General features: G+C 44.6%; 3 protein-coding genes across 3 annotated transcripts in view; 2 read left to right on the top strand and 1 right to left on the bottom strand.

The window, feature by feature from the left end:
- Positions 1–8,971, bottom strand: part of LOC134396153 (zinc finger protein 569-like) — a 12,811-nt gene extending 3,840 nt beyond the window's left edge. Inside the window, exons 1-5 of the mRNA XM_063122543.1 lie at positions 8,933–8,971; positions 6,249–6,315; positions 4,399–4,528; positions 1,770–1,883; positions 1–758 (exon numbers count right to left, since the gene is read on the bottom strand). The exon at positions 1–758 is cut by the window's left edge and continues 1,075 nt beyond it. Coding sequence (XP_062978613.1) covers positions 1–758; positions 1,770–1,883; positions 4,399–4,528; positions 6,249–6,314 — 1,068 coding nt within the window. The 5' untranslated portion in view covers position 6,315; positions 8,933–8,971. The remainder of the gene's footprint in view (positions 759–1,769; positions 1,884–4,398; positions 4,529–6,248; positions 6,316–8,932) is intronic.
- An 18,976-nt stretch (positions 8,972–27,947) lies between these two features.
- Positions 27,948–51,006, top strand: LOC134396152 (zinc finger and SCAN domain-containing protein 21-like). Its single transcript, XM_063122542.1, has 6 exons — positions 27,948–28,032; positions 35,384–36,544; positions 38,069–38,198; positions 44,938–45,456; positions 47,849–48,076; positions 50,264–51,006. Exons 2-6 carry the CDS (start codon positions 35,777–35,779, stop codon positions 50,830–50,832), a joined length of 2,214 nt encoding a protein of 737 aa, XP_062978612.1. The 5' UTR covers positions 27,948–28,032; positions 35,384–35,776; the 3' UTR covers positions 50,833–51,006.
- Positions 51,007–64,445: 13,439 nt separating this feature from the next.
- Positions 64,446–71,400, top strand: part of LOC134395657 (zinc finger protein 420-like) — a 22,314-nt gene continuing 15,359 nt past the window's right edge. The window contains exons 1-2 of the mRNA XM_063121820.1: positions 64,446–64,472; positions 64,579–64,687. Coding sequence (XP_062977890.1) covers positions 64,446–64,472; positions 64,579–64,687 — 136 coding nt within the window. The remainder of the gene's footprint in view (positions 64,473–64,578; positions 64,688–71,400) is intronic.

Raw genomic sequence — 71,400 nt, forward strand, 5'->3', positions numbered from 1 at the left:
GGGCCTCTCCCCTGTGTGGATTCTCATGTGAACAATAAGGGACATGCGGCTCATGAAGCTTTTCCCGCATTCTGGGCATTGATAGGGCTTCTCTCCCGTATGGGCTCTTTCGTGCAAAATAAAGCTCCGTTGCCAATGGAAGCTTTTGCCGCAGATGGAGCACAGGTAGGGCCTCTCTCCTGCGTGGATTCTCTTATGAACAATAAGGGACACGGGACTCAAGAAGCTATTCCCGCATTCTGGGCATTGATAGGGCTTCTCTCCCGCATGGGCCCTTTCGTGCAAGACAAAACTCTGTCGCCAACGGAAGCGCTTGCTGCAGATGGAGCACTGATAGCGCCTCTCCCCTGTCGGGATTCTCTCGTGCGCGTTCCTTTTGTGCTTCGTCAAGCCGTTTCTGTACCTGAAGCTTTTCTCACACACGGGGCACGAGTAGGTCTCTCCTGCGTGAATTTTCTGATGCACAGCCAGGGACGTTTTCCGCGGGTAGCTCTTCCCGCACTCGAGACATTGGTACGGTTTCTCTCCGGTGTGGGTTCTTTGATGTGCAATGAGGTATGCTTTCTGAGCAAAAGCTTTCCCACAGTTGGAGCACGGGTAGGGTTTGGCTACTCCAGGAGATCCCCCGTGTATGGTCAGGTTCAGACCCCGGAAACAATTCCCTCCGGCCTCTTCCAGTGATATTTCACCGACACCCGCTTGCTCTGGTCTTTCCAACTGACACCTATTGTCTTTATTTGCCTGTACTTGGTCGTTACCTGCTGGATTAAACAAAGAATTATAAGCAGGGCTGGTGCTTTCTTTTAATAAAAAATGAAATCTGGTGCTGAAGCACTCAAATACTGCACCAAAATCTGTATCTAAGGGTTAGCCAGCAGTTCGATGGAAGTAGGATGAATGCAAGAGGCAGCTGGACAGCCATCTGTCAGGGCTGCTTTAAGGTGGATTCCTGCATTGAGCAGGGGGTTGGACTAGATGGCCTTGTAGGCCCCTCCCAACTCTGCTATTCTATGATTCTAATGGTTACAAGTGAACATTCTTATATTTATTTATATCCCGCCTTTTTCCTAGCACTGGGACTCAAGGTGGTTTGCAAGATTAAAACATGTACAATTAAAACATATAAGTATAAATGTATAAGAGCTAAAACAGAATTAAGCCTGCAGTAAAATTAAAAACATGTTATTTTTTTAAAAATACAGTAACAGATTTAAAAATGGGGGGGGGGAGATCCCATAAAGCTTCATAGAATCATAGAATAGCAGAGTTGGAAGGGGCCTACGAGGCCATCGAGTCCAACCCCCTGCTCAATGCAGGAATCCACCCTAAAGCATCCCTGACAGATGCTTGTCCAGCTGCCTCTTGAAGGCCTCTAGTGTGGGAGAGCCCACAACCTCCCTAGGTAACTGGTTCCATTGTCGTACTGCTCTAACAGTCAGGAAGTTTTTCCTGATGTCCAGCCGGAATCTGGCTTCCTTTAACTTGAGCCCGTTATTCCGTGTCCTGCACTCTGGGAGGATCGAGAAGAGATCCTGGCCCTCCTCTGTGTGACAACCTTTTAAGTATTTGAAGAGTGCTTATTGGGTAGCCTTGGGCCAATCACTTTCTCCCTCAGCCTAACCCACCTCGCAGGGTTGTTGTGAAGATAAAAAGGGAGAGACAGCCATGCACATATACTCTGTGGAGAAAGGTGGCCAATGTACTGCCCAAAGTAGCGTAAGATAAATCAGTGGGGGTTAATGACTTCAAGCTGGCCCTGACCCCCTTACCTGAGTTGGTGTTAGTGGCTTCTATTTCACCTGATCCTTGAGGATCCAGCAGCCATGGGTCTTCCCAGTGCTCCAGCTGGGAGACGAGGTCAGGCTTGGGGGGCGGAAATCCCTCTTGGGGAAAAGAATAGAAGGAAATGATCAGGAGGAATTCAGCACCCAGCAGATACTCGTCTGAGGTCTCTCAACAATCTTTGCAGGAGGAGAATCAACCACAACCCTGCTCAGTCACTAGCACAATCTTGTGGTTAGAGGTCTCTGCTACTACACAACCTGGGCCTGCTTTATTCCGTATACGGGTAAATCCTTTATTCTGAAGACAAGTGTGTCAGGGGGTTACTATTGGGCCTGTTCAGACAACACGCTAAGCCATGGTTAGGCCGGTAACCCTTTTGCAGCAAATGGTTAGTGAGTGTGTTTAAACCATAGTTATGTAGCCACCATGGTTAGGAATGGTTCACTCGATAAGCTAAGCCATAACAGAGTGTGTTGTCATCAGTATGCTGAAGACACGCAGTTCTATTTCTCCTTTTCATCTTCATCAGGTGAGGCTGGGGATGTGTACTGCCCAAAGTACACATTTCCGAGCCCAATTCAAGGTGCTGGTTTTGACCTATAAAGCCTTACACGGCTTGGGACCACAATACCTGACGGAACGCCTCTCCCGATGTGAATATACCCGGTCACTACGTTCAACATCTAAGGTCCTCCTCCGGGTGCCTACTCCGAGAGAGGCTCGGAGTGTGGCAACGAGGGACAGGGCCTTTTCGGTGGTGGCCCCCAGACTTTGGAACGATCTCCCTGACGAGGCTCGCCTGGCGCCAACGCTGCTATCTTTCCGGCGCCAGGTTAAGACTTTCCTCTTTGCCCAGGCATATGGTGGCACATCTTAATCACCCACATGTTTAGTTTTTTAACGGTTTTTAATGCTTTATGTGTGTATGTTCTGTGTTTCAGTTTTAAATTTTGTATACTTGTTTTTATCTCAATTTTAGAATTTCTGTAAACCACCCAGAGAGCCCTGGCTATGGGAGCGGTATATAAGTTTAATAAATAAATAAATAAATAAATAAATGTGCTGATCTGGTGCCTGGATGCAACAATGGACTGGATGAAGGTTAATAAACTGAAACTCAATCCAGACAAGACTGAGATGCTGTTAGTGGGTGGTTCCTCTGACCGGATGGAAGGTGCTCAACCGGTTCTGGATAGGGTTGCACTCCCCCTGAAGGAGCAGGTTCGTAGTCTGGGGGTTCTCCTAGCACCATCTCTGTCCCTTGAGGCTCAGGTGGCCTTGGTAGCTTGGAGTGCCTTCTACCATCTTTGGTTGGTGGCCCAGCTACGCCCCTATCTGGCCAGGGATAACCTGGCTTCAGTTGTCCATGCTCTGGTAACCTCCAAGTTAGATTACTGCAATGCACTCTGCGTAGGGCTGCCTTTGAAGACGGTTCGGAAGCTGCAGCTCGTGCAAAATGCAGCAGCCAGACTGATAACTGGGACCAGAACGTTCGAACATTTAACACCGATTCTGGCCTGCTTGCATTGGCTGCCTATGCATTTCTGAACCCGATTCAAGGAGCTGGTTTAAACCTATAAAAGCCTTACACGGCTTAGGACCACAATACCTGACGGAATGCCTCTCCCGACACGAACCGACCCATACACTGCGCTCAACATCTAAGGTCCTCCTCTGAGTGCCTACTCTGAGGGAAGCCTTTTCAGCAGTGGCCCCCCAATTATGGAATGATCTCCCCAACGAGGCTCGCCTGGCGCCAACGTTGTTACCTTTTCGGCGCCAGGCTAAGACTTTTCTCTTCTCCCAGGCAGTTAACAACATATGCTGAATTTTTAACTGACCCCGGAATAGCTGTTTTAAATGGATATCGCTGTTTTTATGCTTTTAAATTTTGGTATATTTGTTTTTGAATGTTCACTGTTTTTAACTTTTGTAAACCGCCCAGAGAGCTTCGGCTATGGAGCGGTATATAAATGTCATAAATAAATAAAATAAATAAATAAATATTTAGCTCAAAATGCTTAACCACCATGGCTCAGCGTGTTGTCTGAACAGGATTGTTGTTGCTGCTGTTGTTATTATTATTTTAAAAACCCAAGCTATATTTCCTGTACCCTCCATCCACTATCTTATATAATATTTATCTGAAATGCATTGTGTTTCATGGGGGGATTTTCATAACCCAATCTGCACTGTTTGGATTCTTTTTCTTCTTCTTCTTCTTTTTTTTTAATTGTTGAAGTTTCTGGAAGCAGATCAGATTTTTAACAAACTCACTCCAACTCTACATGGAATAACGGGCTCAAGTGACAGGAAGCCAGATTCTGGCTGGACATCAGGAAAAATATCCTGACTGTTAGAGCAGTACGACAATGGAACCAGTTACCTAGGGAGGTTGTGGGCTCTCCCACCCTCAGAGGCCTTCAAGAGGCAGCTGGACAACCGTTTGCCAGGGATGCTTGAAGGTGGATTCCTGCATTGAGCAGGGGGTTGGACTTGATGGCCTTATAGGCCCCTTCCAACTCTACAATTCTATGATACTATTCTATGAAAAAGGGCTGCCCTGGCTTCTCTCCCCTCACCCCAAGTCTGATGAAGAAGGGGGACCCTTACCCAACAGTGACACCACGTTCCCAAAATTCTCAAGCATGATCTCCCTGTACAAGGCTCTTTGGTCTGGCCCCAGCAGAACCCATTCGTCCTCGGTGAAATAGATGGCCACATCTTCAAAAGTCACCAGCCCCTACAAGAAGATCGGTTAGTCTAGAAAATACCCTGTTTTATTGCCAAGGCCTCACGGCAGAAAAGGAAAACTAAAATTATCACGGGTCTTTAGCATATTCTGTATGAGGGAAGGTTACAACAGCTGGGATTGTTCGGCTTGGAAAAAAGGAGGCTGAGGGGAGATGTGATAGAGGTGTACAAAATGATGCCTGGTGTGGAGAATGCAGAGAGGGAGGCATTTTTGTCCCTTTCCCATAATGCTAGAACCCAAAGGAGTCACCCCATGAAGCTGATGGGTGGGACGTTCAGAACAGATAAACAGCAGGAATTCCTCACACAGCACATAGTCAAATTCACTATCACAAGATGTGGTGACGGCCACCAATTTGTAAACAAGGGTTGGATAAATCCCTGGAGGAGAAGGCTATCAATGGCTACTAGTGCTGATAATTATGTGCTACGTCCAGTAGCAGAGGCAGTAAGATGTCAACTATGCCAGAGGAAATCTCTCACGTGGTCACCTATGGCAGGACTGCAGAACCATTTTAGAGTGGTGGCAAATTACTTCCCACGGGGCCCTCTACAAGCAAGCAGACACCAGTGGGCACACCTAGGTTGACCCTATGAAAAGGAGGACAGGGCTCCTGTAACTTTAACAGTTGCATAGAAAAGGACGTTTCAGCAGGTGTCATTTGTATATATGAGGAACCTGGTGAAATTCCCTCTTCATCACAACAGTTAAATCTGCAGGAGCTATACTAGAGTGACCAGATTTAAAAGAGGGCAGGGCTCCTGCAGCTTTAACTGGTGTGATGAAGAGGGAATTTCACCAGGTTCTCCAGATATACAAATGGCACCTGCTGAAATTTCCTTTTCTATGCAACTGTTAAAGATACAGGAACCCTGTCCTCCTTTTCATATTGTCACCCTAGTACACATCCCACTGATATCTCTGATAACAATGCGGATTCCTCCAAGGGGGCTCCATGGCTGGATGCAGAAACTCCGCAGGCCATATTACGGCCCATGGGCCAGAAGCTCTGCACCCCTGTTCTGAAGTTAATTCCTATTCCATTCAGTGGGGCTTAATCCTAAAAAACTGGATATATTTATTAGGGTGACCACATGGAAAGGAGGACAGGGCTCCTGTCTCTTTAACAATGACATAGAAAAGGAAATTTCAGCAGGTGTCCTTTGTAGGCATGCAGCACCTGGTGAGATTCCCTCTTTATCACAACAGCTAAAGCTGCAGGAGCCCTGCCCTCTTTGGTATCTGGTCAAGAGGGCAAGGCTCCTGCAGCTTTAACTGTTGTGCTGAAGAAGGCATTTCAGCAGGTGTCATTTGTATGCAGGCAGCACCTGGTGAAATTCCCTCTTCATTTTATTTATTTTATTCATTATTGCATTTATATCCCTCCTTTTCCCCCCCCCAAGGAACCCAAGGTGGCGAACATAATCCTCCTCCTCTCCATTTTATCCTCACAACAACAACCCTGTGAGGTGGGTTGGGCTGAGAGTCTGTGACTGGCCCAAAGTCACCCAGTGGGTTTCCATGGCCCAGTGGGGACTAGAACCCGGATCTCCCAGTCCAACACTTTAGCCGGTATACCATACCGGCTCTCATCACAACAAAGACGCAGGAGCCCTGCCTAGCATGACCAGATACAAAAAGGGCAAGGCTCCTCCAGTATGTTCCTCCTGATAAAAAACCCACAGCAACTTTCTCAAGAACCTCCTACCTGAACTGCTCTCACTGCAACCCTCTTCCTCGGAGGAGGAAGGGACAATCCAGATCGAGATGACATTCTGTGTTCCGTAGGGAAGGAAAAAGGAACATGTTAGGGCAGGGAGAGGCGCACACAAGAGACCACCACCCCCCCATGCAGGGAAAAAGAGGGAGAATTAGATGCTTCTGAAGAAGAGGAAGAGAAGTTTCTTCTCCATACACCAGCATCACCCACCCACCCCATGCAGTGGTGTGAAGGGGAAAAAAGAGAGAATGAGACGCTTCTGAAGAAGAGGAGGAGGAGGAGGAAGAGGAGGAGGTGAAGAAGTTTCTTCTCTGCACACCAGCATCACCCACCCACCCCATGCAGTGGTGTGAAGGGAAAAATGAGACGCTTCTGAAGAGGAGGAGGAGGAGGAGGAGGAGGAGGAGGAGGAGGAGGAGAAGTTTCTTCTCCATACACCAGCATCACCCACCCACCCCATGCAGCGGTGTGAAGGGAAAAAAGAGAGAATTAGACGCTTCTGAAGAGGAGGAGGAGGAGGAGGAGGAGGAGGAGGAGGAGAAGTTTCTTCTCCATACACCAGCATCACCCACCCACCCCATGCAGTGGTGTGAAGGGAAAAAAGAGAGAATGAGACGCTTCTGAAGAAGAGGAGGAGGAGGAAGAGGAGGAGGAGGAGGAGGAGACGTTTCTTCTCCATACACCAGCATCACCCACCCACCCCATGCAGTGGTGTGAAGGGAAAAAGAGGGAGAATTAGATACTTCTGAAGAGGAGGAGGAGAAGGAGGAGGTGAAGAAGTTTCTTCTCCATACACCAGCATCACCCACCCACCCCATGCAGTGGTGTGAAGGGAAAAAAGAGAGAATGAGACGCTTCTGAAGAGGAGGAGGAGGAGGAGGAGGAGGAGGAGAAGTTTCTTCTCCATACACCAGCATCACCCACCCACCCCATGCAGTGGTGTAAAGGGAAAAAGAGGGAGAATTAGATGCTTCTGAAGAAGAGGAAGAGGAGGAGGAGGAGGAGGAGGAGGAGAAGTTTCTTCTCCATACACCAGCATCACCCACCCACCCCATGCAGTGGTGTGAAGGGAAAAAAGAGAGAATGAGACGCTTCTGAAGAGGAGGAGGAGAAGGAGGAGGTGAAGAAGTTTCTTCTCCATACACCAGCATCACCCACCCACCCCATGCAGTGGTGTGAAGGGGAAAAAAGAGAGAATGAGACGCTTCTGAAGAAGAGGAGGAGGAGGAAGAGGAGGAGGTGAAGAAGTTTCTTCTCTGCACACCAGCATCACACGCACACCCCATGCAGTGGTGTGAAGGGAAAAAAGAGAGAATTAGACGCTTCTGAAGAGGAGGAGGAGAAGGAGGAGGTGAAGAAGTTTCTTCTCCATACACCAGCATCACCCACCCACCCCATGCAGTGGTGTAAAGGGAAAAAGAAGGAGAATTAGATGCTTCTGAAGAAGAGGAAGAGGAGGAGGAGGAGGAGGAGGAGAAGTTTCTTCTCCATACACCAGCATCTCCCACCCACCCCATGCAGCGGTGTGAAGGGAAAAAGAGGGAGAATTAGATACTTCTGAAGAGGAGGAGGAGAAGGAGGAGGTGAAGAAGTTTCTTCTCCATACACCAGCATCACCCACCCACCCCATGCAGTGGTGTGAAGGGGAAAAAAGAGAGAATGAGACGCTTCTGAAGAAGAGGAGGAGGAGGAAGAGGAGGAGGTGAAGAAGTTTCTTCTCTGCACACCAGCATCACACGCACACCCCATGCAGTGGTGTGAAGGGAAAAAAGAGAGAATTAGACGCTTCTGAAGAGGAGGAGGAGAAGGAGGAGGTGAAGAAGTTTCTTCTCCATACACCAGCATCTCCCACCCACCCCATGCAGCGGTGTAAAGGGAAAAAGAGGGAGAATTAGATGCTTCTGAAGAAGAGGAAGAGGAGGAGGAGGAGGAGGAGGAGGAGAAGTTTCTTCTCCATACACCAGCATCTCCCACCCACCCCATGCAGCGGTGTAAAGGGAAAAAGAGGGAGAATTAGATGCTTCTGAAGAAGAGGAAGAGGAGGAGGAGGAGGAGGAGGTGAAGAAGTTTCTTCTCCATACACCAGCATCACCCACCCACCCCATGCAGTGGTGTGAAGGGGAAAAAAGAGAGAATGAGACGCTTCTGAAGAAGAGGAGGAGGAGGAAGAGGAGGAGGTGAAGAAGTTTCTTCTCTGCACACCAGCATCACCCACCCACCCCATGCAGTGGTGTGAAGGGAAAAAAGAGAGAATTAGACGCTTCTGAAGAGGAGGAGGAGAAGGAGGAGGTGAAGAAGTTTCTTCTCCATACACCAGCATCTCCCACCCACCCCATGCAGCGGTGTAAAGGGAAAAAGAGGGAGAATTAGATGCTTCTGAAGAAGAGGAAGAGGAGGAGGAGGAGGAGGAGGAGGAGAAGTTTCTTCTCCATACACCAGCATCTCCCACCCACCCCATGCAGCGGTGTGAAGGGAAAAAGAGGGAGAATTAGATGCTTCTGAAGAAGAGGAGGAGGAGAAGTTTCTTCTCCATACACCAGCATCACCCACCCACCCCATGCAGTGGTGTGAAGGGAAAAAACAGAGAATTAGATGCTTCTGAAGAGGAGGAGGAGGAGATGATTCTTCTCCAGACACCAGCATCACAACCCCCACCACCCCTTTGAACTCACGGCTTTGCCCTGCGCACCAGCCTGGCTTCTCCTTAACTGAGAAATTCAACCCAAACAGCCAGCCGAAGGGGAAGAGGAAAGGATAGGAAGAGGAAGCAAGTTTTCTCCTGTCCTCCCCTGCCATCCCCACCATACAACTCCCCACGCCTCTCTAGGAATTGCAAGTCTCTGCAGACAAGCATTGGCCGAGCAATAGAGTCGGGCCGGGTGAAAACCACAGCCGACCAGGGAATCCCTAGATGTAGGCAAATGGTAGAGTAACGACTCTCCCCACCCACGCACCCATCCTCCACACACACACATTCCCAATATTTGGATATAGAACTTATGAGAGCAAGTTGGAGTGTTAATGTAGTTTTCCCCTTTGCGTGGGAATTATTTCTCCCCAATCCCCTCAATCTTCATATATATATATATATTCAAAAACTCGTCCTTATGCCAGTCCTTTATCCAAGCACCTTGGACAGCTCCTCTAGAGTTCTGACTGGTTCTGAATGAGACCCACAGCGGATCTGAGATGGGATTTTATTTAATTTTATTTATTACATTTTTATACCGCCCAATAGCCGAAGCTCTCTGGGCGGTTCACAAAAATTAACCACTGGAGCCACCAGACTTCACTGCACGCTGCGTCAGAAGGTGGTGGACCCTCCTTGGTTGGGCATTTTAAATCAGAGGCCGGATGCCCACCTGTCAGGGGTGCTGTATTTATTTATTTATTTATTTATTTATTACATTTCTATACCGCCCAATAGCCGGAGCTCTCTGGGCGGTTCACAAAAATTAAAAACATTCAAGGTATAAAACAACAGTATAAAACCATAATATAAAATACAATAGAAAAGCTCAACCAGATAAAAACAGCAGCAATGCAAAATTACAAATTTAAAACACCAAGTTAAAAATTATTTATAGACTGTTAAAATGCTGGGAGAATAAAAAGGTCTTCACCTGGCATCTAAAAGCAAGACATCCAGTTGGGCTTTCTCCTCCTCCTCCTCCTCCTCCTCCTCCTCCTCCTCCTCCTCCTCCTCCTCCTCCTCCTCCTCCTCCTCCCCAGAGACAGTTACCTATTTGAGTCTGAATAACTTGAGAGACCAGTAGCTAAGGATCTGGTGAGACTTCAAGGTTGGCCACTTGTTAGAGGAGTAGCTAGGATAGAGCGATCTCTGATAGCTTACTATCTTTGGAGTCTGGCCAGGAGACGGGTGGGATTAACATGAACATAATAGTACATCTGAATCCTTGAGACACTTTCAACATGGGCAGATCCAGAAAGGTGCTGTGTATCTTTCTGGATACACAGTAGCTAAATCTTGTCATTTTTTCCTGTATAATATTGCCAGGATTCGATCATTTTTGTCTGTCTCTTCTGCCAAGACGCTTGTTCATGCGCTGGTTATTTCACGGTTGGACTACTGCAACCTTCTTCTCACTGGCCTTCCTTCTTCTCACATCAGTCCGTTGGTTTCTGTTCACCACTCTGCCGCAAAGATCATCTTCTTGGCTTGCCGCTCTGACCATGTTACTCCGCTTCTGAAATCTCTTCATTGGCTTCCAATTCACTTCAGAATCCAATATAAACTTCTCCTGTTAACCTTCAAAGCTTTTCACTGTCTAGCTCCTTCCTATCTCTCCTCTCTCATCTCACACTATTGCCCCGCTCGTGCTCTTCACTCCTCTGATGCCATGTTTCTCGCCTGCCCAAGGGCCTCTATTTCCCTTGCTCGGCTTCGTCCATTTTCTTCTGCTGCCCCTTATGCCTGGAACGCTCTTCCAGAACATTTGAGAACTACAAGTTCAATCACGGCTTTTAAAGCTCAACTAAAAACTTTTCTTTTTCCTAAAGCTTTTAAAACTTGATGTTGTTTGGACTTTATACTGTTAGTTTTACCCTACCCTGTGCCTGCTTACCCTACCCTGTGCCTGTTTGCATTCTCTTCCCCTCCTTATTGTTTTACTAGGATTTTATTAGATTGTAGGCCTATGCGGCAGTGCCTTGCTATTTACTGTTTTACTCTGTACAGCACCATGTACATTGATGGTGCTATATAAATAAATAAATAATAATAATAATAATAATAATAATAATGGCTTTTATTGGAGTCACGCCCGTTGCCACTTGCTGTGATTCCCGGCAGCTGCAGGGACATAATTTTATTTATTTATTTATTTATTTATTACATTTCTATACCGCCCAATAGCTGGAGCTCTCTGAGTGGTTCACAAAAATTAAAATCATTCAAAGCATAAAACAACAGTATAAAACCATACTATAAAATACAATAGAAAAGCTCAACCAGATAAAAACAGCAGCAATGCAAAATTACGAATTTAAAACACCGAGTTAAAAATTATTTATAGACTGTTAAAATGCTGGGAGAATAAAAAGGTCTTCACCTGGCGTCTAAAAGCATATAATGTAGGTGCCAAGTGAACCTCCTTAGGGAGCTCATTCCACAGCCGGGGTGCCACAGCAGAGAAGGCCCTGCTCCTGGTAGCCACCTGCCTCACTTCTGTAGCTGCAGATGTCTTGCATGGGCAGGGGTTTAAACTACCCTATTTCTTCGATTCTAAGACTCACTTTTCCCCCCATATAAACATCTCTAAAAATGGGGTGCATCTTAGAATTGCGGGTGCATCTTAGGTGTTTTTTTTTCTGTTGGTGGTACTGAAATTAGTGTGCGTCTTACAATCGATGGCGTCTTACAATCGAAGAAATACGGTAGATGGCAACCCTATCCCAGGTTGTCTTTGCTGGAGATTTGAGAGGATGGCATACGACAACCCTGCGCTGTAGTCCAGTGCAGGTTGGAGCCGGGGCTGATTTGGATTTCCGGTGGGGGAAAAACCCTCCACACGAAACTGGAAAGGTCGTAGACGCCTGCAGTTGGAAGGGATCTCAAATCACCATCTACCGTAGTTTAACCCCCTGCCCATGCAAGACTTCTGCAGGTACAGCATCCCTGACAGGTGGACATCCAGCCTCTGATTTAAAATGCCCAACGAAGGAGAGTCCACCACCTTCTGTCAGAACTCTAAAGGAGCTACCTAAGGATTCACTGCCCCGCTGACATCGGAGACACCAGCCTCCACATATTTAGTCAAAATCCCCTTTTGTGTGAAATTAAGCATATCCCTATAGCCAATCAGGAAGCAATAGCCATTCTCTGTAATTTTATCACAGCCCGTAGGTTTGGGGATTTTGTTGAGGACGTGGAGGAAGCAATTAACCAAGATCAGCGTCAGAAACCCACCAGCAAGAGCTATCAGGCTGGTGGGTACTAGAGACAGGGCTTTTTCACCTTTGGACCTCCCTGCCCAGAGAGATATGTATGGCTTCTTCACTGATGGCCTTAAACACCCACACCCACACCCACACCCTGAAGACTCATTTATTCAAATCATTCACTGCAGCTACTGTTGCTGTCTGTGTATTTAATTCTAATTCAGCAAAATGCCCTGAAAGGAAGGCTCTCATTCCTGGGTGGTAGTTGTGACATGCGATCCCTGCACTGTGGGTTGTTTAGGGCTAAACAACCAGAGTTTTAACCCATGGTTTGTTGTGCCGGGTTTCCGAATCACGACAGGGCATTCCTGGCATGTTTAGCAAAGCAGAAGCGATGAGTGCAGCTAATTGTGGGTTGTTTAAATACCCTCCAAAGTCTGCAATAACCATAAATATCTGTGTGCCTCTGTTTCTGCCAAGTGAAAATAAAATGTTGCATACTTGATAATCTCTTGGGAGGACAAAATACATACTTTCAAGGAGGTTTTTGGTTGAATTCTGAATCCATGCTACATACTTTCGTGGAGGTTAAGGCTAAAAATGGCCACGACTAGCCGTGATGGCTATATATTGTTACCTCAGTACCAGATGGGGATATACCTCTCAATACTCATTCCTGGGTTGCAAACAGCAGAGGCTGGCTATTGTCGTGATTTTGAGCTTCCCAAAGGCATCTGGTAGAGCCCGTGGTGGCACCAGAAGGCTGGGCTAGAAAGGCCAGCTTTCTGTAACCTCTGGACCCCCAGACAGGTAGGACTACAGCCCCCATCATCTGTGGCTGGGGGCAATGGGAGCTATAGTCCAACGCATCTGAAGGGGCATTGCAGTGTTTTGGGGTGTCTGGTGGGGGACTACTGCGGCAACAGGATGCTGATTTAGAGAGGCCGGGCTACTGGAACCTGAGCCCCTCTGAATGGGGGGTGGACTACAGCTCCCATCATCCATGGCTGGGGATGATGGGAGTCATAGTCCATCCGGCCTGGAGGGAGCCACGTTGTAGGGAGGCTGAGGGAAGCCTTCAGCCTGTAATAATAATAATAATAATAATAATAATAATAATAATAATAACAACAACAACAACAACAACAACAACAATAATATTTCTTACCCGCCTCTCCGATTGGATCGAGGTGGGGAACAACAGCAAGCATAAAATACATAAAATACATAAAATACTGATTAAAGACATAGTAAACACTGTTGAAATCAGCCTAAAAATCATCCTGTTCAAGCTCTTTTGTTCTGTATTTTGATCCAGCAGATTCCTAGAAAGGCCATTGGAGAAGGGGAGAAGGGGAGTGGGGGGGTGCATGGGGGGGTGGGCGAAGGGGAGGAGGGTCCTTCCTGCCCCACCCCATCTCCTGGTGGCAAAGGGGCTTTTTAAAAATGTCCTCCCAGCGTTGCTCGGAGGAGTTTGGGGGTTGTTGCGTCGGGAGCAGATTCCCAGGGGGGCTGCACAAAAGCTGCAAGGAAGGACCGGGTGAGTCCAAGGAGGAGCGTGGGGGGGGAGAGAGAAAAAGATATGGACTCTGTGTGTGTGTGTGTGTGTGTGTGTTTGTGCTGATGGGGGTGCCGGGAAAGGACGAGGGAATCAATGGGAATGAATCAATGAAAGAGGAAACCGGAGGGTCGTGGGACAAAGAGCTGAACTGGCGATCATCGCGCAGTTGGTCGCCTGGGGCTGCTGGATAAAGTCATAGAATCATAGAATAGCAGAGTTGGAAGGGGCCTACAAGGCCATCCAGTCCAACCCCCTGCTCAATGCAGGAATCCACCCTAAAGCATCTCTGACAGATGCTTGTCCAGCTGCCTCTTGAAGGCCTCTAGGGTGGGAGAGCCCACAACCTCCCTAGGTAACTGATTCCATTGTCCAACTGCTCTAACAGTCAGGAAGTTTTTCCTGATGTCCAGCTGGATTCTGGCTTCCTTTAACTTGAGCCCGTTATTCCGTGTCCTGCACTCTGGGAGGATTGAGAAGAGATCCTGGCCCTCCTCTGTGTGACAACCTTTCAAGTATTTGAAGAGTGCTATCATGTCTCCCCTCAATCTTCTCTTCTCCAGGCTAAACATGCCCAGTTCCTTCAGTCTCTCTTCATAGGGCTTTGTTTCCAGACCCCTGGATGATCCTGGGATCATCCTTCCCCAACCCGGTGCCCTCCGGATGGTTTGGACTTCAGTTCCCGTCAGCCCCCTCCAGCATGGCTAATGGTCACGAATGCTGGAGCTGTCCAAAAAAATTGGAGGGCGCCGAGTTGGGGAAGGCTGAGCCAGAGGGTTGGACTAGGAAAAGGGAGATCTGGGTTCAAATCCACCCCCCTTGTGTCAGTCGCACGCTCTAACCTCCCTTGCAGAGTTGTTGGGAGGACTAAACGGGAGGTGGGGAGGGAAGAAAGAATCATGGGCGACAGCCTTCCTCCACTGGGCCCCCTCTCCATCTGAGTCGGACTACAACAACCAGCATCCACTTGCCACTGGTGTTTGATAGGAGTTGCAGACGGAGGGCGCTGGCTTGTGAAGAGCAGAGGGATACAGTCTTGAGAAAGAAATGTAATCAATCAAGAAAAGAAATAAAACTGTATTTACTGGCAGTTTTTCCCTAAGGGTCTCGGGCACAGAAAGTCTTTTGTCCCATCACCTGGAGGTCCCTGAGCCTTTTTTAAATCTGGAGGTGCCAGGATCAAACACCTTCGTAATATAAGGAGTGATAGCTGGCTGCATGTGAAGATACCTGTTAATATGTTAATGCAGAATAACAGAGGAGGGGCCCCTCAAATTATGTTTTCCCCTCCAAGCCCCCCAATACACAGTCCGATTCAAGATCAATGGGCCTTAGCTGCCCACAGAAAGGTACATTACACCAAATTACTAACAGAAAATAAATTCTTGAATTATATGTAGAGTAATATGATCTAGTACAAAGTTAGTGCAGACCAGCAAAGGGAGGTACATGACATAATCTTTTTATTTTCTTTTATTAATTATTTTTATTATTAATAAATTATAATAAAATATTACCAAACACTACCCCCCCGCACACGCACACACACGCACACATGTTTATCTAACTTTTGCTTAATGGTTTTACTTATATATATGAGGCCTTTACTTTTTAAATACAGGATGATATGAAGAAAGGAGAATCATAGAATCATAGAATAGTAGAGTTGGAAGGGGGCTATAAGGCCATCGAGTCCAACCCCCTGCTCAGTGCAGGAATCCACCCTAAAGCATCCCTGACAGATGATTGTCCAGCCACAACCTCCCTAGGTAGCTGGTTCCATTGTCGTCCTGCTCTAACAGTCAGGAAGTTTTTCCTGATGTCCAGCTGGAATCTGGCTTCCTGTCACTTGAGCCCATTATTCTGTGTCCTGCACTCTGGGATGATGGAGAAGAGATCCTGGCCCTCCTCTGTGTGACAACCTTTTAAGTATTTGAAGAGTGCTTTCATGTCTCCCCTCAATCTTCTCTTCTCCAGGCTAAACATGCCCAGTTGTTTCAGCTTTGTTTCCAGAAGGAATAACTAAAGGGGAGGAAAGGGGGGTAGGATTTGGATGTATTGGGGGGGGATTAATCTAATGACCTGTTAATAACTAAAAATAACAAAAATAACAAAAATCTTGGGAAGTAAGTCCAGGAAGCCAACTTTGACGGAGGCCTTGGGAGAAGGTGGCAGGTTCAAGGGTGACCATATGGAAAGGAGGACAGGGCTCTTGTGTCTTTAACAGTTGTATAGAAAAGGGAATTTCAGCAGGTGTCCTTTGTATGCATGCAGCACCTGGTGACACTTCCTCTTCATCACCACAGTTAAAGCTGCCGGGGTCCTGCAGCTTTCACTGCTGTGATGAAGAGGGGATTTCACCAGGCGCTGCATGCATACAAAGGACACCTGCTGAAATTCCCCTTTTCTGCTATAGAGCATGACCTGAGCTTGATTTTGAAACTTTATTGTTTTCTTCCAATATTTTTCTTCATTTTAATAGGGCTGTATCCAGTTTTAGCTATATCTTGAAATCAATGGGATAGGCGTTACTCATGATTACTTGCCCCACTGATTTCAGTATGTCTTGGCCCTTTCTACACCTAAGGGTTATCCCAGGAAAATGGAGGGATCGTCCCTGCTTGCTCTCAGGAACCCCTGTGTGTCATTTGGATGCTCAGGGACGATCCCGGGGGGAAAAGGCAGGTGTAGAAACGGCCCTAATCTCAGCATGAGTAAGTTTAGATCCAACCCATCCTTTTTAAAAGTGTTGTTTTGGGGCATTGGTAATTCGTGCTAGCCGTTCTGGATATTTTTTTGGAGTAGAAAAAGCAGGATGAAAAAATGATTGCCAGTAAATAATTATTTTCTAATTTATGAAATTTAAGTTCTCAATTTCCCTATATTTACCTGAACCATTTTTTTGTGGGGCGAGACAAGTTTAAACCAGGACATGGTGAGTTCTTCATAGAATCATAGAATAGCAGAGTTGGAAGGGTCCTACAAGGCCATCGAGTCCAACCCCCTGCTCAGTGCAGGAATCCACCCTAAAGCATCCCTGACAGATGCTTGTCCAGCTGCCTCTTGAAGGCCTCTAGTGTGGGAGAGCCCACAACCTCCCTAGGTAACTGATTCCATTGTTGTCCTGCTCTAACAGTCAGGAAGTTTTTCCTGATGTCCAGCTGGAATCTGGCTTCCTGTAACTTGAGCCCGTTATTCCGTGTCATTTCATGCTTCCTTTATTTCTCCCCTATTTCCTGTGATCCAGGGGTTTTGACTCCAAAGTCCACTCAGGTTTCTCAGATGAAGCTAGAAGAAGAATCATCCGCTTGCCTCAAACTAGAAGAGGAGCTATCCATGCAGGTCAAGGTAGAAGAGAAGTCCCCCATCTGGGACAAGCTAGAAGAGGAACCATCTACCCAAATAATTCTGGAAGAGGAGCCATCTGTCCAACACAAACTAGAAAGGGGACAGTATGTTCACCACAGGAAAGAAAAGGAGCCCTCCATCCAGGTCAACCTAGACGAGGAACCATTCATCCGGACGTTTCTAGGAGAGGAGACATCTACCCAGTACAAGCTACGGGCGCCACAGTCCTCTCATCGTGAGCGAAACAAGGACCTGTCTGTCCAGGTCAAGCTGGAAGAGGATTCCTTTGTCCAAGTCAAGTTAGAAGAAGATTCCTTCGTTCAGGTCAAACTGGAAGAGGATTCCATCATCCAGGTCAAGCTGGAAGAAGATTCTTCCGTTGAGGATCTTGAAAACCCCGGGGAAGAGGAGGCAAAAGGGATCTTTTATGAAGGTGAGGGCAACCCAGCCAGGTATCCATAATTATATCTTGAGTATATGTAGATAACGGTGGGAGATTCAGGACAAATAAAAGGAAAGATTTCTTTACACAGCACATAGTTAAAGTATGGAATTCACTGACATAAAATGTACTGATGGCCACCCATTTGGATGGCTTTAAAACGGGGTTGGATAAATTCTTGGAGGAGAAGGTTATCAAGGGCAACTAGTCCTGATGGTTGTGTGCTATCTCCAGTATTCGAGGCAATAAGCCTGTGTGCACCAGTTGCTGTGGAACATGGGCGGGAGGGTGCTGTTCCACCAAGTCCTGCTTTGTTGGTCCCTAGCCGATGGCTGGTTGGCCACTGTGTGAACAGAGTGCTGGACTAGATGGACCCTTGGTTAGGGTGACCCTATGAAAAGGAGGACAGGGCTCCTGTATCTTTAACAGTTGCATAGAAAAGGGAATTTCAGCAGGTGTCATTTGTATATATGGGGAACCTGGTGAAATTCCCTCTTCATCACAACAGTTAAAGTTGCAGGAGCCTTGCCCTCTTTTAAATCTGGTCACTCTAGTATAGCTCCTGCAGCTTTAACTGCTGTGATGAAGAGGGAGTTTCACCAGGTTCTCCATATATACAAATGACACCTGCTGAAATTCCCTTTTCTATGCAAATGTTAAAGATACAGGAGCCCTGTCCTCCTTTTCATAGGGTCACCCTACCCTTGGTCTGATCCAGCAGGGCTCTTCTTATGTTCTTACATTCCCTGTGTGCCCTGCAGATTTCTGTAACCTCTAGCCAGGGAGCTTTGGAGCAAGGTGGGGAGGCCATGCGGTGCATAGGAAGCTGCATAAATGTGCTTCTGTAGTCTCCCCCACACCCAGGGATGCCACATTTTTGCCCTCCCTGTGCTCCGCTCCCAAGCCCCGAGAAGGAGCTGGGGCAGAGAGAACAGCTATGAAAAGGTAGGGGAGGCGGAGGGGCAAGCAGTTCCCAGAAAATGACAAATCATATGGCCATCTAGACAGTGACTAGTAGCCACAGGATAGCTCCCTAAATGATTTATTGTGTACTTGTAGATACTTATGGTCTAATATGATCAGAGGTCCAGAATCAAAGCCCTATGAAGAGAGACTGAAAGAACTGGGCATGTTTAGCCTGGAGAAGAGAAGATTGAGGGGAGACATGAGAGCACTCTTCAAATACTTAAAAGGTTGTCACATAGAGGAGGGCCAGGATCTCTTCTCGATCCTTCCAGAGTGCAGGACATGGAATAACGGGCTCAAGTTAAAGGAAGCCAGATTCCAGCTGGACATCAGGAAAAACTTCCTGACTGTTAGAGCAGTACGACAATGAAACCAGTTACCTAGGGAGGTTGTGGGCTCTTCTCCCACCCTAGAGGCCTTCAAGAGGCAGCTGAACAGCCATCTGTCAGGGATGCTTTAAGGTGGATTCCTGCATTGAACAGGGGGTTGGACTCGATGGCCTTATAGGTCCCTTCCAACTCTACGATTAAATGATTGAGGATACATCTATTTACATCATGTATTGCATAATGAGATCTTAATTGGAAGCATTATTTTTGACAGAAAAATAACTCCTCTTTTCCCTCCGGTCCAGGAAACCACACCTCATTGGATTTTCTAGTAGCTGAGAGTTTTGAAAGGAGTCTTCAGAGGGGAGGTCTGGAGTCAGGGAGACCTCACTGGGCTTCCTTGGATCACATGTTCACAGATCTTCGGAATCAAGCAAATCACCGTCAATGCACGAGGGAGCAAGAGACACAGCCAGCAGAGCAAAGGAGAGAATCTCCTCCGAAAAGCAGCTCTGCGTTTAGCAGAACCGCACCGTCCACTGAAGACAAACGCCACATATGCGCTGATTGTGGGAAAGGTTTCCAACGGATGTCTAAATTAATTAGGCACTGGCAAGTCCATACAGGGGAAAAACCATTTGAATGCTCAGAATGCAAGAAAAGATTCCAGCGGAAAGATAAGCTTCTTCAGCATCACAGGGTCCACATGGAAGTGAACCCCAATAAATGCCCAGAGTGTGGGAAAACCTATGCAGAAGCAGAATTGCTCAATGCCCATCAGGAGATTCATACAAGGCAGGGGACGTATTGTTGCTCCACCTGTGGAAAATCTTTTAGCCAAAAGAGTTCTCTTGAGCTTCACCGGAGAACTCACACCGAAGAGAGGACCTGTTTGTGTCACGAGTGTGGATTAACATTCTGTAATGCAAAGGCAATGAAGAGACATCAGAGAATCCACACAGAAGAGAAACCCTATCAGTGCCTAGAATGTGGGAAAACCTTCCGTTGGAAGGACAGCTTCCGGTTGCATCAAGGAACTCACACAGGGCGTGGGCCGTATGTGTGTCAGGATTGTGGGAAAGGTTTCCTCCAGAAAGGACTCTATGTGTCGCACCAGAGAATTCACACTGGAGAGAAACCCTTTGTGTGTCCTGAGTGTGGAATAAGCTTCCGTGAAAAAAGATCATTAAACAGACACCAGAAAATCCACACAGCACAGATATTCTATGAATGTTTTGAATGTAAGAAAGTGTTTCTTCAAGAGAAATCATTTCTTACACATCAGAGAATCCACACGGGAGAGAGACCCTATGAGTGTCCCGAATGCGGAATGACCTTCTGTGACCGACAGACAATGAACAGACACAAGACAATCCACACAGAAGAGAAACCACATGCATGCCTGGAGTGTGGAAAACTGTTCCGACGGAAGCACCATCTCCTCTCACATCAGAGAACTCACACCCGAGAGAAACCATATGAGTGTCCTCAGTGCGGAAAAGCCTTCCGAGAAAAAGGTGCATTAAATATCCACCGAAGAATCCACTCGGGAGAGAAACCCTATCAATGCCCGGTGTGTGGGAAAAGCTTTGCGTGGAAGGGCTTCCTTGTGTCACATCAGAGAACTCACACCCAAGAGAAACCTTACAAGTGCTCAGAATGTGGGAAAAGCTTTCGACGGAAGGCACATCTTCTGTCACATCAGTTAACCCATTCTGGAGAGAAACCTTTCCAATGCCTACAGTGTGGAAAAATCTATCGGTGGAAGAAAAATTTGAAGTTGCATCAGAGAATCCACAGTGAAAAGGGGCCTTATGGATGTTTGGAATGTGGGAAATGTTTTCAGCAAAAGGGCCTACTTGTTTCACACCAGAGTACTCACACTCGAGAGAAACCCTTTGCATGTCATGAGTGCTCAAGAACCTTCTGTAACAGAAAAACATTGACAAGGCATCAGATAATCCACACAGGAGAGAGACCTTATGAATGCCCTGTGTGTGGGAAAAACTTTCTTCGAAAGCACACGCTTGTTGAACATCAGAGAATCCACACCGGAGAGAAACCCTATGAATGCCTTGAGTGTGGAAAAACATTCCGAGTAGCATGCATGTTGCTTTCACATGAGAGAGCTCACAAAAGGAAGGATCATTATGAAATCCCTAAATGTGGTAAAGAAACTCTGGCTACACGCCATATAGCAGAAACCCAGGGTGATTCAAGTATAAAAGAACGACCCATGGAAGGTGAGCAATGAATAGAATTCCAGAATTCATGCAGAGAAGGAAGTGTCCATCTGGGGCAAAGATTGTGAAGGAAAGAAGAGATTCTCAGGAATCATACAATAGAATAGGGAAAAAAATCTTACAAAAGTCCTGACTATAAGGAAAGCATTTGATGGTCAGATGGAGAACATTTTTTTAAAAAACTGGACAAATACATGTTAACTCATGTATTAATGAGTTAATACATGTCTTGCTCTTATAGATGGATTTTGTATTTGGAGTTGTTCAACAATTTCTCAATTTTGTATTTTGGTGCATTTAAATCTTTTTTTAATGTATGTGAGCTGTTGGGAGAGCCCAACTGTCTGTGAGATAAAACTTTTAAACAATAAAATAAATAGACATAAGACAAAACAACTGTGCTGGTATATTTTTTTCTTCCATGGCTAATAACAGCTTCAAGGAGGTGGGCCATAGGGTGACCCTATGAAAAGGAGGACAGGGCTCCTGTATCTTTAACAGTTGCATTGAAAAAGGAATTTCAGCAGGTGTCCTTTGCAGGCATGCAGCACCTGGTGAAATCCCCCCTTCATTACAACAGTTAAAGCTGCAGGAGCCTTGTCCTCTTTTGTATCTGGTCACACTAGTTCTACTTTAGCAGCTTTAACTGTTGTGATGAAGAGGGAATTCCACCAGCTGCTGCATGCCTACAAATGATACCTGCTGAAATTCCCTTTTCAATAGAAGTCCGGTCCTCCTTTCCATATGGTCACCCTAGCCATGGGCCTCCCACAGGCATCACATGTGGTATGTGCCCCAGCATTTGCCCAAACATGCCACATGGTGGAGCCTGGCCTGCCTGATCGGTCCCGGCATTCACACTGACAGGTGGCTAAAGAGTGGTAAATAAAAACTCTATTTAAAGGATCATAGCTACGGAATAACCTTTAGTTTCAGTCTGTGGCTAATGCTCCCCCCTCTCTTTACTTTGTAGATTAGGCCTGGTTAGGACTCGTCTAGAGTATTGCGTCCAGTTCTGGGCTCCACAGTTCAAGAAGGACGCAGACAAGCTGGAGGGAGTTCAGAGAAGGGCAACGAGGATGATCAGGGGTCTGGAAACAAAGCCCTATAAAGAGAGACTGAAAGAACTGGGCATGTTTAGCCTGGAGAAGAGAAGATTGAGGGGAGACATGAGAGCACTCTTCAAATACTTAAAAGGTTGTCCCACAGAGGAGGGCCAGGATCTCTTCTCGACCCTCCCAAAGTGCAGGACACGGAATAACGGGCTCAAGTTACAGGAAGCCAGATTCCGGCTGGACATCAGGAAAAACTTCCTGACTGTTAGAGTAGTACAACAATGGAATCAGTTACCTAGGGAGGTTGTGGGCTCTCCCACACTAGAGGCCTTCAAAAGTTAAGATGTTCCTTAAAGGGCCCATGGGCCAAGCCTATGACACATACCATATACTGCTTTCATACCACTTTCATAGTGTTATATCCTGCTTGGTGTAGATGTGTCATGGGCCCCAACAGTTGTCAGTGCACTTCAGTACCACTATAAAGCAGTCGTGTGGCTCCTGCCTTTTATATACTGCTTTCATACTACTTTCATAGTGGAATACCCTGCTTGGTGTCGATGAGCGCATGGCCTCCTTGCCCCTCCCAGCCACTGGTTACTTTTCCCTGAAATTTATATCTGAACAACGTTCTCGAGCCCAGCTGCATATCACCAGGGACAGGAGGATCTCATCCTTCCTTTTCCAAAATACCTCCATACCCGTGACGGGGCAATTTACGCTTTTATCAGAGCAGGCTCTGTTACTTTCCGTTACCCTTGGGTCACTTATCAGGAACAAGATGTAACACTTGTACCGGTTATAGTTGCCATAATACAGGGCATTGTTTATGTAGAATAGTTTCATTTTGGAACATTTATGGGACTTGTAATCAATCGCGGGAGGGAGGGGGGAAATATGAGCTCATCAGAGCAACTTTGTATGTATAAAAGTTTGCTGTGCGTGGGCTGTAGTCAGAGAGTTCGGCCATCAGCTTTCTGGAGGTTGCCTTTCTCCGACATGTGGAGTCTGAATAAAAGCCTTTGTATCGGGACTTGCCTGGACATCGTTTCCTTCCTACTGGACCGGGGAATTTCCCTGACAAGGGTGCCCCACCAACGTAAACCCCTGGGGTGGGAAGCCGCCCTGTTTTAATTTCCCTACAATGTCCTAGATTGGCAGAACAGAATGCACTGTGTGAAATTTCAAGTCGCTAGTGGTTCCCCAGACTCAGCTGCTGCCACCAGGTAAGCCTAGGCAACAGGCAGATAGGAGGAGCTAGGCAGGCACCAGTGGGCCTTCACAGGGCTCCTGGGAAGCAGAGGGTGCTGGGTGCTGGCTGTGTTGGAGACCTGGAAGAAAAAAAGAGACTACTACTTCTTAACACTTTTCATGCCATGCAGTACTTGAAGAAACAAAAGGCAAGGGTTAGGCTAGCAAGAACTAAATCTTGGTACCCTGATCTCCTCTGGAAGGATCCCCAGGGTTGACTTAAAAGATATTTCACTAGTTCTTCATTTAATTCAAGGGTGGGGAATCTCTTTCAGCCAACAGAGAACTGTGCCAGCTGCATCTCTTGATGTCAGAAAATTGATCGCTGAGAGGGGAAATGGGGGACGAGACTGGAGATCCCAGGATTCAATTCATCCTGAGCCTCCTCCAGGGTCCTTCCCTATAACAAAAATTAAGGAGATAGGACAGGGCGGGCTAATTTATTTATTTATTTATTTATTTATTGCATTTTTATACCGCCCAATAGCCAAAGCTCTCTGGGCGGTTCACAAAAATTAAAACCATAATAAAACAACCGTCTAAAAACAAATACAAAATCCAGGATAAAAAGCACAACCAGGGTAAAACCACACAGCAAAAATTGATATAAGATTAAAATTCAGAGTTAGAACAGTAAAATGTAAACGTAAGTTAAAATTAAGTGTTAAAATACTGAGAGAATAAAAAGGTCTTCAGCTGGCTTTAGCCCGGCGGGGCATAGGAATCTTGGAAGCCTCTAAGTTTGGGGGCTCCCAAGCCGTGGGGCACAGAAGAACCTCTCCCACAATACTGGAACCTGGGAACATCCCATGAAGCTGTTTGGTGGGAAATTCAGGTCAGATCAAAGGAAGGACTTCTTCACACGGCACATTGTTAAACTATGGAATGCTCTACCACAGGATGTAGTGATGGCCACCAATTTTGATGGCTTTAAAAGGGGGTTGGATAAATTCCTGGAGGAGAAGGCTATCAAGGGCTACTAGCCCTGATGGTTATGTATCCGAGGCAGTAAGCCTGTATACGCTAGTGCTGGGGAACATGGGCGGGAGGGTTCTGTTGCACCACGTCCTGCTTGTCGGTCTCTGGTCACAACTGGACATCTAGTGCTGGACTAGACGGATCCTTGGTCTGATCCAGCAGGGCTCTTCTTCTGTTCTTATGTACTTAGGACTGCACCCTTAACTGCCTAATAAGTCTTCTTTAAATGGTCATGTATATTACTTAAAGGCCCTGTTCAGAAGACACCTTAAACCACAGCTTTAACCACAATGAATAAGACTTTTTGCCTTATTCACCGTGGTTAAAGCCGTGGTTTAAGGTGTCTTCTGAACAAGGCCAATGTTTTTCTTCCGCCCGCCCCTGACTCCCAACAGATATTCCATGCTTTAAAACTGCTCGAACCTTCCTGACGTATTTGAACAACAAAACTGTTTGAAAATCCTGATTGTGTGTGTGTGTTTTAAACCCTCTGAACATTATGCAGCATTGCATTTTAAACTCCCTTCAATCGTAGCACCGTCATGGCTGCAGGAAGAAAGGGAGTTTGCTTTTGCATTTGCCACTTTCTGGGTGGGTATTCCCCTCCCCCAGTGGGCTATAAGGCCCTGGAGGTATGTCCCAAATTCCAACCCCCAGCTGCACCACAGTATGCTTTGCACTTCTGCTAGTGAGCAAAGGCAAAAAAAAGAGAAGAAAACATTAAAAGGAACAGGCTGCATTCCTTGTTAACTTGAAAAAGGAACGTGACATTTTTAACCCTTGCATGTGGAGCCACTGCCAGCCTCTCTCTTAGGGTGGCCCTATGAAAAGAAGGACAGGGCTCCTGTATCTTTAACAGTTGTATTGAAAAGGGGATTTCAGCAGGTGTTGTGATGAAGAGGTGTCAATTTCCTCTTTATCACAACAGTTAAAGCTGCAGGAGCCCTGCCCTCTTTTGTGTCTTGTCACACTAGGCAGGGCTCCTGCAGCTTTAAATGTTGAGACGAAGCAGGAATTTCACCAGGTGCATTATGCATAAAAATGACACCTGCTGAAATTCCCTTTTCTATGCCACTGTTAAAGATACAGGAGCCCTGTCCTCCTTTTCATAGGGTCACCCTGCTCTCTGTGCCCTCCTGCAAAGCCATGGCAGGCAACCCTGCTAAAGATAAGGTGACCATATGAAAAGGAGGACAGGGCTCCTGTATCTTTAACAGTTGCATAGAAAAAGGAATTTCAGCAGGTGTCATTTGTATATATGGAGAACCTGGCGAAATTCCCTCTTCATCACAACAGTTAAAGGTGCAGGAGCTATACTAGAGTGGCCAGATTTAAAAGAGGGCAGGGCACCTGCACCTTTAACTGTTGTGATGAAGAGGGAATTTCACCAGGTTCCCCATATATACAAATGACACCTGCTGAAATTCCCTTTTCAATACAACTGTTAAAGATACAGGAGCCCTGTCCTCCTTTTCATATGGTCACCCTAGCTAAAGATCTGAAATTTTGAAGACTATCAAAACCCAGGGGGGAGGGGGACCGGAAGTTGTTGCTGGATTGGCATTCCCCCTTGCAGGCCATATTTCCGGTCCTCTCTAGGACTCATAAGTCAGATAGTTTAACCCTTAGAGCACCGCAGCCGATTGCAGGGATGAAGACCCATCGGCTGTGGAACGGACACAGATAAGGTTCCAGAATGAACCCCAGGTGTTTTTTATTTTTGTTTTTACTTTCTTCTTCTGCTCTTACGTCTTGGGTCTTTCTCAGCTGCATCACGGCAGGCAGAATCGTAAAGGGTGAATGGAGGCCCTCTGAGCATATGCAGAGGGCATTCCCTTGGGGAGTGGCTGTCGCTCAGTGGCGGGGCGCTTGTTTTTGCCTACGGAAAGTCCCAGGTTCAATCCCTGGCATCTCCAAGTAGGGCTGGGAGTGGAGCGCCTTTGAGCATATGCAGAGTGCATTCTGTAACTTTGCACATGCAGGAGGTCTTCAGGCAGGTAGCGCTAGGAAAAACCCTTGGCTGAGTCCCTGGCTAGTTGCTGCCAGTCAATACTGAGTTAAATGGAACAATGGCCTGACTGTATATGAAGCAATTTTCTGTATAGCATAATCAATACCATACAGAGTATGGGATGTTATTTTCCTCGCCCCGCCCCACCCAACAACCAGGGCTTCAGAGCCTTTAAAATAGGGTGACTATATGAAAAGGAGGACAGGGCTCCTGCATCTTTAACAGTTGCACGGAGAAGGGAATTTCAGCAAGTGTCGTTTGTATGCATGCAGCACCTGGTGAAATTCCCTCATCATGTTTATCCTTATTTATTTATTTCAGGAGAAAATGATATCCCATCTTTCTGTCCCACAGCTCCTTCCAAGGCAGCTAACAGCAGTAGTACAATAAAAGAATAATAAATGAAATTAAAGTGACCCTATGAAAAGGGGACAGGGCTTCTGTATCTTTATCAGTTGTATCAAAAAGGAAATTTCAGTAGGTGTCATTTGTATATATAGAGAACCTGGTGAAATTCCCTCTTCATTACACCAGTTAAAACTGCAGGTGCCCTGCCCTCTTTTAAATCTGTAGTATAGCTCCTGCAGCTTTAACTGTTGTGATGAAGAGGGAATTTCACCAGGTTCCCCATCTATACAAATGACACCTGCTGAAATTCCCTTTTCTATGCAACTGTTAAAGATACAGGAGCCCTGTCCTCCTTTTCATATGGTCACCCTAAATGAAATTGTAGTGATTAGAGCAGCACAAAAACATTGTGAAAACATTAAAATGTTGTGAACCACCCTGGGGAACAATAGGTTCAAAGGCAGTACCTAGATGCATAAAATAAAATGAATAGGGACCAGTCAAGCTAAGCATTCCATAAATCGAAACATTGAAACAAACAGCAGTCTTCACTAGATCAGAAAACCTCTGCAGAAAACAGCACAAAGGGGTATTGCATTCTGGAAAATCTCCCCCCCACACACACACAGTCCGAAAAATACAATCTCTGCCTCATCGTAGTTCGAAGAATCACAGCCTCTTCTCAGGCTGCAATCCTATAGCCTTTTGCCTGGGACTTCTGAGAAAACGTAGTGTGTTTATTTATATCCTGCATTCCCCACACACACCTGGTGTGCAAAGAAGTGCACAGAAAATAAAACAATTTAGTAGCCATCGTAGGGCAGTGGCCAGAATGCATAAAATGTATAATCATATCACCACTACCATATCGCACTGGCCTTTCACAGCTCATTTCTTAAAGCCTTATATCAAAGCGGAAATGGCTATCAAACATATAGTGACCATCCCCAACCGGGCACACACACTGCAGATGTGTCGTACTACCACTCCCATTATCCTCAGCCAATGAGACCGTAGCGGGAGATATAGTCCAGCACATCTGGACAGTTGGGGCAGGCTGAGGTACAAGCTTGCATCGGTGGACGTGCAGTGCGCCGTCTTGTGTTTCCATGTACAGCGCACTAAGGGTTACACTGTGCACGAGCTGGTTCCTAGAGAGGCCTTGAGATAGATAAATAGATATACATGGTCCTGTGGGGAGGTGGAGGGGGGGATACAAATTAGCAGTGGCCTCTTCCTGTTCTGGCTCTGCCTCCCCTCACTTGGAGGAAACTGCGAGAACAACAGGAAGGCGAAAGATTCTCACCTGGGCAGTGGGATTGGAAGATCAGTGCACCGGGCTGTGAGTTATGTGCAGTTATGGGATTTTAAAAAGACGAATCTGGTGTCGAGCGGACGGGCAAAGTGTTGCTAAGAAGGTGCTGCCTGTTTAACATCCCCGACATCTTCCAGTTCAGTTCACTTTGGACCCACATTTCTCATAGGAATACCAGATCTGGGTGCATTCCCTATGTAATAGCTTCTCCTCCACATATTGTGGCCAGCACATGTTTTATTTCCAAGTATTCTTTTCCTCTTCTGAATTTGTCGGCCTTTAAGGTGCCATAAGTCTCTGTAGCAGTATCCAGAGGGTAGCCGTGTGAGTCCGTTGCTGCCAAAAATAACAGAAGAATCTTGTGTCAACTTAAAGGTTACATGTTTATTTTGGCATAATTGGACGTGGCTATTAGTCTTGTAAGGGGCCACAAGACTCTGTTGGTTTTGTTACGGGACTGTGGTTTTTTTCCCCCGCTACAAGGCTTAAGTGTTTTGGGGGGTTTTGCTACAAGATTGTGTTGGTTTTGCTTCAAGATTGTGTGTGTGTGTGTGTTTGTTTTTTCCCTGCTACAGGGCTGTGTGCTGTTTTTGCTACAAGGTTGTGTATTGCTCTTGCTGGAAGGCTCTGGGTTGGTTTTGCTACAAGATTCTGTATTGTTCTTGCTATAAGATTCTGGGTTGTGTTTGTTGCAACAGAATAAGACTGCTATTGTTTGTATCATTTTGTATCAGTTTGTATCATTGTACTGATGTCATTTGATACCGTTTGCCCTGGGGAGGGAAAGGAGGTGTGTGTGTTGAAACAGGCCATTTGTGATGTTGCAATTAAAAATAATCCCCTCTTTTAATAAACACCATAGTTGCACCATAACACCATAGGCAAGCCTTGTTAAATTTGATGCGTTTTGACAAAGGCAAAGGAAATTAGCAGAGGTGCCTTCGGGATGGGATTGTGAAGGGTACACAAAAGATGTATCAGATGAAATTAGCAAAGGCTCTGGTTGAATGGATGCAATGATGCTGATGCTGATGTGAAGTGCGATTTGTATAAATTTGAATGTGTCACCTTCTGGCCCCATGTGGATCATGGTTAAAGTGTCTTGGATGAGGACTGGAGAGACCCAGGTTCAAATCCCCACTCAGCCACGAAGCCCACTGTATGATCTTGGACCGGTCACCCTTGGCTAGCCTAACCTACCCCACAGGGTTGTTGTGAGGGCAAAATGGCTGAGTGGGGACTGCTCTGAAGTTCTTGGAGGAAGGCCAAGATAAAAGTGTGGCACGTTCAACAGTTTAAGCATTTCAGGCTGCGCCCCTAGACTTCACATAAAAAGGGAGAAATGTCTCAGGATGCTATAGGGAAATTTTGTTACACAAAAAGCCCGATGAGTTTCGACCATCACAAGACAATTTGTTGTTAATAATGTCTGCAGACTTTATAACAACCCCCTGAAGAAGGCCTAAAAAACTCAAGAACAACAATATTTTCTTCTTTTTAGAAGCTTGTATACGCTGGTGGTTTTTTTTTTAGCATTTATAACAAGGGGCCTAAACGCCTCGGGCTTTTGTGTAATAAAATTGTCCTATAGCATCCTGAGACTTTTCTCCCTTTTTGTGTAAATTTTGGATGCTGACCCGCCTTGCACCTGCACTCCTAGACAGACTTTGTTTGTTGTTTATTTGTTCAGTCACTTCCGACTCTTCGTGACTTCATGGACCAGCCCACGCCAGAGCTTTCTGTCGGCTGTCGCCACCCCCAGCTCCATCAAGGTCAAGTCTGTCACCTCCAGAATATCATCCATCCATCTTGCCCTTGGTCGGCCCCTCTTCCTTTTGCCTTCCACTTTCCCTAGCATCAGCCTCTTCTCCAGGGTATCCTGTCTTCTCATTATGTGGCCAAAGTACTTCAGTTTTGCCTTTAGTATCATTCCCTCAAGTGAGCAGTCTGGCTTTATTTCCTGGAGTATGGACTGGTTTGATCTTCTTGCACTCTCAGAATTTTCCTCCAACACCACAGTTCAAAAGCATCTATCTTCCTTCGCTCAGCTTTCCTTATGGTCCAGCTCTCGCAGCCATAGGATACTATGGGGAATACCATTGCTTTAACTATGCGGACCTTTGTTTTCAGTGTGGTGTCTCTGCTCTTAACTATTTTATCAAGATTTGTCATTGCTCTCCTCCCAAGAAGTAAACATCTTCTGATTTCCTGGCTTCATTATTATTATTATTATTATTATTATTATTATTTATTTATTTATTTATTTATTTATATAGCACCATCTATGTACATGGTGCTGTACAGAGTAAAACAGTAAATAGCAAGACCCTGCCGCATAGGCTTACATTCTATTAAAATCATAGTAAAGCGATAAGGAGGGGAAGAGAATGCAAACAGGCACTGGGTAGGGTAAACAGCCACACGGTAGGGTAAAACTAACAGTATAAAGTCCAAACAGCAAAAAGTTTTAAAAGCTGCAGTCAGCATGTGCAGTAATCTTTGCACCCAGAAATACAAAGTCTGTCACTGCCTCCACGTTTTCTCCCTCTATTTGCCAGTTATCAATCAAGCTGGTTGCCATAATCTTGGTTTTTTTGAGGTTTAACTGCAACCCTTTTTTGAGGTTTAACTGCAACCCAGACTTACCCAGGAGCTAAACATTGGGCCTGTTCAGACAACACGCTAGCCATTTGCGGCAAAAGGCAACACCCTTTTCCTGGAAATGGTTAGTGAGCGGCCTTAAACCATGGTTATGTGGCCAGCATGGTTAGGAGTGATTCACACAACACGCTAGGCCAGAGTGACCCTTGTTCAGACAGCACACTAAGCCATGATGGTTAAGCATTTTGAGCTAAACATTATGGCTTAGTGTGTCATGTGAACTATTCCTACAACGAAGGAGGAGGCAAACTCTGGCGCTCAAAGAAAGGAAGAAAATTTATTGTGCTCTATGCATTTCAGAGAAGATGTCTCATTTGTCAGGAGCTGTTTCTCTCTCTCTCTCTCTCTCTCTCTCTCTCTCTCTCTATATATATATATATATATATTAGTTTTTATTTTTCCAATACTTAAACATACATCAATACAATAAAAAGATACAATATAATACATAATGTTGAATAACCTTAATAGCATATTTTCTAGTTTAATCTGTTAACATAATCATACTTAACATAAAAGTGCACCCCCCACCACGGGATCTTATTCTTGTTTCCAGAATCTCATTGCTTCTTCTGGAGGTGCTTTCCCACTCCCCTTAGATAAAACAAATTCTAGGAACTGTTTCCATATTCCCTTGAAATCATTCGTTTTTGTTATTCCTCTTCTCACTTTTATATTACATGTTAATTTGTCATTAATACCAATGTCCCATATCTCTTTATACCAATCTTCTATATAGTAATCCCCTTGAACCTTCCAGTTCCTAGATATCATTAACCTTGCTGCCGTCAGCAAATTCGTTATCAATTCTTTTGTTTCTTTATTACAATTTAATTCTCCATATAATGATAACAATGCCACTATAGGTGTCTCTTCAATCTCCATTCCTACAATTTCTTTTATTTCATTAAACACCATTTTCCACAATTTTTTAAGAAATTCACATTCCCACCACATATGTATGTATGTTCCTTTTTTTTTTGACACCTTCTCCAACAATTTGCTGAGTTCAGCTTATTTATTTTATTTAATCTCACCCGGGTTAGATACCACCTGTCAGGAGCTGTTTCTTTTGAAATTCCTTAACTACAAGAACGACAATATTTTCTTCTTTTTAGATGCTCGTATATGCTGGGTGTTTTTTTTTTAGCATTTATGAGTTATAAATGCTCAAAAACCAGCATATACGAGCATCTAAAAAGAAGAAAATATTGTCGTTCTTGTAGTTAAGGAATTTCAAAAGAACTAAAAACAGCTCCTGAAGAAGGAGACATCTTCTCCAAAACATGTAGAGCACAATAAATATTCTTCCTTTCTTTGAGCACTGGAGTTTGCCTCCTCCTTCATCGTAGTTTATGGTGCCTTTCCTTCCACATCCGTGTGAATTATTCATAACCATATTATCAGAGAATCATAGAATAGCAGAGTTGGAAGGGGCCTACAAGGCCATCGAGTCCAACCCCCTGCTCAATGCTGTTACGCTTACTCCGGTCAAGGAAGCTCGTAGTCTTGGCTTTATATTTGATTCCTCGCTCTCCTTTATTCCTCATATTGAGGCAGTAGCTAAATCCTGTCATTTTTTCCTGTATAATATTGCCAGGATTCGATCATTTTTGTCTGTCTCTTCTGCCAAGATGCTTGTTCATGCACTGTTTATTTCTCGGTTGGACTACTGCAACCTTCTTCTCTCTGGCCTTCCTTCTTCTCACATCAGTCCGTTGGTTTCTGTCCACCACTCTGCCGCTAAGATCATCTTCTTGGCTTGCCGCTCTGACCATGTTACTCCACTTCTGAAATCTCTTCATTGGCTTCCAATTCACTTCAGAATCCAATATAAACTTCACCTGTTGACCTTCAAAGCTTTTCACGGTCTAGCTCCTTCCTATCTCTCCTCTCTCATCTCACACTATTGCCCCACTCGTGCTCTTCGCTCCTCTGATGCCATGTTTCTCACCTGCCCAAGGGTCTCTACTTCCCTTGCTCGGCTTCGTCCATTTTCTTCGGCTGCCCCTTACACCTGGAACGCTCTTCCAGAACGTTTGCGAACGACAAGTTCAATCGCAGTTTTTAAAGCTCAGCTAAAGCTTTTCTTTTTCCGAAAGCTTTTAAAATTTTATGCTGTTTGGACTTTATACTGTTAGTTTTACCCTACCCTGTGGCTGTTTACCCTACCCAGTGCCTGTTTGCATTCTCTTCCCCTCCTTATTGCTTTACTATGATTTTAATAGAATGTAAGCCTATGTGGCAAGGTCTTGCTATTTACTGTTTTACTCTGTACAGCACCATGTACATAGATGGTGCTATATAAATAAATAAATAAATAAATAATAATAATCAATGCAGGAATCCACCCTAAAGCATCCCTGACAGATGGTTGTCCAGCTGCCTCTTGAAGGCCTCTAGTGTGGGAGAGCCCACAACCTCCCTAGGTAACTGATTCCATTGCCGCACTGCTCTAACAGTCAGGAAGTTTTTCCTGATGTCCAGCTGGAATCTGGCTTCCTTTAACTTGAGTCCATTATTCCGTGTCCTGCACTCTGGGAGGATCAAGAAGAGATCCTGGCCCTCCTCTGTGTGACAACCTTTTAAGTATTTGAAGAATGCTATCATGTCTCCCCTCAATCTTCTCTTCTCCAGGCTAAACATGCCCAGTTCTTTCAGTCTCTCTTCATAGGGCTTTGTTTCCAGACCCCTGATCATCCTGGTTGCCCTCCTCTGAACATGCTCCAGCTTGTCTGCGTCCTTCTTGAATTGTGGAGCCCAGAACTGGACGCAATACTCTAGATGAGGCCTAACCAGGGCCGAATAGAGAGGAACCAGTACCTCACGTGATTTGGAAGCTATACTTCTATTAATGCAGCCCAAAATAGCATTTGCCTTTCTTGCAGCCATATCGTACTGTTATGGCCAGATAACCATGGTAAGCACACTCACTAACCATTTTTAAAAAAGAGTTAGTGGCTTAACCATGGCTTAGCATGTTGTCTGAACAGGCCCATTCTTGGCTTTTCTGCTTTGGTTAGAAGAAAGTGACTGGAAAGGAAGAAAAATTGAACTATTTCATTTCGAAGGAAGGAAGGAAGGGAGAGAGATCAATCTTTGCAACTTTTCTCAACCATGGGTCCCCACTTGTTTTTTTAATATGACTACAACTCCCGTCAGCCATCTGCCAATGTAGTCAAGGATGATAGGAGTTGTAGCCCAAGAATAGGGGTCACCTAGGGGTGACCACATTACACCAGTTTTATAGTTTCCGCCAGGCAAAGTATAAAGTGTTGGTTATCACCTTTAAAGCCCTACATGGTTTGGGTCCAGGTTACCTGCAGGATCGCCTTCTCCCATACAATCCGCCCTGCACACTCAGGTCCTCTGGGAAGAACCTACTTCCGTTAGTCGAAGTTAGGCTGACGGGTATTACCCAGAGAACCTTCTCTTCTGCTGCTCCCAGACTATGGAATGGCCTGCCGGAGGAGACTCGTCAACTTAACAGTCTATCAGCATTTAAGAAAGCTATTAAGACTGATCTCTTCCAGCATGCCTATCCAGGGGGATTTTAGAGTGTTTTTAGAATGTTTTCACAATGTATACTATGTTCTTAATTCAGTTTTATGTGTTTTATATTTACTGTTGTTCCCTGCCTCGATTAAAATGGAGAGGCGGGTAAGAAATAATCATTTATTTATTTATTTATTTATTTATTACATTTCTATACCGCCCAATAACCAGAGCTCTCTGGGCGGTTCACAAAAATTAAAAACATTCAAAGTATAAAACAACAGTATAAAACCATCATATAAAATACAATATAAAAGCTCAACCAGATAAAAACAGCAGCAATGCAAAATTACGAATTTAAAACACCAAGTTAAAATTTATTTATAGACTGTTAAAATGCTGGGAGAATAAAAAGGTCTTCATCTGGCGTCTAAAAGCATATAACGTAGGTGCCAAGCGAACCTCCTTAGGGAGCTCATTCCCCAGCCGGGGTGCCACAGCAGAGAAGGCCCTGCTCCTGGTAGCCACCTGCCTCACTTCCTTTGGCAGGGGCTCGAGGAGATGGACCCCTGAGGATGACCTTAGGGTCCGGGCAGGTACATATGGGAGGAGGCGTTCCTTCAGATAGCCTGGCCCCAAGCCATTTAGGGCTTTAAATGTTAACACCAGCACTTTGAATCGGGCCCATCATCATCATCATCATCATCTGAGGGCCAAAGTTTGGGAAAGGTGGATTAACAATAGGATTCCTCTTTCAGAATGCGTTGTCAACAGTGGCGTAGTGGTGTCAGAGCTTGTAGGGATGTGACCCCGACACCTTTTTATGAGTAGGGACACTGACATTGTCCGCCAGTCCCTTTACATTCCCTTTACATATCTGCGCTTAGCTGCAGTCCTCACAATAGCTGGTGCAGGTGTGTGTGCGCGAATTTCCCCTGTCAACAATGTATTGTTCCTTCTGGTGATGCAAAGTAATTTGTCATGAATGGGCAATGAAGACCATTCCCTTTACCAAAGTCCTGCTCCTGATAGAGGTGAAAACTTCTAGAACTGGTTTGTTGATACGGATCAGCACCACAGCCTGATTTTTGGGATTCTCTTTGGGGGTGGAGGCTACGGGGACCGTCACGATGAGGGCTTGCATTTCAAAATTTACCGCTGCACCCCTGGAGGGTGTTTCTAACCTTACTTATTTATTCCAGTCTGTGTCTCTTTCATTCAGGGTTTAGAAGCCCCTTTCTTGCTGGTTGGGAATTTTGTCACTTCAGATTTGGTGGGCATCGCCCATCGATCCTGCTGTGTCACCTGGAGCAATCGACCTGGCATCTAAAACTATGAAATGTGCCGCTCTTAAGGAGGTGTGAAAATTCTTCCATGGTTGCCTCCCAGCGCTTCACCCATGAAGTCCTTGGCTAAGAGTGACCTCTGTTATCATGAACCTCTCTGTTTAGCTCCCCTTTGAGGAGGCAGCTACAAATATCTATTTGACGTGAGGGACTCTCTGTTATAACATTACGACCCATTGTTCTTCTACTGTTGGGCTCGCCAGCTTAAAAGGACCCCGTTTTCTCCACCGTATGTGGACGCTGCCTCCTGTTCAACACTGGCAGACAAAATGGCCACCGAACTGAGGGCCGCGGGAGCCATGAGTTATTCCTTCCAGAATGTTCTAGAATGTGGAGTGAGCTCTGCCAGGAAAACAAGGGAGGAAGCCCAAGCCCAGCCTCTGGAAGCGGATGGGGAAAGGATGGTTCCACGTGTCATTCAGGTTGGGACTATTGGGGAGTTTCTAGGCTGGATGGCTCCCCAAGAGTTGACTCAAAGACCAGAGGAGGGGGCGGCTCAGTGCTGGGAAACCCAGTGGCAGGAGGTCTTGAAGGCAGTGCAGCCCCTTCCCTCTGGGTGGGGAAGCCAACTGCAGTCGAAACCTTTGCCGTGGGACTCCTCCTGCGAGACGGTTACTCAGAGCAACCCGTGGCCTAGCAGAGAAGGGGTTGCTCAGCTCCTGGTGGACAACAATGGAGACATTCCACGGGCCTTTGGCAATCCAGGCATTGTAGAGAACAGGGCGGTGAAGGCAACTGTCATGGGAGAAGGCGCCGTCAACACTGAGGCACGGCGCCAACGTTTCCGGCAGTTCAGCTACCAGGAGGCCCAGGGCCCCCGAGAGGTGTGGAAGAGGCTCCGGGAATTTTGCCAGTGGTGGCTGACACCGGAGAAGCACACTAAGGAGCAGATCCTGGAGTTGTTGATCTTGGAGCAGTTCCTGGCCATCCTGCCCCAGGAAATGCAGAGCTGGGTGAAGGCCCGTTGCCCTCAGGTCTGTTCTCAGGCGGTGGCCTTGGCGGAAGAGTTCCTCCGAGGACAGCAACGAGAGGTCAAGGTAAGAGAGAGAAAGTTCAGAAGCAGATAATCCTGAAGGGGAGCCTTTTGGAAAGGAGATAGTGAAAGTGCATCTCAGGACAATATTAGCACTTCAAAGGGAACACAGTGCAAAGGGAACACTGTGTTCCCTTTGAAATGCTGTTGTCCTGAAATGCACTTTCACTATCTCCTTCGAATACACTTTATTTCTAAAGGATATTGTGGTTGAAGTTTAACTTAAAAAATTTCCTAAAAATCAGGGGATGATCTGATTTGCTTCAAAACTGGCACAACGAAGGATCTATTTAGAAGCTATTATGGTGTCCAGTTACATGTATGTGGTATCTTGAAAAATGACGGAGATAATGCAGTTTTGTAAATGGGGGTGGAAGCTTTAAAAATTCTCTAAAAATCAGGGGATGATCTGATTTACTTCAAAATTGGCATGAATAAGGAACTATTTAGAAGCTATCATGGTGCCCAGTTACATGTGTGTACCTTGAAACATAAAAAAAAGTTGTAAGTGTTTTTCTTTTCCAATGCAAGTCAATGGGGAAAAAAAGAGGTTGGATCCAAAATGGCGTCCGGAGCTCCGGATCGACCCCGAACCGATCCGGACCACCCCTGACCTGATTCGGATCCAAATTTAGGGGGTCCGGATCAGCCCAATCCACTCCAGATTTGGGGAGCAGTTATAACATTTGGGTGTTTTACCTTAGAAAAAAACGAGGAGTAAAGGGGGATATGATAGAGTTACATAAAATTATGCATGGTATAGAGAATGTGGATTGGGAAAGGTCTTTCTCCCTCTCCTACAATACCAGAAGCTAAGGTCATGACAGACAAAAGGAAGCACTACTTCACACAGGACGTAGTTATGCTATGTGCTTTGCTGCCACAAGGTAAGACGAGGGCCAGCAACTTAGTTTTTAAAGGGAATCAGACAAATTCCTGGTGGATGAGACAATACCCTGTTTCCCCGAAAATAAGACAGTGTCTTATATTAATTGTTGCTCCCAAAGATGCGCTAGGTCTTATTTTCAGGGGATGTCTTATTTTTCCATGAAGAAGAATACGGTACACATTTATTGTTGAACAAAAAAAAAAGATCTTATTTTCGGGGGGATGCCTTATATTACAGCGAGAGGCAAAACTGGAAGTAGGTCTTATTTTCGGGGGATGTCTTACTTTCAGGGAAACAGGGTATCAATGGCTACTAGTCATGCCGGCTATATGCAATGTCCAGTCATTGGGGAACAAGAGCGGAAGAGGCTATTGAGCTCCTCTCCTGTTCGTGGGCTTCCTGGAAGTATTTAGTTGGTGATTGTGGGACTAGATAGTCCTTTGGTCTGATTCAGCAGGGCTCTTCTTAGGTTCTTAGCCTGGTTTTCCTACTCAGTTTTAACAGGGTGAGAGGGAAATGCTGACAATGGAAGCTCTGCCATGGTGAGGATGAAAGGGGCGGAATAGGGCCTACGCTCGGAGTGTTCTCCCTCCTGGCTATGAGGCACCAGCTTGATAGGAATCGTCCTTGCTGTTTTAGGTGCTGAGGCCATGCGACGATGTGGTTGTGGTTTCCTCTGAGGCGGAGTGGTCTCCGTTGGACTCCGGATCCAGCAGGCACGTCGGCCGTGAAGCTCAGCTGGAGGATGGTCAGGATCCCAGCTCATCAGGTTCGCAGTCATCGCGTTGATGTGTGCGGGACCACGGCTCAGTGGTAGCACACTGGGAGTGTGAGAACGATAACAGCATTTATGGCTTTTTAGAAATATTTAATCTAGAATAACTAAATTTAGTCATGTGGAAACATTTTGCAGAGAATGATAACTTTTTGCACTGCACTTTTTTTTTTTTTTTAACTGAAGTTCTGCAGCTGCCAGTGTGACATGATGGCCCCATTCAGAAGACACCTTAAACCATGGCTTTAATCATGGTGGTTAAGCCAGAAAGCCGAGCTGTGTTCAGAAGACACTTTAAACCACGGTTTCAACCATGGCCTTATTCACCATGGTTAAAGACGTGGTTTAAGGTGTCTTCTGAACGGGGCCTGGCTTTCTGCCTTAACCACCGTGGTTAAAGCTGTGGTTTAAGGTGTTTTCTGAACAGGGCCTGGCTTTCTTCCTTAACCACCGTGGTTAAAGCCATGGTTTAGGGTGTCTTCTGAACGGAGCGTGGCTTTCTGCCTTAACCACTGTGGTTAAAGCTGTGGTTTAAGGTGTTTTCTGAACGGGGCCTGGCTTTCTGCCTTAACCACCGTGGTTAAAGCTGTGGTTTAGGGTGTCTTCTGAACGGGGCCTGGCTTTCTTCCTTAACCACCGTGGTTAAAGCTGTGGTTTAGGGTGTCTTCTGAACGGGGCCTGGCTTTCTGCCTTAACCACCGTGGTTAAAGCCATGGTTTAGGGTGTCTTCTGAACGGAGCATGGCTTTCTGCCTTAACCACTGTGGTTAAAGCTGTGGTTTAAGGTGTTTTCTGAACGGGGCCTGGCTTTCTGCCTTAACCACAGTGGTTAAAGCTATGGTTTAGGGTGTCTTCTGAACGGGGCCTGGCTTTCTGCCTTAACCACCATGGTTAAAGCTGTGGTTTAAGGTGTTTTCTGAACGGGGCCTGGCTTTCTTCCTTAACCACCGTGGTTAAAGCTGTGGTTTAGGGTGTCTTCTGAACGGGGCCTGGCTTTCTGCCTTAACCACTGTGGTTAAAGCTGTGGTTTAAGGTGTTTTCTGAACGGGGCCTGGCTTTCTTCCTTAACCACCGTGGTTAAAGCTGTGGTTTAGGGTGTCTTCTGAACGGGGCCTGGCTTTCTGGCTTAACCACCGTGGTTAAAGCCGTGGTTTAAGGGGTCTTCTGAACGGGGCCTGGCTTTCTGGCTTAACCACCGTGGTTAAAGCCATGGTTTAAGGTGTCTTCTGAACGGGGCCTGGCTTTTTGCCTTAACCACCGTGGTTAAAGCCGTGGTTTAAGGGGTCTTTTGAACGGGGCCTGGCTTTCTGGCTTAACCACCGTGGTTAAAGCCGTGGTTTAAGGGGTCTTCTGAACGGGGCCTGGCTTTTTGCCTTAACCACCGTGGTTAAAGCCGTGGTTTAAGGGGTCTTCTGAACGGGGCCTGGCTTTCTGCCTTAACCACCATGGTTAAAGCTGTGGTTTAAGGTGTTTTCTGAACAGGGCCTGGCTTTCTTCCTTAACCACCGTGGTTAAAGCCATGGTTTAGGGTGTCTTCTGAACGGAGCGTGGCTTCCTGCCTTAACCACTGTGGTTAAAGCTGTGGTTTAAGGTGTTTTCTGAACGGGGCCTGGCTTTCTGCCTTAACCACCGTGGTTAAAGCTGTGGTTTAGGGTGTCTTCTGAACGGGGCCTGGCTTTCTGCCTTAACCACCATGGTTAAAGCTGTGGTTTAAGGTGTTTTCTGAACGGGGCCTGGCTTTCTTCCTTAACCACCGTGGTTAAAGCCATGGTTTAGGGTGTCTTCTGAACGGAGCATGGCTTTCTGCCTTAACCACTGTGGTTAAAGCTGTGGTTTAAGGTGTTTTCTGAACGGGGCCTGGCTTTCTGCCTTAACCACTGTGGTTAAAGCTGTGGTTTAGGGTGTCTTCTGAACGGGGCCTGGCTTTCTGCCTTAACCACCATGGTTAAAGCTGTGGTTTAAGGTGTTTTCTGAACGGGGCCTGGCTTTCTTCCTTAACCACCGTGGTTAAAGCTGTGGTTTAAGGTGTTTTCTGAATGGGGCCTGGCTTTCTTCCTTAACCACCGTGGTTAAAGCTGTGGTTTAGGGTGTCTTCTGAACGGGGCCTGGCTTTCTGGCTTAACCACCGTGGTTAAAGCCGTGGTTTAAGGGGTCTTCTGAACGGGGCCTGGCTTTCTGGCTTAACCACCGTGGTTAAAGCCGTGGTTTAAGGGGTCTTCTGAACGGGGCCTGGCTTTCTGGCTTAACCACCGTGGTTAAAGCTGTGGTTTAGGGTGTCTTCTGAACGGGGCCTGGCTTTCTTCCTTAACCACCGTGGTTAAAGCCATGGTTTAGGGTGTCTTCTGAACGGAGCATGGCTTTCTGCCTTAACCACTGTGGTTAAAGCTGTGGTTTAAGGTGTTTTCTGAACGGGGCCTGGCTTTCTGCCTTAACCACTGTGGTTAAAGCTGTGGTTTAGGGTGTCTTCTGAACGGGGCCTGGCTTTCTGCCTTAACCACCATGGTTAAAGCTGTGGTTTAAGGTGTTTTCTGAACGGGGCCTGGCTTTCTTCCTTAACCACCGTGGTTAAAGCTGTGGTTTAAGGTGTTTTCTGAACGGAGCATGGCTTTCTGCCTTAACCACTGTGGTTAAAGCTGTGGTTTAAGGTGTTTTCTGAACGGGGCCTGGCTTTCTGGCTTAACCACCGTGGTTAAAGCTGTGGTTTAAGGTGTTTTCTGAACGGGGCCTGGCTTTCTTCCTTAACCACCGTGGTTAAAGCCATGGTTTAGGGTGTCTTCTGAACGGAGCATGGCTTTCTGCCTTAACCACTGTGGTTAAAGCTGTGGTTTAAGGTGTTTTCTGAACGGGGCCTGGCTTTCTGCCTTAACCACTGTGGTTAAAGCTGTGGTTTAGGGTGTCTTCTGAACGGGGCCTGGCTTTCTGCCTTAACCACCATGGTTAAAGCTGTGGTTTAAGGTGTTTTCTGAACGGGGCCTGGCTTTCTTCCTTAACCACCGTGGTTAAAGCTGTGGTTTAAGGTGTTTTCTGAATGGGGCCTGGCTTTCTTCCTTAACCACCGTGGTTAAAGCTGTGGTTTAGGGTGTCTTCTGAACGGGGCCTGGCTTTCTGGCTTAACCACCGTGGTTAAAGCCGTGGTTTAAGGGGTCTTCTGAACGGGGCCTGGCTTTCTGGCTTAACCACCGTGGTTAAAGCCGTGGTTTAAGGGGTCTTCTGAACGGGGCCTGGCTTTCTGGCTTAACCACCGTGGTTAAAGCCGTGGTTTAAGGGGTCTTCTGAACGGGGCCTGGCTTTTTGCCTTAACCACCGTGGTTAAAGCCGTGGTTTAAGGGGTCTTCTGAACGGGGCCTGGCTTTTTGCCTTAACCACCGTGGTTAAAGCCATAGTTTAAGGTGTCTCTTTGGGTAAAATCCAGCATAAGTCATACTTAAGAGTAAACCCATTTAAATCATCATCATCGTCATCATCATCTTACCCACCTCTCTGTTTGGATCAAGTAGGGGAAGAACAATAAGTATAAAATACATAAAACTGGATTAAAAACATAGTATACATCATTAAAACACCCTAAAATTCCACTGGATGCATGAGACTTAAGTTCCATTTATTTCAATAGGTCTACTCTAAGTAGGATTTATGTTGCATTTTGCCCATTGTATTCCATGAGGACAATGACTTGCGTATTCTCTCTCTAGCGTTTGCTTCTTGAGGTCTGTAGCTGATATTAACAGGGGCTGATTATATGAATAGCCTTGAGTTTTCAGACACACTTAATTTCCACGACAAAATTCTGGCATTAAAAAAGATATATCTCTTAGCATATCTTTTCAGTGTGATATGTGAGAGGTATTGCAACAATATCTGTTATACTAGCTTAGCCTTACCCAGCCTGATGGTCTTCAGGTATTGTTGGAGCACACCTCCCATAACCCCTGACTGTTGACCATGTTGATGAGGCTGTTACGCGTTGGAGATGAAAACATCCAAGAGGCACCATTTTATTTATTTATTACATTTATATCCGACCTTTTTCCTCTTGTGAGGAACCCAAGGCGGTGTACGTAATCCTCCTCTTCTCCATTTTATCCTCACAACAACCCTGTGAGGTAGGTTAGCCTCAGAGTCTGTGACTGGCCCAGAGTCACCCAGTGAGCTTCCATGGCCAAGTGGGGACTAGAACCTGGAATCCCAGTCTAACACTCTAACCACTGCACCACACTGCCTCTCATGGTGTACAGGTCTAGCAGCAGTCATTTGCATCTTTTAAAATCTATTTTGAAGTGTTTTATTCTGTTTTTATTTTATTTTATCTTGTACACCGCTCCAAAATTTTCAGTGGGGAGCGGTATATAAATATTGTAAATAAATAAAATAAAAATAAATTAACAACTGGAACCTGCAACTTAGTTTGGCAGAGTGAAGTTCTGCTTTTCAGGGTGTCCTTCTGCAGGTACTTTGAGGTTTCCACAAGCCCGCTGATCTCTCTCTCTTGTGTGTGTGGACGGTGCTACTTTGACTCTGTAAGGATCCATACTCAAAGAACATGATCTTGATAGGCTGGAGTGCTGGGCTGAAAACAACAGGATGAAATTTAATAGGGATAAATGCCAAGTTCTACATTTAGGAAAGAGAAACCAAAGGCACAGTTGCAAGATGGGGGATACTTGGCTCAGCAATACTACAAACGAGAAGGGTCTTGGAATTGTTGTAGATCGCAGGCTGAATATGAGCCAACAGTGTGATATGGCTGCAAGAAAGGCCAATGCTATTTTGGGCTGCATTAATAGAAGTATAGCTTCCAAATCACGTGAGGTAATGGTTCCTCTCTATTCGGCCCTGGTTAGGCCTCATCTAGAGTATTGCGTCCAGTTCTGGGCTCCACAATTCAAGAAGGATGCAGACAAGCTGGAGCGTGTTCAGAAGAGGGCAACCAGGAGGATCAGGGGTCTGGAAACAAAGCCCTGTGAAGAGAGACTGAAAGAACTGGGCCTGTTTAGCCTGGAGAAGAGAAGATTGAGGGGAGACATGAGAGCACTCTTCAAATACTTGAAAGGTTGTCATACAGAGGAGGGCCAGGATCTCTTCTCGATCCTCCCAGAGTGCAGGAGACGGAATAACGGGCTCAAGTTAAAGGAAGCCAGATTCCAGCTGGACATCAGGAAAAACTTCCTGACAGTTAGAGCAGTACGACAATGGAATCAGTTACCTAGGGAGGTTGTGGGCTCTCCCACACTAGAGGCCTTCAAGAGGCAGCTGGACAAGCATCTGTCAGGGATGCTTTAGGGTGGATTCCTGCACTGAGCAGGGGGTCTTGTAGGCCTTGTAGGCCCCTTCCAACTCTGCTATTCTATGATTCTAAACATGTCCACCATAATATACAGGAACAGGATCATTAAGCATATTAATATATTTATTTATTTCATTTCTAATATGAAATATTAGAAATGAAATATTTCTAAATACCACCCAATATTCAAATCTCTCTGAAGGTTCACAACAGTTCAACAAAAAATTAAAACAACAGCATTATGCAGCATTACATGTACAACATTAGCGTAAAAACACAGTCAGGAAATTTTAATGTATAAAATTTAAAATAATTTAACAGCTGTAAATTCAATAAACATTTTCAACATTAAACTTGTTCCAGACAGCTGACATAAGTGCCTCGTTATATGCCACTAAATGCCAGGGAGTGGAGGGCAGTCTTAACTTGGCACTGAAAAGATTATTATTATTATTATTATTTGTTTATATAGCACCATCAATGTACATGGTGCTGTACAGAGTAAAACAGTAAATAGCAAGGCCCTGCATAATATATTTATTGGTTACCCGCCTCTCCTTCTGGATTATATACCTATATATTTCTCTTTCTTTCTATATCTAGCTAGCTAGCTAGCTAGACACAGATAAACCACACATTTTATGCCTGTTTCCTCCCTGCCTCTATAGATAATGCGAAATAACTTTATAGAGAGAGGAAGACAGAACTTCCCAGACTATAATTATATATATTTCTCTCTCTCCCCCTCCCCCATCCCCTCCCCATTATATATCTATCTATCTATCTCCCCCAATCCCCCTCCCTCCGCCCCCTCCCCTCCCCATTATATATATATATTTCTCTCTTCCCTCTCCCTTCCCCCCTCCCTCCCCTCCCCCCCCTCATTTCCCTCCCTCCTCCTCCTCCCCCTCCCTCATCTCCTCTCCCTCCCTCCCCTCCCTCCCTCCTCTGCCCCCCTCCCCCCCATTTCCCTCCCCCTCATCCCCCTCCCCGTCCGCCCCCCAAGGCCGGGAAAGGGACCCCGGCGTCCAAGAGTGGGGCCCCTGGCGCGCCACCCACCCTCCCCGCACCTCCTGCCACCTCTCTTCGCCCAACGGAAAGATGGCAATGTCAGTGCCAGGCAGGCCTCAGAGGAGGTGGGGAGCCACCACTGAGAAGGCCCTCTCCATGTTTAGATTTTCCTGGAGGTGTATCTTTCAGTACAAGATTCTAGGGAGAAATTATGGAAGGTGGGAGGGTGCTGTTGCACCATGTCCTGCATTGTGAGTCCCTTGTCGACAGCTGGTCAGCCACTGTGTGAACAGAGTGCTGGACTAGATGGACCCTTGGTCTGATCCACCATAGTGCTTCTTATATCTTGCTGTGGTCTTTCAAGAGGCATAGGCTGTCCACTGTCGGAAGCAGGATGCTAGATTGTGTGGCTTTTTATCTGTTTCCTTTTCTGGTCCAGGGAAGACCCGATGCTTGGATACTTATGCGCTTTCCACTGGTGAAAGAACAGTGAATGGGAATAAGTCGGGAACATCTCAGCAAGTGTGTTCCGAACTGCCGGTGCTGCTCGGGACGTTATTGGGACAATCCGGTTCGCTCGACCGCGGTTGCCAGCTGGTGCAGGAGAACCGAACAGACCTGCCGGACAGGTGGGACGAAGCCACCCTCTGCAGCGAAGGGGTGTATGAGACCGTGGTCCGCTTGGAGGAACACGGGCACTGGTGCCTGGAATGTGGTGAAAGTTTCCAGGACGCGTCGCAACTCACGCGACACCAGAAGACGACTCACACGGGCCGCAAGCGTCCCGAGTGCCCGGAATGCGGGAAGTCGTTCCGGGACATCTCGCACGTCCTCCGGCACCAGACGGTCCACACGGGAGAGAAACCGTACGCGTGCCCTGAGTGCGGGCAGAGCTTCACCCAGAAACCTGCCCTCAACAGGCACCTGAGAAAACATCTTGATGACACTGACTTCGCAGGTATGCGCAGGTATTGCTCACTGTGCACCGAGCAAAATTGTGTGGGTCATTTTGGCTGATCTTTGGGGGAGGCTGAATTCCCTGGGTCGGGCAGTGGGACCTAACTGCTGGTGCCACCTGTGGAAAAAGGAGAAAAAGCACCATTATTATTATTATTATTTATTTATATAGCACCATCAATGTACATGGTGCTGTACAGATTACACAGTAAATAGCAAGACCCTGCCGCATAGGCTTACAATCTAAGAAAGTTGTAGTAAACAATAAGGAGGGAAAGAGAATGCAAACAGGCACAGGGAAGTGTAAACAGGGACCGGGTGGGGTGAAGCTAACAGTATAGAGTCGGAACAAACTCAATATTTAAAAGCTATAGGGAAAAGAAAAGTTTTTAGGTATGAGAGAGGAGAGACTCTGGCCTTAGCTAGACCTAAGGTTTATCCTGGGACCGTCCCGGGGTCATCCCTGTGCATCTAAACGACACACAGGGGATCCCGGGAGCAGGCAGGGACGACCCCGGGATAAACCTTAGTTCTAGCTAAGGCCTAACTCTGGTGCTGTGAAGGGTAATAAATCTTTAATGGTATTGTCAAAACAATAGATTTGTAGTTTAAAAAGCTCAACGTTTCGGGTACCAGGATCCTTCGTCAGGAGCTGATAAGAAGTATTCACTGTTAAAAACTTTTATCTGTGGTACGTCCACGTCGAGAGCTACGTTTGCTGTGGTACAAGCAGCATTGTGTATAGGAAACGTAGCTCTCGACATGGACACGCCACAGATAAAGTTTTTAACTTTGCTGTTAACGACAATATTATTGTCTCCAACAGTGAATACTTCTTATCAGCTCCTGATGAAGGATCCTGGTATCCAAAACATTGAGCTTTTTAAACTACAAATTTATTGTTTCGACAATACCGTTAAAGTTTTATTATCCTTCACATCACTCAGACTTCGTCTCTCCTCTCTCGTACTGCTGATGCCATGTGCCATTTTCCTCCCAGAATCCCCCGTAAGAGCAAAGCTCGTTCTCTCATTAAAAAAATAAATCAAATGGTTATTATTGTATTTTGAAGTGCATTTTGGTATTAGCTGCCTTGCACTTGTTAAGGAAAACACAGGATATAAATGTTTAATATACTTTGAATGTTTTTAATTTTTGTGAACCGCCCAGAGAGCTCCGGCTATTGGGCGGTATAGAAATGTAATAAATAAGATAAAATAAAAAATAAATTAAAATAAACTAAACATGTACATTTCACACTGGTTTCAGCCAGTGTGGTGGAGTGGCTAAAGCGTCGGACTGGAGTCGGGAGATCCGGGTTCTAGTCCCCATTCAGCCATGGAAACCCACTGGGTGACTTTGGGCCAGTCACAGACTCTCAGCCCAACCCACCTCACAGGGTTGTTGTTGTGAGGATAAAATGGAGAGATGGAGGATTATGTACACTGCCTTGGGTTCCTTGGAGGAAAAAAGGCAGGATATAAATGCAATAATAAATTAATAAACTTGGAAGGTGGCAACAAGGGAGAGGGCCTTTTCAGTGGTGGCCCCCTAATTGTGGAATGATTTCCCCACTGAGGCCTGCCTGGCACCAACACTGGCCCCATTCAGACGACACTGAGGGCTTCGTGGTTAGCTTAACCATGTTTCTCTGTGGTTAGCACTAACCTCATGCGGAACGCTTGCACACAACACCGTTAACCCTTGTGTGGTTCTGTTTTCCTTAACCACACGCTAACCACAAACCTGTTAGATGAGCACCTGAGTCCTCCAAATGCTCCGCCCCATATCCCAGCAGTCCATGCGCTAAGAGATCCGGAAATTGCGCCCGCCGTTTTACTTAAGTCTCTAGTATAAGCAGCCATCACCTGTATAAACGGGCTCCTGAAGTTAGCGATTCCTCTGCGCTGTGCCTTAAAATCCAATAACCTTGCTGTATTAATGATCCCTAGCGCTTAAAAAAAAATCTGCCACACATTTAAGCGAATTCTTTTCAGTGGTTCAGAATATTTTTTTGTCTTTGCCAATTAACCTGATGATGAATTGTTTAAACGCCTCAGCGAGACTTCCCACCCACCTCTACTCAAATTAAGCACCACACGGGAGGTGTGGTGCTTAAGGAAGCCAGATTCCACCTGGACATCAGGAAAAACTTCCTGACTGTCAGAGCAGTATGACAATGGAATCAGTTACCTAGGGAGGTTGTGGGCTCTCCCACACTAGAGACATTCAAGAGGCAGCTGGACAACCATCTGTCAAGGATGCTTTAAGGTGGATTCCTGCATTGAGCAGGGGGTTGGACTCGATGGCCTTGTAGGCCCCTTCCAACTCTGCTATTCCATGATTCTATGAGATGTATCCACTCACACCACTTCTTGCCTCTGGCCAAATAGGTTTGGAAGTGACCATTAGAACTCCGAGGATCCAAACGGGCCCCCGCAAGCGTCCCGAGTGCCTGGAGTGCGGGAAGAGTTTCCGGGATGTTTCACAGGTCCTCCGGCACCAGACGGTCCACACGGGAGAGAGGCCCTATAGTTGCCTGGAGTGCGGGCAGAGCTTCACTCAGAAACCGGCTCTGAATAGACACAAGAGGAAACATCTGGAAGACAAACCGTCTGGAGGTATGGGCTGGGCTCAGGACTATTCCCACATCTGCTTTGGAATTCGCTACCACAAGATGTCGGGATGGCCACTAATTTGGATGGCTTTAAAAGGGGATTTGACAAAATCCCAGAGGAGAAGGCTATCAATGGCTACTAGTCCCAGTGACAATGTGCTACCGGCAGTATCAGAAGCAGTACGTGGGACATAACAGATTCTTATACTAGGCCCGTCGCATAAACCCTTCTCAGGCTAAGCACTATTACTTGAAAACTTGTGGGAGGGTTAATTAAGTAGGGTGACACTATGAAAAGGAGGACAGGGCTCCTGTATCTTTAAAACAGCTGCATAGAAAAGGACATTTCAGCAGGTGTCATTTGTATATATGGGGAACCTGGTGAAATTCCCTCTTCATCACAACAGTTAAAGCTGCAGGAGCTATACTAGAGTGACCAGATTTAAAAGAGGGCAGGGCTCCTGCAGCTTTAACTGTTGTGATGAAGAGGGAATTTCTGTTGTGATGAAGAGGGATGAAGAGGCAAAAAACAATTAAAAACACACACAGAAGAAAGAAACCACCATTATTTATGTCTTAAACATTTTATTCTTCATTTCCCCCCTATTTTTCCATTTTTTGGGGGGGAGACTTTGGGAAAAAACGGGGGGGGGGTTTTCCTGAAGTTTTTGGGGGTTTCCCTGGGCCTTTCACATCTCTAACTGCAACTTGACCCCACTTGTATTTTGTAATACCAGGTTTTTGTATTGTGTATTTATGTCCCACCTTTTGGGATATAAATTATTTTAATCTCTATACCTCAAAATGATGTGAGGGGCTGGTGGGAAAAAACAGGAAAAAATCGGAAAAAGCACATTTTTTTCCAAAGTCTTTTTTGTTTTTTCCCCAAAAAATTGGAAAAAATGGAGAAAAAATGAATGATGGGATGTTTTATTTTAGCACAATGAATAAAATGTTTAAGGTGTTCAAATGTTTACTTCTCCAAATGATTTCTAAAAACTATGTACAGTATCAGATTATCACAATTTCTGTGCACCAACGACAAGCAAGTCCTAGGTTGCAAATTGAGACTACAACTCTCAAATGTAAGAGCACGATGCACTTCTGCCTCTAGGGGGCAGCACTGCCAGTAAAACAGAGATTGAAACTGATAGTGATTAGCTATTGCTCAGGAAATGAGTCTGATTAAATTTCATGCATTGAATCTTGGTTCCCCCTTTTTTCTCAGTTCTTTTTATGGGAACGGGGGCTTTATGTCTTGACACTGGAGGACTAGTGGAAACATAAATAATTTTCTTTGTTACTAATGTTGGTGGATTCTTCTGTTGTTGCTGTTTTAAATTGATTTTTCGCCTGCTCCTCATAAACTGGCAAAACTGAAAGAGGTTCCTAACAGGTGTTCCTAACAGTTCAGGAGCTCGTAGCTCCATTTGTTACAAAAATAAAAATAAAAAAGTAAATTCAATTCGTAATAATTGTTTGAATACACTGTCCTTTTAATATACCAAATGTAATAATTTTATGCCAAACCAACTTGGACTTAATTACATTTTATGTTCCTAAAGTAACAAAGCAACTTTTAATCTGTAAAAAGTGCTTTTGTTGTTTATTCGTTCAGTCGCTTCCGACTCTTCCTGACTTCATGGACCAGCCCACGCCAGAGCTTTCTGTCGGCTGTCGCCACCCCTAGCTCCCCCAAGGTCAAGTCTGTCACCTCCAGAATATCATCCATCCATCTTGCCCTCGGTCGGCCCCTCTTCCTTTTGCCCTCCACTTTCCCTAGCATCAGCCTCTTCTCCAGGGTATCCTGTCTTCTCATTATGTGGCCAAAGTACTTCAGTTTTGCCTTTAATACCATTCCCTCAAGTGAGCAGTCTGGCTTTATTTCCTGGAGTATGGACTGGTTTGATCTTCTTGCAGTCCAAGGCACTCTCAGAATTTTCCTCCAACACCACAGTTCAAAAGCATCTATCTTGCATTATTTAAATTTTCCCGAAATTGCCGTCGTCGTCCCTCCGAAAAACCCCAGGGGGTGGGGTTGGGGATGGTTTTTTTCCATGGCTTCAAAATTTCTGGAAATTTTACATCTCTATCCCAAAAGGGTATAAAGGGATAGAAGGATTTAAATTAATTTCCTTTCCCGTGCACAAGGTGTGATTCCTGTTTGGATTCTCTCCCTTTCTTCCCTCAGGCGACGGAGAAGTGCATGTGAACCGAGAAAACACCAGTATGGAGTTGGCAGTATCGCAGGACAGGTTGTGGGGCGCGTCCCCAGAGAACGCGGCTGCTGCCAGGTGCGCTTCGAAGGACTGGCCAGGGAGGAACCAGCCTGGAGAGCCCATGCTAGGTGTGGTTGGGGGACTCAGAGCAAGAAGGAACCTGAGCCGCCGGGGACAAAAGAAGTACTGGTGTTTTATCTGCGTAAAAGGCTTCCGAGACAAGGCGGACTTGGTTAGGCACGAGAGAATCCACACGGGGGAAAAACCATACATGTGTCTGGACTGTGGAAGGAGGTTTAATCACACGTCGAGTATGTACAAGCACCAACTCACCCACAGGAGACCGGTTCATCCTGAGGCGAAAGAATCCACAGGTGAGCACTTCATCTGTGAGCAAGATTATATTTTAAACGTAGATGAAGCTGGTGAAGAAAGCAGTGGAGGGCTGAGCAATGGAATACAGGTGAAGATTGAGGCTCAGGAGGAAGAACCCCACACAGGGCCAATCCTGCTCAGCGTAGGAAATGTTACAGAGCGATGAAGTGGGTAGCGCTTGGACTTCTTTACAGAGCAATTCAAAAGAGCCGGCCAAATGCTTGTCTCTCCAGTTCATTTCCACTGCTAGTTTGTACATATATGTAAAGATGTTTTCTTATGATTGACTGTGATTATTATATTACTATTATGTATTATTATTATTATTATTATTATTATTATTATTATTATTATTATTAGACAATAGCACTGGACTTTGGTGACTTGTGTCTCACGTATTATCTCATTACTCGGTTTAAATAAATGGTTAAACTGATTACAAATCACCAGCGTGCTTCTTTAGAGATACAATTTGCTCTGTTTCTGACTTTCTGGCTGTGAGTGCTATTGGTTAGGGAGCCAATATGGTAGCCGTCCCATGCTCAAGTGGGATGTAACTGCAAGAAACCCAAGATTTGCAGAAGTTCAAAAAAACTTTAGAAGGAAAACGGGGTTGATTTGATGTGTACGATTCTGGGCACCACATTTCCAGAAGGACGTTGACAGGTTAGAACAGGTTCAGAGGAGGGCAACATAGACGATACCGGGATTTGAGGCCAGGCCCTATGAGGACAGGCTGAAGGAACTTGGGAGGTTCAGTCTGGAGAAAAGGAGACTGACGGGAAACATGTTAGCAGTGTTCAGGTACATCAAAGGGTGCCACAGAGAAGATGGTCAAGAACTATTTTCCATGGCCACAGAAATTAGGACCCGAAATAATGGGTATAAGTTATCGCTACCCAGATTTAGATGAAACATAAGGGAAAACTTCCTGACGGTAAGGTCTGTACAATAGTGGAACAGTGTAGCTATGGAGGTTGTGGGTTTTCCATCTCTGGAGGTTTTTAAGAAGAGGCAGGACAGCTACCTTTCATGGATGGTTTAATTCAGTGGTTCCAATTGGTGGTCTTGTTGACGTGACTTGTGATGGTTCACTGAAATCATTTTTCAAAGAATATAGACTGGACCAATTCTGGGTGAAGGTTTTTCCTGATTATAAGAAGTTAGGTGAAAAAGCTTTGAAACATCTCGTTCCCTTTTGTTCCACATATCTTTGTGAACAAACATTTTTGACATTTTGAAATATGAAGAATGAGCATCGAAATCGGCTCGATGTTGATCCAGATTTGAGATTAAAAGTAGGAAATATTGAATCGGATGTGGAAGGGATTGTTCGGGACAAAAAGAGGCATGATTTCTCCCATCACATTTAGGTTTAGTAGCTGCTAGACACATCATAATTTGTTCAATTGTAAACTAGACATTAGTAAAATTAAATTCGTCTTTATATTCCTAACTAAATCATTGTCATTTTTGCGTGGTAATATAACAAATACCACAAATTTTATGGTCTGTTTTTTAGTATACCTAAAATCCTTTGTTTATTAGGGGCTACCCCTTATTTTCTCCAAAAAATTGCTTCGCACTTGTAACTACCATAGAGATAACAATTTTTTCAAAAGTAGGGGGTCCATGGCTTGGTATTTGAAAAACAAGGGGTCTGCATTACTTAGCTAATTGGGAACCACTGGTTTAATTGCAGAGGGTTGGACTAGGGTCCTTTCCAACTCCACAATTCTATGATTCTGACTTAAATCACTTCTCTGAAGGACTCAATTTTAATGATTTAAATCACTAGTGAGAAGATTCTATTTAAACCACATTTTTAGTAGCAGTACATTATTGTTTAGTACAGCCTTCCTCAACCTGGGGCGCTCCTGATGTGTTGGACTACAACTCCCAGAATGCCCCAGCCAGCTCTGCTGGCTGGGGCATTCTGGGAGATGCAGTCCAACACATCTGGAGCGCCCCAGGTTGAGGAAGGCTGGTTTAGTATAACCTTAATACATATTCAGAGATGTAGATTTCATGAGACGGTAGGTACACACTAAGCAATAATTCTGAATTGTCTTCAGATTAATTCCCCCCCCCAAAAAAAATTGAATAATAATTTGCTCATTTTAGAACTAAAGCAGAATGAACTTGTGAAGTCATTCAGTAAAGTGAAGTCATTCTCCACTTTAAGAGTGGAGAATGCATGAAGCAGAAGTTTCCTAAGAAGTCAGGACTGCATGAATATGTTCTGTTCACTTTTGGCTTCATTTTCTCTTCTCCTCCTTTATCCCCTGGCATTTATATCCAGGCTTCTCCGTGTTCCGATCTACAACATCTCCCCAAATTCTCTTTTCATTGACCTTCTCTATCTTTGCACAGAGAGAGTGCAAAATACAGGTGATCAGGTTATACCTGCAGTGCCGAATAGGAGTGATCAGGTTATTTATTATTTATTTATTGCATTTTTATACCACCCAATAGCCGAAGCTCTCTGGGCGGTTCACAAAAATTAAAACCATTCAAAGTATAAATCAAATACAATATAAAAACACAACCAGGATAAAATTGAGAGCCAGTGTGGTGTAGCAGCTAAGGTGTTGGACTGGGAGTTGGGAGATCCGGGTTCTAGTCCCCCACTCAGCCATGGAAACCCACTGGGTGACTTTGGGCCAGTCACAGACTCTCAGCCCAACCCACCTCACAGGGTGGTTGTTGTGAAGGTAAAATGGAGAGGAAGAGGATTATGTGGGTTCCTTGGAGGAAAAAAGATGGGATATAAATGAAATAAATAAAGTCAGCAGCAGTGGAGAAATACAAATTTAAGATACAAATTTAGATACAAATTCAAAACAGCAAACTTAAAATTAAGTTTATAGACTTTAAATGCTGAGAGAATAAAAAGGTCTTCTTCACCTGGCGTCTGTGTGGGTGCCAGGAGAACCTCCTTAGGGAGGGAGCTCATTCCACAGCCGGGGTGCCACAGCAGAGAAGGCCCTCCTCCTGGTAGCCACCTGCCTCACTTCCTTTGGCAGGGGCTCATAAAGAAGGACCCCTGAGGATGACCTTAGGGTCCGGGCAGGTACATAGGGGAGAAGGCGTATTACTATAACCTGCTGTTAACATTAATAGAATATAATTAGAAGTTGTATAATTAGTATTCATGGTGATATCTTTGACCTAAGCACTTTCTTTTACTAACTGTTTTAAGAAAATGTCAAATTCTGATTTACATTTTTTTTAAAAAAAAAGTTTTAAAGCAAAAAAACCCAAACATTTAAATAATGAAAATCCATTTTTATTTGTTTTTTTTTAAAAAAACATTGTTTTTTATATAAAAAAAAACTTTTTAAAAAAGCCTGGGGGGTGGAACCCAAAGCAGCCCAATGAGGAGTGAGCGTGCTCAGTAGGTGTGGAGTGCTGACTGTGTGTTGTTGGTGGGAGGGCAGAATGGAACAGTGGCAGGAATCCAGCACAACAGCAACACTGCAAGATTTTGTTGCAGTGTCCCACTAATATATGCCTAAAATAAAACTCTTACTTTAAGGGAGACGGGCAAGGGAACCTTCCATTATTACTGTTGCATCAAGAATAGTGTTGAGTACTTTGCTGGAGAGGAAGGAACCTTCCCATGGTTTTTGTAGGTATGTGCATGTTTACATCACATCAATGGGAGAAGGGGAAAAACACAGAAACTCACACAAAAAGGGGAAAAGGCCATTCTGCCCTGACCTCCTGCCCTGACTGCAGTGAGCCAGTACGCCTCTGAATCTAGTGGGTATTTCACCATGGCATCTTTCTCAAATCCCTCCCTAGGATGGTTCTGTTATTTATTTACAATGTTTATATACTGCTCCCCATTCAAAATTTCAGAGCGGTGTACAAGATAAAATAAAAACACATTAAAAATAGACCTTTAAAGAATCAAAATGCAAACAGCCCAGAGACCTTCGGCTATGGGACGGTATATAAATGTAATAAATAAATAATAAAATGAACCGTGGCTGGTCATCAAGGGAAGGCCTCTGGGAACAATGATGTTTTCAGGAGGAGCTGAAAGGAATCTAACATTGGTGCCTGCCTCACCTCCAGAGGCAAGGAATTCCATAGGAGTGGGGGGGCCACCACGCTGAAGGCTCTTCCCCTGGTGGACTACAATCAGAGGATAGATCTATGTGGAACCACCAGGAGCATGACCTCAGATGATCTCAGTGACTGGGCAGGTTGGTAGGGGAGAAGGCGCTCTCTCAGGTATCCTGGTCTCACGTTGTTTAGGGCTTTGTACGCTAGTACAAGAACCTTAAACCTGGCCCGGTAGCGAATAGGCAGCCAGTGCAGTTCCCTCAGCAAAAGAGTTAAATGCTGGAAAGGGGCAGCTCCAGACAACAGCTGAGCTGCACCGTTCTGCACTACCCGTATTTCTTCGATTGTAAGACGCACACTAATTTCAGTACCACCAACAGGAAAAAAAAAAAAACCTAAGTCACACCCGCGATTCTAAGACGCACCCCATTTTTAAAGATGTTTATATGGGGGGAAAAGTGCGTCTTAGAATCGAAGAAATAGGGTAGCTACAACTTCCAGAGTAGCCCTTATTGTAGGGTGACCATATGAAAAGGGGGACAGGGCTCCTGTATCTTTAACAGTTGCATAGAAAAGGGAATTTCAGCTGGTGTCGTTTGTATGCATATCGTACCTGGTGAAATTCCCTCTTCATCACAACAGGTTTTTTTATTACATATTTTTATTTTCTACAATACTTAAACATACACCATTACAATTAAAAAAAAACATACTACATAAATGTTGAATAACATTAATATCATATCTATATAACATAATCAAACTTAACCTACAAGTGCACCCCCCACCTCGGGATCTCATTCCTGATTCCAAAATCTCATACTTTCTTCTGCTGGTGGTTCCCCACTTCCCTTAGAAAACACAAATATTAGGAACTGTTTCCAGATTCCTTCAAAATCATTTGTTTTAGCTATACCTCTTCTCAGTTTAATATTACAAGTCAATTTATCATTAATAGCTATATCCCATACTTCTTTGTACCATTCTTCAATATAATAATCTCCTTCAGTCTTCCAGTTCCTAGCTACAATCAATCTTGCTGCAGTCAGCAAATTCGTTATCAGTTCCTTAATTTCTTTTTTACATTTTAAATCTTCAAATAGTGACAGTAATGGAACTTTTGGTGTTCGTTCTACCTTCATTCCCACAATTTCTTCAATCTCCAAAAACACCATCTTCCACAATTTTGCATTCCCACCACATATGTAAATACGTTCCTTTCCCCCCCACATCCTCTCCAACAATTTGCTGACTTCATCACAACAGTTAAAGCTGCAGGAGCTATACAGCAGCTATACTGTGACCAGATTTAAAAGAGGGCAGGGCACCTGCAGCTTTAACTGTTGTGATGAAGAGGAAATTTCACCAGTTTCTCCATATATACAAATGACACCTGCTGAAATTCCCTTTTCAATACAACTGTTAAAGATACAGGAGCCCGGTTCTCCTTTTCATATGGTCACCCTACCTTATTGTAGCCCAATACGTCTTTGAGGGCGCCAGGTTGGGGAAGACTGGAATAAGGACCCACCGGGTGCCCCCACTGGTTGAGGAAGTCACCCGACTACATCTCCCAGAATCCTTGGAGTCCCCAGGGGGTTCCTGTTTCCTCGCTGCTGCCTGCCACTCCCACTCCACCCCCGGGATCAACCAGGTTGCCTTCTCTTACATGAAAGGCGGGACTGAGGTTTGGGGCTGACTGGTGCCGGAAAAAGGGGGGGCTTTCCTTGGGGGTCCCTGGACAGGCAGGGGGGCTTTTGCTCGGCTGCGCTGCTGCCCTTTGGAAGGAGAAAGGGCGACTGACCACTGCATCTTTTAACTGCTGGTGAGGATGAAGTGGGCGAGAAATGGGGACGGGAGAAGCTCGCCCTGTGCGCCTGCTAATGGCGGGAGAGGCTCTTCCGCCTGGCGCGCAGCAGCCCTGCCTCGCTTTCCTTTGCTTTGCATGGGGCGTCGTGGGGATGCAGGGTGTGGGGGGGCCAGGAAGAGACGTTTCCCCAGGAACCCCGCTTCTGAATCGGTCCTGCAAGCATTTCTTCCTCTTTGCCCAAATGGGAGCATTCCCCAACCCTCTTTCGAAGTGCTCCTGAAACACCCCCGTATACTAAGAGCGACCCCAGTCCCCCAAACAACCCACCGCGTGTTGCCCTATGCAGTGGGGCTTGTAGGGCTGGAGTTTGGGTGCAAGCCCAGGGATTTCCCCAGACTCCCATTCTAGCCCTGGAGTCGTGCTGGTGCTCTGCTAGAAGGGAGCTTAAAAATACAAAACTACCCTTGTGCAGAGGTTTCTTCTGCTTTGTTTCTTAATTTGGGGTTGGCAAAAGTACTAATTTATAAAGAGAACAGAAGTGTTGTAAAGCAGGGTGGGGGGCAGGGATTTTATCTGTGTGCTTCCCCCCACCCCGGTCATCCCATGAAGCTGATTGGTGGGAGATCCAGGACAGATCAAAGGAAGGACTTCTTCACACAGTGCATAGTTAGACTATGGAATTCACTACCACAAGATGTAGTGAAGGCCACCAATTAGGATGGCTTTTTTTTTTATTTATTTATTTTATTTTCTACAATACTTAAACATACACATTACATCCACTTAAAAACAACAACAACAACAACATACTACATAATATTCAATTTGAATACAAAATATCTTATCTTAATAACATAATCAAATAACCTACAAGTGCACCCCCCACCTCGGGATCTCATTCCTGATTCCAAAATCTCATACTTTCTTCTGCTGGTGGTTTCCCACTTCCTTTAGAAAACACAAATATTAGGAACTGTTTCCAAATTCCTTCAAAATCATTTGATTTAGCTATACCTCTTCTCCATTTAATATTACTTGTTAATTTATCATTAATAGCTATATCCCATACTTCTTTATACCATTCTTCAATAGAATATTCCCCTTGAATCTTCCCTAGCTACAATTAATCTTGCTGCAATCAACAGGTTCGTTATCAGTTCCTTAATTTCCTTTTTACATTTAAAATCTTCTTCAAATAGTGATAGCAATGCAACTTTTGGTGTTCTTCTTATCTTCATTTCCACAATTTCTTCAATCTCCAAAAACACCATCTTCCAAAATTTCTGAACATAGTTACATTCCCACCACATATGCAAATACGTTCCTTTAACCCCACAACCTCTCCAACAATTTTCTGATTGCTGATTGTTTATCTTATTCAATCTAACCGGAGTTAGGTACCACCTCCATACAATTTTATAATAATTCTCTTTTATCCTTACTGACATATTTCTCAACGCTGTTTGTTTCCATATTCCCTCCCAACCCTGTTGTCCTATTTGTACCTTCAAATCTGTCTCCCAAACCATTTTACCCGAATTATCCACCGTCCCTTTCTCCACCAATATTCTATATATTTCACTCATCAACCCTTTTAACACTGTTCTTTTCCCCCTTTCCTTATCTTTCTTATCTATTAATTCTTCTAACTTTGTTAATTCTCTACATTCTCCATTATCTCTTACCCACTTTTTAGTCCATTGTTCTAATTGCCTATAATTTAACCAAGATAACTTTTTGTCCTTCAAAACCTCCTCCATATCCTCTCTTGTACTCATTCCTCTTAACCAATCTCTTAATTTCATTTTATTTTTTTCTATTAAAGCTTTACTTAATCTACTCTTTAATTCCTCTGGGAAATTCTTCAACAATATTACCGGTGACAAGGGAGAGCTGCTCGGAAGCAGCGCCCCTTTATATTTACTCCAAATTTCCCAGTGAAGCCTCAAAAGCGGGTTATTTATACTTTCCACCCATTTTTTTTCCTTCCATAAAAAAAACATTTTCTAATTTAGTCTCTAAGTTACTCATAGTTTTTTCTTTCATCCAATCTAATTCCCCTAAACCTAAAATTGCCTCCACTATATATCTTAATCTATTAGCTACATAATATAATTTAATATTATCATGATCTTCTCTTAGATTCCCTTCATGACCTTGGATTTTGTGGCTCTGTCTATAACTGGTTTGCCTCCTATCTAGCGGGTCGCTCTTTCAGCGTGTTGACTAATGGCAGCTCGTCTTCCTCCTTTCCCCTTTCAGTAGGGGTTCCGCAAGGCTCGGTGCTTGGCCCGTTGTTGTTTTCCTTATACATGTTGCCATTGGGCAAGCTTATTCAATCTCATGGTCTCCAATATCATCTGTACGCCGATGATACACAACTATATCTGTCATCTCCGGAACTTTCTCCTGATGTTCACGATCGTATCTCGGCATGTCTTTCAGATATCTCAGCTTGGCTGCTTCATCGTCGCTTGAAGCTTAACATGGCAAAGACTGAATTGCTTGTTTTTCCTCCTAAACCTTCTCCTCATCTCTCATTCTCTCTTACTGTCAATGGTGTTACGCTTACTCCGGTCAAGGAAGCTCGTAGCCTTGGCTTTATCTTCGACTCCTCGCTCTCCTTTATTCCTCATATTGAGGCAGTAGCTAAATCTTGTCGATTTTTCCTGTATAATATTGCCAGGATTCGATCATTTTTGTCTGTCTCTTCTGCCAAGACGCTTGTTCATGCACTGGTTATTTCACGGTTGGACTACTGCAACCTTCTTCTCTCTGGCCTTCCTTCTTCTCACATCAGCCCGTTGGTTTCTGTTCACCACTCTGCCGCAAAGATCATCTTCTTAGCACGCCGCTCCGACCATGTTACTCCGCTTCTGAAATCTCTTCATTGGCTTCCAATTCACTTCAGAATCCAATATAAACTTCTCCTGTTAACCTTCAAAGCTTTTCACGGTCTAGCTCCTTCCTATCTCTCCTCTCTCATCTCACACTATTGCCCCGCTCGTGCTCTTCGCTCCTCTGATGCCATGTTTCTCGCCTGCCCAAGGGCCTCTACTTCCCTTGCTCGGCTTCGTCCATTTTCGTCTGCTGCCCCTTACGCCTGGAACGCTCTTCCAGAACATTTGAGAACTACAAGTTCAACCACAGCTTTTAAAGCTCAACTAAAAACTTTTCTTTTTCCTAAAGCTTTTAAAACTTGATGTTGTGCAGACTTCTACTGTTACTTTCTACTGTTAGTTTTTCCCTACCCTGTGCCTGCTTACCCTTCCCTGTACCTGTTGGCATTCTCTTCCCCTCCTTATTGTTTTACTATGATTTTATTAGATTGTAAGCCTATGCGGCAGAGTCTTGCTATTTACTGTTTTACTCTGTACAGCACCATGTACATTGATGGTGCTATATAAATAAATAATAATAATAATAATAATAATATTCGGGAGACCCAATCCTCCCTTTTTTTGACTCAAATACCATTTACTTTTATTTACCCTCGCTTTCTTATCTCCATTACAATAATTATTTATAATCCTTTGCCAACTTTTTAACTCTAATTCTGAGATTTTTATTGGTAGCATCCTAAACACAAAATTTATCTTTGCTAAAATCTTCATTTTTATTAATGCTATTCTTCCAAACCAGGATAAATTTAACCTTTTATATTTTTCCAATTTTACTAAAACCTCTTTTTTTAACACATTTAAATTCTTTCTCTAAACTCTCTAACTTCTGCGTAATTTTTATTCCCAAATATCTAATCTGATTCTTAACTCTCATTTCTCTTCCCCTTTCTTCCCAATCCTTCTCTTCCTTTTTAGTATAATTAAACAGCATCAATTCTGATTTAGACCAATTTATTTTTAACCCCGTAACATCCTCTAATTCTCTCAAATGTTGTTTAATTCTCCCTATCTTCTCTATTGGGTTCTTTATCGTCAACAACGTATCATCTGCAAACATATTCAATTTAATTTCTTTCATACTACCTATTCCTTCAATCTCCTCATCTTCTCGTATTGCGTTCGCCAATAATTCCATTACCATTACAAATAGAACTGGTGAGAGCGGACAACCTTGTCTTGTCCCTCTGGCTAGTCGTATCTTATCTGTCACACCATCATTCACTACCACTACGGCTATATTTTGAGAGTATAACTGTTCTATTATCGCTTTGAATTTATTTCCAAATCCCATTTTATTTAAAACCGTTTTTAAAGCTTGCCAGCTCACACAATCAAAAGCCTTAAAAATATCCAATGCCAGAATTCCCGCTTTAACCCTAGACTTATTTATCACCTGAATTGCATTTAATACTCTTCCCACTAAATTAGGCATCTGTCTACCTACCACAAATCCACATTGGTCCTCCCCTATATATTCCTCTATAAATTTATTCAACCGCCTTGCCAAGATAGTTGAAAAAAGCTTAGCATCCTGGTTTATTAATGAAATAGGTCTATATGAATCAGGGACAGTCAAATCTTTGTCTGGTTTTGGTATTAAAATTATTAATGAGTGTTCCCATGATTCTGGCGTTCTATCCCCTTCCAATATGGAGTTATACAAATTTATTAATTTTGGTATTAAAATTCCTTTAAAAACCTTATAATATTCTGGTCCTAACCCATCTACCCCCGGTGATTTACCCGGCTTCAGGTCTCAATTACTTCTTCTACTTCTCCTTGAGTTATTACCTTCTCCAATAACTCTTTATGCTCTATTTTTATTCTCTTCTTTATATATTTTTCTATATAAGCTTCCAACTTTTGTTTTTGAGTATCCTTTCCCTTATACAAATCCTGATAAAACTCTTGAAAAATCTTTACTTTATCTTTCATTGTATGACAATACTTCCCTTGTTTATCCTTCAAAATCCCTATCCCATTCCTGGCTTTTTCCTTTTGTGTGAGCCTGGCAAGCAGCTTAGAATTCCTGTTACTGTTTTCAAAATACTCCCTTTTCATGTATATTAAATTCTTTTGAACCTCCTCTAAATTTAAATTTTCTAATCGTTTTTTCTTTGCCTGTATTTCTATTAATTTATATTTGTTTTTATGTTGCCAATAATCTGTCTCCATTTTTTTAATCTCTTCCTCCAATTGTTCTTGCTCTGCTACTTGTTGCCTTCTTAATTTACACATTTCTCTAATACAAATCCCTCTCGATACTGCCTTCATGGTATCCCAAACTACTGCCCTTGACGTTCCTCCTTTCTCATTGATTTCCCAAGCCTCCGTCAATTCACTTTTTATTTTTTCTACCACCTTATTATACTTTAGAAGTTTTGTATTTAATTTCCACCTAAACGCTTCCTTATAATTCTTTTTAACTGTGAATTCTAAACTTAACAGTGCATGGTCCGTAACCTTTATTACTCCCATTTCCATTCTCCATATCTTACTTGCAAGCTCTTTTGAAACCATTATATAATCTATTCTAGAATATGTCTGATGAACTGGGGAGTAATAAGAGAATCCCGGGTTCACGCCATTCAGTAAACGCCAACAATCCACATAGTCTTTTTCCTTTACTAATTTATTCAATACAGTAATATTATTTCTTTTTTCCACATTTGTGGGGTTTGATCTATCCACTCTATTATCCATTACCATATTAAAATCCCCAGCCAAAATTAAGTATCCTTCCCTAAACTCCTCTATTTCACTGAATAAATTCATAAAAAACTCTCTATGTCTCTCATTAGGAGCATAAACATTTACTAATGTATATTGTTCACTTTCTATTTGCCCTTTTATCATAAGATATCTACCATTATCATCCTTTCTTACAGTTTTCAATATGAATCCACTTTTTTTTGAAATCAAAATTGCTACTCCATTTTTTTTGACGTCCCTAATGACTTTTCATAATAAACAGACCACCTTGTCCGGATTTCATTTACGCCATCAGATTTTTGGTGTGTTTCTTGCAACATAATAATATCCGATCTTTCTTTATTTAACATTTGTTCTATTCTCCTCCTTTTCACGACTGCCCCCAGACCTTTAACATTGAGCGTTGATACTTTAATATTCTTATTCATACTCTCCCTTTTGATTTTCCTTCCAATCCCGTGTGCTCTGTAACTCATAAACATATACAACAACAAATATAAAAATAAATCCTAAACCCCCCTTCATCCCCCTCCCACCCCCCCTAATAATCCCCCCCTCCCCCCCACTACTTTCCCCCTCCCCATATCCCCGTGAGTCTATTACTCCGGCCCTCTAACTTAGGGGAGAGGGGGGAGGCGGTGCCCCGCCATGACGGCACAATCCCTATATTTAATTACTTATCATATTAATTATCTCATACAACATTCCCCATTTACCCCGTCCCAGACGCCCCGGCTACGGCTCCATTCTCATCTCCAGCTCCAACACTTCCATCCTTCATTAACCCCAATCTCTTCAGCAGCTCCTTGCCTTGCTCCAAAGAGGTTACTCTGTAATCAGCTCCAGCAAAAGAAAACTTTAAAAAAACCGGGTAACCCCAAGCATATCTCACTACATTTTTTGTTAATGCTTCAGTTATTTGCTTAATGCTGCGCCTCCATTGGAGTGTTTGCTCACAAAGATCGTTGAATACTTGCACTGTTTTGCCTTTATATTTAATCATGACCATAGCCCTCAATTTCTTCATTACTTGCTCCTTCTTGTAATAACTGCCAAATTTCACAAGAATGTCTCTGGAAGATCCTTTGTACTTTGCTCCTCCCACTCTATGAATCCTTTCAATATCGCTGTCTTTTATATCCACATCTGGCATCATATCATTGAACCACTTCAAAACTATTTTTCTCAAATCTTCTCCTGATTCTTCAGCAAATTGTTTGATGCGTATGTTGCAACGCCTCACCTCGTCTTGAAGCCGAATCAGCTGCAGATCTTGACTTTGTGATTTTATCTCAGAACTTTTTTCAAAAACATCCTGTTTCTTTGCAAGTGCTTTGACTTCCAAATCCAGCTCCTTTATCTCTCGCTCATTCTGCGCTAACCTGTCTGCTAGCGCCCCCATACGTGCAACCGCATTCTTTTCATTAACATCCATTTTCTTGCTGAGGATGGTTTTGGTTTCTAAAATCAGCTTCTTCAGTTCATCCATTGTAACAGAAGTTGGCTCCGTGCCAAAACCTTCAGCCATTTTTGCCGATCGGTCTGAGTCACTTCCAGAAGATTGTAAATCTTTTTCAACAGGCACTTTCTCAAGACGGGCCAAATTATGGTTGGAAGAATGTGTTCTTTGCCAAGCAGCCTTCCCCGGGGCTTTTTTCCCTTTTTTTCTAATATACGGCATGGATCTCAGTCAGTGTCCTGTTTACAATCCACCGCGTCTCCCTCTTCTTAGCCAATAAAGCCTTATTCTTCATTGCTTTTTTTTTCTTTAAGAGGGGTGAATTTACTGCCAAGACCCTTCTCTCAGATTAGGAGTATATAAATCATCACTTTATCAGACTAGAAGACAGGAGAGCTCTAACATTCCAAACATTCCAAAGTTCGTCAGTTCTTGCTCCCCCCTCCTTCCGTCTGTTTACGGCCAGAGAACGGGCTGTTTTTCTCCCCTTAATCTGAGACTGCTTCCAAAAAAACAGGATTTTCACCTTCTTTTAACAATCATAACCCTCTTCCTTCACTCTCATTTACGACCCATGCCTCTTAAATGAGATAATTAGCTTCCCAGATCCCCCCCTCTCGGGAGCTCTCAGGCAGAGATCTTACCCGTCATGATGTCCGGCTCCGCCCCCCCAATTAGGATGGCTTTAAAAGGAGGGTGGATAAATTCCTGGAGGAGAAGGCTACTAGCCCTGATGGTTATGTGCTGCGTCCAGTACCTGAGACAGTAAGCCTTTAAACCCTAGTTGCTGGGGAGCATGGGTGGGAGGCTGCTGTTGCACCATGTCCTACTTGGTGCAACAGCCGATGGCAGGTTGGCCGCTGTGTGAACAGAGTGCTGGACTAGATGGACCCTCGGTCCGATCCAGCAGGGCTCTTCTGATGTTCTCTCCTCTTTCCCACATGGGATCGCCAGACCTCCAAGCCTGACCTCGTCTCCCAGCAAGAGCGAGAGGAAGAGCCACAGCTGCCCAGTCTTCAGGCCTCGGACGGAATGGAGACCGCTGAGACTGACGGCAGCTCAGGTAAAGAGATCATAGTTTGCCAAAGAATCCATTGGGGTTCTTTCACCTCCAGCCAAAAAATGGCAAGTGACGTTCTTGGCCATCCTATTTCGAAGGGCAGGAAGTGTTGTATTGTGCAAAGGACACTTCCTCTCACATGAAGACCCTCCTCCCACTAATTCAACCCCTTATCAGTAGGGATCTTCTTTCTGATCCTTTTTGGACTAGATGGACATTTGGGCTCCTCCTATGTCCTTATCCTGTTGAGTCGTTCCTTTCCACCAGTTCAGACCTCCTGTTCAAAAGGTCCTTCCCTCTTGACCATCTCTATAATGAGCAGAAAGGATGAAGTTCCCAAAAGCTGAGGGAACATTCAGGATTTCACTAAAGATGAATCTCCCTCCCACCACAGTCTTCAGGACTATTTCTCATAATGTTATGCGTTATAAGCATTCCTAGACCATCAGTGTGTACGACACCTTCACCCGGGGTAGGGAATGTGGTTCCCATGGGCACCAATACGTCTCTGGACACATTTTATGGTGCCTGTCAAAGAAGCCAGGTCCTCGCATGTTTTGAAACACAAACCCTTTTTTCAGGCAACTGGAATAGCTGTGACATAGGCTTTGGCCGATGCTGAGAAGCGAGGGTTCAGAGGGGTTGTTGAGTTTGTCATGGCTCAGACCTCCCCTCTGCCTGGTTCTCAGTCTTTTGAGCCCCTGACTTGTCCTTTCCCACACGTGTGGCTCCCAGCTCTTTAAAGTCTCAGAAATGTATATGTTTATTGCCAGGGGTATTGAGATCAAGGACTTGCTAGCCAGTCTTGCTGTAGCTGGAACCTAGCAGTCTGGAATAGACTAGCAGGGACTTTTCTTTAGGCCGGAGACTTCCTCCTTTTCAGCCTAGTCAACAAAGAGGCAGGAGGCCCAGAGGGCCTTGCAGAGCATACACCGTTTTTACCGGGCCTCACTCCTTTTTATCCAGCATCCATTACTTACTTCACTCTTTTTTTCCTGTGGACTGTAAGTTATCATTCCTTATTTTTCCGTTAAAAGAGACTGGTGAATCTCCCACACTAGAGGCCTTCAAGAGGCAGCTGGACAAGCATCTGTCAGGGATGCTTTAGGGTGGATTCATGCATTGAGCAGGGGGTTGGACTAGATGGCCTTGTAGGCCCCTTCCAACTCTGCTATTCTATGATTCTATGAAGATTTATTTGTTGGATTCAAAGGGAGACTTCTGGATGAAAAGTGCCTATACGTAGGGTACATAGGCAGGGAGACCGCGCACCACACCTCCCACGGGAGCCATTTTGCGGTGCTTCTTTCTCCAATTGCCAGATGTGCCCATGGCCTCAAAAGAGCTGCTTACCCCTGTGTTACACAGTGCAAGAGGAAGGTGTCTGCCTCAAGGAGATCACAGCCTAGAATTTGATAGAGGGAGAGGAAGGAGACATGTTTATTTCAGTTTTCCAACCAGTTACAGTTGTGGAACGGGGTCGAAGGTTCACGCCAGTCTTCATGGGAAAGGCAGGTTTTGAGGAGAAATGGGAAGAGATCAGTCCAGGAGGTCAACAATGGAGGAAGCCATTGTTAAAGGCGTTGAGTACAGAACCTCAGTCGAGGCTTCAGAAAGCCTCACCCTTTCCCCCCTGCAATCCCTGAGCATTTGGTGTTTCCCAAATTTTTGTGTTGTTATCCCTCCATTTTGAAAGGTAGAAATTCTTCCCCTAACGCTTAGTTACCGGCAATAAAAGCTGTAGGCTAAAATAGGCTGCTATATCTGGCCATGCCTGTGACGTTACACTTCTGCACGTATGGAGGTTAGGTTCATAACTGTATGTTCTTCTTATAGATCTTAAATCATAAATTTTAAGTAATGTCTGTTTGTTTTTAATGATTATGTGATTTTTTGAAACGGTCAGAGGACTTATTCAATAAAGGTATTCATTCATTATAGATCTATGATTTGTTAAGTATCCCTAGGGTAAGAATGGTGGATTTGCATGTGTGAGCTGATTGGCTGAGAGAGTGAGAAGGAGGGGGTGAAGTGTGTGTGTGTGCTGTATAAACCAGGTGTTGTGCTGTGTGAGGCAGGCAGAGATGAATTTAAGAGTCACTGGTTTATTATTCAACAACTTCTTATCAAAATTAACAAAGCGTTCTTTGTTCATATAACAAATGTTTAGGTGAAAATTCAGGAACTGTGAGCCACCGAGCAACCCATAGTAGAAGAAGACCACGTAAAGGCTTAGAGTGTGGCAAATCATTTGTTGAACTTCATGTACACCAGAGAATCCCCACGGGTGAGAAACCCTACAAATGCAGTGAGTGTGGGAAATGTTTTTACCGGCAATTACAACTTATGAGCCATCAGCGAACCCATACTGGGGAAAGGCCTCATCAGTGTTTGGAATGTGGCAAATCGTTTACTAAAAAGTCAAGCCTTGTGATTCATCAGAGACTTCACACAGGAGAGAAACCTTATAAATGCTGGGAGTGTGGGAAATGTTTTGCTCAAAATGCAAATCTTTGGGTCCACAGGCAAGTTCACATGGGAGTGAAAGCCTACAAATGCTTAGAGTGTGGGAAAAGTTTTCAGCAGCGTTCAGGACTTGTGAGCCATCAGAAAACCCATAGAGGAGAAAAGCCCCACAAGTGTTTAGAGTGTGGGAAATGTTTCTCCGAGAAAGCAAATCTTTTGCGACATCGGAGAATACACATGGTAGAGAAACCGTATGAATGCTCAGAATGTGGGAAATGTTTTGGAGACCGTTCATACCTTAAGTCACATGAGAGGGTGCACAATGGAGATCGACAATATACATGCATGGAGTGTGGGAAAGGTTTTGGTGTACCATCACAGCTTCAAATTCATCAAAGAATCCATACTGGAGAGAGGCCCTACGAATGTGTTGAGTGCAGGAAGTGCTTTCGCCAGAAGCAACACCTTCAGAGACACCAGAGAGTCCACACAGGAGAAAAGCCATACAAGTGTTTGGAGTGTGGGAAATGTTTGGCCAATAAATCATATCTTACTCTACACCAGAGAATACATACAGGAGTGAAGCTGTATGAATGTGAGGAGTGCGGAAAATCTTTTCTTGCCATGCCACACCTTACTAGTCATAAGAGAGTGCACAGAGGAGAGAAACCATATAAATGTTTGGATTGTGGAATATCGTTTGGTCATCAATCAAGTCTTAAGGGACACCAAAGAATCCATACAGGGGAGAAACCCCATGAATGTTTGGACTGTGGGAAATGCTTTTCCCGTAAAGATAGCCTTATGTCACACCAGAGAGTCCACACAGGAGAGAAGCCCCATAAATGTTTGGAGTGTGGGAAATGCTATTCTCAAAAATCACAGCTTGTTAAGCACCAGAGAGTCCACACACATGAGGAATCTTACGAATGCACAGAGTGTGAGAAGTGTTTTGCAAAAGAATCACAACTTCTAACCCATCAGAGAATGCATTTAGGAGACCACCCCTTCAAACGCTTTGAATGTGGGAAATGCTTTTCCAGGAAAGGTGGCCTTACAGTGCACCAGAGAGTCCACACAGGAGAGAAGCCCCATAAATGTTTGGAGTGTGGGAAATGCTTTTCCAGGAAAGATAGCCTTACAGTGCATCAGAGAGTCCACACAAAGAAGAAATCCAATGAATGCACAGAGTGTGAGGAATGCTTTGCTAAAGAATCACAACTTCTATCCCATCAGAAAATCCAGACAGGAGAAAAAATCCATAAATGCTTGGAGTGTGGGAAATCATTTCCATGTAAATCAAAGCTCCTCAGACACCAAAGTATTCACAAAGAAGAGAAACCCTTTTCACATGTAAGAGACAAACCCTTCAAATGCTTCGACTGTGGAAAATGTTTTATTGAAAAATCTGGACTTCATAGACACGAAAGAATCCACACAGGAATCAAACCATATAAATGTTTGGAGTGTGGGCATTGTTTTTCACAGATGGGAAACCTTCAAAAACACCAGAGACTCCACCTAGAAGAGAAAGTATATAAATGTTGGGAGTGTGAGGAGTGTTTTAGTGATGAGGCAGCCCTTGTGACACACCAGTCTGCCCATACAGGAAAGAGGACATACAAATGCATGGAGTGTGGGAAATGTTTTGTAGAGAAATTGAACCTTGCTAAACATCGCAGAGTCCACACAGGAGAGAAACAATATAAATGCTTGGAGTGTGGGAAACTGTTTGCTCATCAATCAGATCTTATGAGTCACAGAAGAATCCACAAAAAAGTGAGACCTCATAAATGCTTGGAGTGTGGGATATGTTTTTCCCGGAAAGATACCCTTACAGTGCACGAGAGAGTCCACACAGGAGAGAAGCCTTATAAATGTTTGGAGTGCGGGAAATGTTTTTCTCAAAGTTAAATGCTTGTTACACACCATAGAATCCACACAGGAGAAAAACCCCATAAATGCTTGGAGTGTGGGAAATGTTTTTCTCAAAAATCAGTGCTTCTTACTCATCAGAGAATCCACACAGGAGAGAAACCACACAAATGTGTGGAGTGTGGCAAGTCTTTTGCTCAGAAGGAAACTCTTGTAAGCCATCAGAGGGTCCACACAGGAGAAAGACCCTATAAATGCTTGGAATGTGCAAAATGTTTTTCTCAGCGATCACTGCTTACTAGACACCAGAAGAGAGCCCATAGTGGCAAGAAAGCATAGAAATGTGAAAGAAACCTTACAAGTGTGTTGAGTGTGAAAAATGTTTTGCTGGCAAATCACAGATTGCTTTCCTCTACAGTTCAAGCTTTGGCCGTGTTTACTTTCTTCTTGTTTCTGTTCTGAGGGAGGCATGAATGGTTTTATTCACAGAAGAGCTTATGAGGGGCGCTGGGGTGGACATGAAGAGGAATTGCTGAGATATCCGTTACTAGTCACCAGAAGATAGCCCATAGTGGCAAGAAAGTATAGAAATGTGTTAAGGACAAATATCAGTTGTTTTGCCACAGAGGACGAAAACCTCACCCATTGCTTTGAATGTGGGAAATCTCTCTCGAGCATTACATATCCAGAGGGTCCACATAGAAGAGAAAAAATGAATGTCTTGAGACAATTCTTGTGACACACCAGAGCATCCATATGAGAGTGAAGCCATATGAATATGTGGACTGTGGGAAATGCTTTCTTGAAAAATTAAACTCTGATAGTTGGAAGGGGCCTATAAGGCCATTGAATCCTGTTCACTGCAGGAATCCACCTTAGAGCCTATCTGACAGATAGTTGTTCAGATGCCTCTTGAATGTCTCTAGTGTGGGAGAGCTGACGACCTCCCTAGGTGATTGGGTGATTGGTTCCATTTCCGTACTGCTCTATCAGTCAGGAGGTTTTTTCTGATGTCCAGGCAGAATCTGGCTTCCTGTAACTTGAGCCCATGATTCTGCACTCTGGGATAATCGAGAAGAGATCCTGGCCCTCTTCTATGCGGCAACCTTTCAAGTATTTGAAATATGCTATCATGTCTCTCGTCAATCTTCTGTTCTCCAGGCTAAACATGCCCAGTTGTTTCCGTCTATCTTCCTAGGGCTTTGTTTCCAGACCCCTGATCATCCTCATTTCCCTCCTCTGAACGCACTCCAGTGGTGCCCAGAAATGGTTGCAATACTTCAGAGGAAGCCTAACTAGTGCTGAATAGAGGGGAACCAGTACCTAACACAAATTGGAAGCTATTCTTCTGTTAATGCAACCCCAAATAGCGTTTGCTTTTTTTGCAGCCATATCGCACTGTTGGCTCATAATCAGCTTGCGATCTACAATTCCAAGATCCTTCTCGCTTGTAGTATTGCTGAGCCAAGTATCCCCCACCTTGTAACTGTGTATTTTGTTTCTATTTCCTAAATGTAGAACTTGGCATTTATCCCTATTAAATTTCATCCTGTTGTTTTCAGTCCAGCACTCCAGCCTATCAAGGTCACTTTGAAGTTTGTTTCTGTCTTCCAGGGTATTAGCTATCCCACCCAATTTTGTGTCATCTGCAAATTTGATCAGCGTTCCCCGCACCTCCTTGTCCAAATCATTAATAAAAATGTTGAAGAGCACTGGGCCCAGGACTGAGCCCTGCGGCACCCCACTCGTCACCTCTCTCCAGTTTGAGAAGTTTCCATTGATAAGCACTCTTTGTGTCCTATTCTGTAGCCAACTGTGGATCCTTCTATTAGTTGTTCCATCTATCCCACTTTTAGCTAGCTTGTTAATCAGAATATCCTAGGGCACTTTGTCAAAAGCTTTGAACCTGCAGCAGTATTGAGTTGTAAATGTTCAAGATGTACCTATGGTCTCGAAACATCCACGTGTCAAATTATTATTATTATTATTTATTTATATAGCACCATCAATGAACATGGTGCTGTACAGAGTAAAACAGTAAATAGCAAGACCCTGCCGCATAGGCTTACATTCTAATAAAATCATAATAAAACAATAAGGAGGGGGAGAGAATGCAAACAGGCACAGGGTAGGGTAAAACTAGGTCAGTGTATCCCTGTAACATCAACAAGAAGTGTCCTTGTTTCTGTTCCGAGGGAGGCTTGAATGGGCTTATGAGGGGGGCTGGGGTGGACATGAAGAGGAATTGCTGAGATATCCGTTTCAGGGAGATGGTCGAAGACCAAGAGTGGACATCAGAGATGTTAAAATAAAAAATAACCGTGTTTTTGACCTGAGGGCCAACGTTGAGAGCTGCTAGGGAGCCATCAGGATGT

The sequence above is a fragment of the Elgaria multicarinata genome, chromosome 3 (assembly GCF_023053635.1).
Source record: "Elgaria multicarinata webbii isolate HBS135686 ecotype San Diego chromosome 3, rElgMul1.1.pri, whole genome shotgun sequence".
In the NCBI taxonomy this organism is placed as follows: Eukaryota; Metazoa; Chordata; class Lepidosauria; order Squamata; family Anguidae; genus Elgaria; species Elgaria multicarinata.

What these genes read in the sequence shown, in the direction of transcription:
- LOC134396152 (XM_063122542.1), top strand. Translation starts at nt 35,777, where the DNA reads ATGGCCACCGAACTGAGGGCCGCGGGAGCCATGAGTTATTCCTTCCAG. An exon ending in GACAGCAACGAGAGGTCAAG is followed by an intron (nt 36,545 to 38,068) that starts GTAAGAGAGAGA and finishes TTGCTGTTTTAG; the next exon opens with GTGCTGAGGCCATGCGACGA. An exon ending in TGATGACACTGACTTCGCAG is followed by an intron (nt 45,457 to 47,848) that starts GTATGCGCAGGT and finishes CTGGCCAAATAG; the next exon opens with GTTTGGAAGTGACCATTAGA.